At 46.0% G+C, this 59,323-nt stretch overlaps 1 protein-coding gene, 1 long non-coding RNA gene and 1 pseudogene across 2 annotated transcripts; 2 read left to right on the top strand and 1 right to left on the bottom strand.

Annotated features, from left to right (window-relative positions):
* Nucleotides 1–10,367: 10,367 nt before the first annotated feature.
* LOC114616693 lies at nt 10,368–10,503 on the top strand (annotated as a pseudogene).
* A 14,791-nt stretch (nt 10,504–25,294) lies between these two features.
* On the top strand, nt 25,295–51,964 carry LOC114616691 (G protein-activated inward rectifier potassium channel 4). Its single transcript, XM_028762123.1, has 3 exons — nt 25,295–25,486; nt 46,707–47,645; nt 51,648–51,964. Exons 2-3 carry the CDS (start codon nt 46,709–46,711, stop codon nt 51,962–51,964), a joined length of 1,254 nt encoding a protein of 417 aa, XP_028617956.1. The 5' UTR covers nt 25,295–25,486; nt 46,707–46,708.
* On the bottom strand, nt 43,736–45,039 carry LOC114616692. Its single transcript, XR_003710674.1, has 3 exons — nt 44,916–45,039; nt 43,914–44,001; nt 43,736–43,774 (listed from the first exon to the last, which is right to left on the bottom strand). It is a non-coding gene; the product is annotated as an uncharacterized LOC114616692 (long non-coding RNA).
* Nucleotides 51,965–59,323: the final 7,359 nt, after the last annotated feature.

The following is a 59,323-nucleotide window of genomic DNA, read 5'->3' as shown; positions in this document are numbered from 1 at the left end:
GAATGAATGATTCCAGGTGCCCCTGGAGGCCAGAGGCTAAATCCACATGAGACTGGAGTTGCAGGCAGCTGTAAGTCATCCTGTTTGGATTCTGGGAATCAAACTTAGCACCTCTACAAAAGTGGCACAAGCTCTTACCACTGAGCCCTCCCTCCTGCTCATTGATGCTACCTCTTTACAAAGCTTCTGGAGTTCTATAGATCCATCTTGCTCCTCTTCCATTACTGGAAGATCTTAACAAGGCCATGGAAGGACTCAGACTCTGCTTCTAATTTCCTTCCATCATAACCACAACACGGATGGCTCAGGCTCTTCTGAGCTGGAGCATGGAATCTGTGCCAGGACTCCCATGACCTAAGACAACTTTCGATTACTGTTGACTTTTCCAAGACTCTTCCACACTGCTTGTCTCCTCTACTCCTTTTTTTCACCCTTTGAAGATTTTGCTTGTTCATACTCAGTTTTGTTTTTCCAAGGTCCACACCCTGCTTTTCCACTCTCGTTGTCCATTACTCAGAAAGCCATTCTTTGCCCTCTCAGAGCAGAGCTAATGTTCATGAATCATGCATGTTCCAGGTGGCAGAACAGACTGGGAAGATCCTCTCTTTACTCCCTACAGTCTGTGCTGCCTTGTCTCAACCCATCAGGAGGAGATGATCTTATCTGAAAAGACAGATTCAGGCCTAGATGTGAGGGTTGAAGAAAAGCAGGAAAGTACAATTGTCCTTCATTAAAGGCCTGGGTTTGCCGTTTCTTAGATATTACAAAAGCTAAACTAGAGTCACTTTGGGTTTCTATTGGGACCTTAAGGGTCAATTTAGCTTGAGGGACAAGGGTCCTGAGGTAGCTGGCTTTACAGTGGCTGTATAAAGTAAGTCAGCACTTAGAGCCAACATCATTGAATTTCCTGATGCTGTGTACTGTGGGACCTTACCAAAGCATTTCAAAGCCAATGACCACCACCCCCCCAAATCTGGAAAGGCATGGAATAAGGGATGAATGGGGGGTGGTTCTGGGGTCCTATGGACCCCCGGTATGAGTTCCAGTTCTTCACCTACCAGGGTTTGGCCCAGTGCTTCCCAAATGGGGCACTCTGAAGTATATCATGGGTCTCAAATGTTGATCTGTGTGGCTTTGAGGGTTAGTAAAGACCTGAGGTAGTAGGCTTAACAGCCTCGTCCCCATACACAGCAGACTGTACAAACACTATCAAGTTTCATACAGCCAAGCAGGAAAAGCTCAAGAGATATTACCTCAACCTCTTTTTAACCACACTGCTGAGGGGGCCTAAGCAGCATCATTCATAGAAGGAATGATCTCCTGGAATACTTACTTGGTGCTGATTCAGCCAAGTTGGAGTAGGTAGGTTTAGTAACAGAGGAGCCTCTATCATTCAGCAACTGTGCCATGAGTCCTGACATTGTCTCAACCTTGGACTTCTTCATTAACTCACTGCTGTGTCCTACAGTGCCCCTGAGGGATTAGTTCTCTGACGCCAAACTGACTCTACATCCACCAGACCGCCTTACTTCAGCCTCAAGCACCCAGAAGAAAAGAGACTGGCTGCAGCTTCTCCCAAGACAACCTTTCATTTCAGAGATGTGGACTAGACAAGAGGCATCTGCAAGGCAAGTCCACTGCCCAACATGTCTCTCACTTCATCTCTCTGAAGCTGCAGCCCAGATGGAGGTGTGAAGATTAAGTGTAAGGAAAATGCTTGTTGCCATTCAAAGCCTGCTCACTCATCGGGTGAACCTTGGGGACTTTGCCAGGTCTCCAGCTTAACTTCATTCTTCCCTGTCCCCTGCTAGAGCCAATCAGCAGCTAGATCTCAAGAATTCTGCCTCTTAGTGACCTCCTATCTCTTTCCCAGCCCACCTTGCATTCAAAGCCTCCTTTTCACAAAGAGACTAAGCTCTTAACCTCATCACCTGGAGTGAGCCCTTTTGTCCCATGTACCCTGTGGCTTCTCTTGTCTTATATTACACATCTACTCTTACCCCCACCCAGCTGCCACTGGCTTAACACACCCTGCATGTGTCATGTCTATATGCCTTTATGAACAATATTTCCCTATTCTGGAATATTCTTTCTCTTGCCCCCATCAGGTACCATCCTGTCCACCTAAGGCTTTTAGGATAATGCTATTTTGAAGTCTTCTATTAACAAAGTACAGTGTGCTTCACTTGTACTCAGCCATGATCCTGTGAGTGCCGTGCTCTGCGGAAGCCTCGGGCCACACGTACTATACAAGGAGCCTAGACTGTAAATGTCAAGCCACCACACCAATGCTGCCAATGACATGCATTTGTCTGGCCACGTGGTGTTCTCCCAGGACCTAACACGGTTCCCAGAACATTCTAAGTTTGCTTATTGTATGCTTGTGGAAACACATAGGAAGATTTAAAGGACAGTAGGGATAATGCTAATGAGCATAAGAATGGAGAAAAGACAAATGTCATTGAAAGCATGCTTGATTATAGGGAAAGAGAACTCCAGGGTGGGTTACGGGAGGATCAAAGTGCTGGGACATATAAGTCATCCCAGAGAAAGTTCTGTAAAGAGAGCATGGAAGGCCATCTGTCCATAGAAATCCTTGAGCAGAGAAAAGGCAAAACATATGAGTCACAGCTGGATCTGTGGGAAATCACCAGGCTGTGAAAAGGCCCAAGATAGATTTGTAACCTAGTACCAAAAACACCTGGCAAAGAAAAGGCAAGGGACATGCATGGGGGACTCTGATTCAGCTCCCAGAACAGACCATGTGTGGCCATGGTAAGCGTCTCACATTATGATTACTTCTGAGGTCAGACAAAGCAAACCAAAAGCCACCAACAGCATCAAAGATCCAAGACTCTGTCATGAGCAGTTTGTGCTCTCTGCTTCTTTACAAGTTCAGTCTTCAGCCTGAAAGGACCTGATCACTTCTTTGTGTAGAAAGAAACCCATCTCCATGAATTGAGTGTCAGAGAAAAGAAAATGAGAGGAAAAAAAAAAACCAAACCTTGGAACCACTGCTATTTTCCCAGATAATCCTATCCCATTGTGACTTGAAAAGCTACAGTTGATTCACTGCGTGGGAACACTTCCACATAAAATATCACGTAGGCTAGAGCAGAGGACCAATGAGAAACCCCAGCACCTCAGTACTGGACCCATCCTCTGACACAGAAGTGTCTGGGGACACTTGTCTACCTTCACATCCTCTTCCATATTCTCTGTGTTGTGCTCTAAGTGTTGTAGGTTACCCTTTGCCTAAATGTTGATTATAGACAGCCGCCTGCTTTGGAGTAGCTATGAACAGAATCTGTTACAGACAGATATTTGGAGAAGGAGCCCCATGCCTATCAGAGTGTAGAGAACCACATGGCATCACTACCACCCAGAACATTTGTCAGAACAATATTTAGGGAGCTGAACAAATAATGACAGATCTAAATGCCTGCACTGAAAATGGTACAAAAGTCTACGAAGTGGTCCGTAAGAAAAGCGCTTGCCTGAGACAAGATGCCGTAGAACTTGCAACTTGCCTTGGCTATACTAGACTTCAATAGCACCTTTATCCTCTGCCTTCAAGTCAGAGAAGGTTCGAGGGAAGTTCTACTATTAAATGAGGTGCTGCTTTCAGGATGCTCGAAGGCAGCCCCGTGCTCATCCCCGCAGCCAAAAGAAGACATTGCGCTGAAGTGATGCAATCACATTCACGCAGACTTCCAGCCTCGGAGCTGTGAAGTGGCCAAGGGAAGGCAGAATGTGTAATCCTTCTACTAATCCAGCAGATCAAAGGCAAGAGGTGATTTAAAACCACACTCTTATCCCCTGGGCAGGGAGGGACAAATCTGTCTCGGTTACAGGTAGGAAAAAAAAAAGGTTAAGCTTGCATGAGAATTAACTACTTTTTCAACAAAGAGGCAATGAGATGTTTCTCCTCTTACCTCATGGATTGCTGGGGTAAATGTGGAGACAAATGTTCATTTTCTTGGTCTCCAAGAAAGCAGTCAGGTGCTTGATGTGAGCAAGTCCCTGGCACCTTTGAATCGAGAGTTTGGATGCCCCAGCTAAAGGTGCCCAGTGCCTTGGGTTTTATGTCTGTGGGTCAGCTTAGACTGGCTCCTGATTCATCTACATGCAGCAGTTCTCAAAGAACATGGTTTACTTTATAACCGGATCCAACAAGAGTAGGCGTGGCATTAAATGATTGAGATACACCGAAGGTGTTGAGCTGCCAAGATAATTAAGAGAGACTGGTTTATGGAGCCAGGGCTTGGAACCAGAAGAAAAGCCTTCTTGTGTGACAGTGTCCACATCACATAAGTGAATGTACCAGGGTCAGGATGATCCAAAGTGGGAATTCAGAGTCTTCAAAGAGCCCCTCCAAAGTATCACCTGCCTGGTGACTCACTCAGCCATCCTAGAAGGTCGGGCTAACCTGACCTTCCAACGATCCTTCTTTGTCACTATAGGTATACAGCAATGTTGGTCTTTATAGCACAGATTCTCGAGGAGATAGATCAGCAGGGTTGAGACCCCATCTACCAACCTCTGCCCGAGGCAAATTACCTAGCGTTGCCTGATCTTAGAAGTCTGTATTGGGAAGTGATTGAGATAATACAGGAAGTGCATTGATATAAGTGTATCCCACTCTCTATTGTCACCCTGATATCTGATCCTAGACCCCTTCTAAGTTGTTGTTCTCGGTACCCCTTTAGGTTGCAATGTCCTCTCAGAACACTTCGTTACTGATCACCATCAGAAGCATCGGAAGGCCGCCATCGTGCAGGAAGAACAGTAGCCATCTAAGCACAGTCTCATTACCTGACAACAAGGAAACATCAGCCTCAACTCGGGAGTGGAAGCAAGGAAACAAGCAGAAGGTCCGAGAAGCACCTCAGCTTGGAGATGCTGTGCCAACGGCTCTGACACCATAGCTACTGTATAGTCATTTCATAGTTATTGAAACATTGCACCCAGATGGACAATAGATGCTCGCAAAGTTACAAGAGAATTGCAAGACTCAAAAGGCCTCTTCTCAGAATTTTGTAGATGAGAAATAACTGCTAGTGGACAGGAGACTCTTCCATGATGTAGCTTTCATCATGTTGATGTCAGTGACGAGCTGTCAATCATGTTAGAGTGGGCTTTTTGGGTAACGAACGCAGCTACCTGAGTCACTTACACTTCTATAAGTAAGCTTATACCTACCCTCCTGTAAATAACCCAATATCCACATTGGTTCAAGTTAGTCTTGGGTGAAATTGATTTCTTTTGTCTGTCACCAGTGTCCTTTCAGGGTAGAACAGACTTTTGTTCGTGGATCCCTGGGAAAAGTCGCACAGAAACTGCCTTATAGAGCAGAACTGACATGGGATGATATTTATAACAAGGATGAATTGGAAATTGATCCAGAAATGCATGGGTAACGAACAGTATCAGACTTCAGATATTTATTCGACCAGTTCGTGTCATAGACAAGGGAAAAGAATGTAGTCGATTGTTGAGGTCTTACATGTTGAGATGTGTTTGATAATGCGATCATCTTAAAAGGTGGAACCTGTAAGAGGTGGTGAAGTCATGAGGGCAAAGTCCTCAAGGATGGTATCCTGACATTTACAGAAGGGCTTGATGGAGTGGGTACATTCTCTGCTGCTGCCAGGACAGCGTATCCATCTGCTTCCACCCTTTCTGCCTTCTACTATGTGTGCCTATATAGACTAGGCACTCATATGACACAGAATCTAGCATTGGGCCCATCTTGGGCTTTCCAGTCTTTAGAACTGTATAAATAAAAAGTGCCCGTTGTTTGTGAAATACCCAGTCTCTTGTGTTTTGTTATAGAAATCCAAGCAGAATGAGGCACAGCTGTTAAGTAAAACCACTTTTGTCCTCATTTCCCATGTTAAGTTCAATATGAACCGTTTCCCAGGGAGCAGTCATATGGCACAGAGAAAAACAAGAACAGAGACTCAAAGCTCTCCCTAAGGGTAAACTTTACTTCAATACAAGCTTTCCTGAGGGCACTCTAATCCCCAGCTATGTGCTCCTGCCCCTAGGTTCATCCCTTCTCCTTGCTCCATCCCTCAGAGTGTGGCTCTCTTCTTAATTGTTAGATATCCCCAACCCCAATCAATGAAATATTCCCAAAGCCCAGGCCGACTCCAATCCAACTGGGGACAACCCTTAAAGACTTCAAATGCAAGTGGAACCATGCTCAAGCTCATGGCTTTGACACTGTATAGCAGGATGCTAAAGAGAAACCTTTCGTGCCCATATGGCTCTTCTTTAGCCTCTACAGTGGTCCAGGATACTTCCACCAACCTGCCTTCCCCCACTCCTTCATTCAGTCTTTGGTTACTTCTGCCTTTCTCTCATTTTTCTCTTGCATGGGCATATCAGCTACTAAAGCACTCACTCCATTAATCTCATCTTATGGTCTGTTTCTCGGAGGACTTGGAAAGGCACACTGGGCTGTTCAGATAAGACAGGGACCATCCCAGAGCTTGACAAGAGAGTCACTGGGGTCCTACAGAATATCTCAGGGAAGGAGATCTCACAAACCACCAACCCAAGCAGTACCCTCATGAGTCTACCCTCTGCCTGCCTGCCCTGTGAATTGTGGGTCTGCCTTTTCATCCTCCCAGACACTCAGCAGATGACTGTGGCAAGGCAAACATGTATACAAACACATAGAGCTCAAAGATAAACAGTGCTTATCAGACATGAAGAATAAGCCCCAAATGAGGGAAATAAACGTTTTCTTAATGGCCTCATTTATTTGTGAGGCAGGTGCCTCTTGCACAACAGTACCAGATTGTCTCATTAATATGCTAACCAGGTATTGACCTTAACTTTGTCCACCGCCCTCTTGTCCCCTACTGGGCCCCTTTGCACCTGCAGGGAATGACAAAGAAACCCGTTGCCAAGCAACGGAGGAGGGCAGGGCTGGTGCATTCTCCTAATTCTACAAATCTTGGTCTAATGAGTAAGTGAAGCCAACTGACCTGATAGACTGACCTGATAGATGCCCATGTGACTGCATGGTCCATCCCTTCTCCCACCGACTTTCTGCTCTAACTCCAGCCCCATTTGCCTATTTACCTCTTTTTGTAGCTAGGGAAAAGCCTTGGACTCTTCCATAGCACTTGGACTCAGAATGACGAGAGTGGCACCCAGTCTCCTGTCCTAGGCATCTAACCGTGCTGGCTTTGCTGACATCAAGAGATCTCTTATGAATCACCTCACCCCAGCACCTGAATATGATCTAAGTTAATAAATTTAGAACATTTTAAAAATATTGTCCCATGGCCAGTAAATATCCCACCAGATGTTGTTTGGAATCTATGTGCCTTAGGAAAAGACAGAAAGTCTATTCCTACAACAAAGGGGAGCAGTGGGAGATTTCTGGAACAGAGAGGACTTTGCATACCAGATCCAAACACTGGGCTAGAGGTGTAGGAGGGGCATGGAAGACAGCCAAGGTGCAGCTGCCAATCCCAGCAATGTTGTCAAGGTGACTTCCACTTGGTCAAAAAGAGGAAGAGAGAAGCTCACCAGACTGTTCAAGGACTCTGCACACAGCATCACAGTTCATCATTCGGGGACCCTTGGCTTTTACTGATACATAAACAGAGAGAAGATAATTGCTTCAGGATATATTCAATTTGTGGATAGACTGAGATTAAAATGCAGGCCGACCACTGGTGAGGAAGTACTCCCAGGGGCTGACTCATGGAGGGAATCATCTATGGAGCAGACAAAATGTCTCCCAGTGTGGGGATGGAGTTTTGAGTCTTTGTTCCTCCTCTGATCTAATTCATTAACAATCGCTTATACCAACGGTAGACTTTATAGATCCATAAATATTCTATGCAGAATTCATCCTTCGGGTAATGAGGGAAGAAATTTGGAAGAACCTTTAGATGAAAATATAATAGATTAAACAAATGTAGTTGTTTTAAAGACAAATGGAGTAAGGAATCCCAAAGGTAGAAAGTTTCAAGGAGGCAGAAGAGAGAAAACAGTAGTCGAGAGATTTTTACAAGGTTTGAGAAGCTGGTAAACAACCGAAGAGAACACGTCTGGAAATGCTAAGCTCGGGACCTGACAATGAGTTGAGTCCTCAGAGCACAAGCTGCAAGCTCCTGGAGGCCAAACCATAGGAGAGAAGACATAGATACCTCTGAGCAAGGCTGATATTTGGGGCTAAAAACAGGAATACTAGTTAAAAATCTTTTTAGGGCTGGGCATAATAGTACACATCTTTAATCCCAGCACTCAGGAAGCAGAGAGAGACGGAACTCTATGAGTTCAAGGACAGCCTGATCTACATAGCAAGTTCCAAGAGGGCCATAGTAAACTTGGAGAGACCCATCTTAAAAAGAAAAGAAAAGGAAAAAAAGAAAAGGAAAGAAAAAGCCTTTAGAAAACACGTTTCTCAGCCCAGGATTTGAGGTTTATTCTAGTGAAAGGGAGAAAGAGTGTGAACTTGCCTTTTTCAGTTACAGCTTAGAGTGGGCACAAGGCACTCTGCAATGTAGACTTGATGCTCTGTGCAAATCTGAACTGCCTAATAAAAGGTCCATACCTCCTTCCCCTACTCTGGGCTCAAGTGCTGGATCCTGGCCATTAGGAGCCCTAATAAGGAAACTCTGGTCTGAGAGGAAAAATGTCTCTATATCAACATCCTGGGGTCCCGCCACCTGGCAGGGTCAAATGCAATCCCTTCCTCACTACCTCAGTAAGCGCCACCTTCTGCAGTGCCAGGCAGCCAAGGGTCATCAGACATCTGAGAAAAGGCTCTCACATGTAAGAGACTCTGACAAAACCCAGAATGAATAGAGACAAAGCAAAAAGCAAAATAAATTGAGATGATACTATAGATTAGAACAAGCACAGGAAACGAGGGTGGTGGGGAGGATGCACCTGGAAATATAAATTCTTACGACAGGAAGAAAGATGGGAAACATAGCAAAGAAAGCTCAGGATAGAAAGGACACCAACAGAATAGGTTTGATACAGGAGATTAAGCATCTGAATGATGACAAAATGTGGTACTGTATATGGCCACCTGCAGATACATACAATAAATCCCATCACAGCTTCTGCTCCAAGACTGTGGTCCCAGGGACTGTTCTCAGCCATTGTCTGAAGCAGGGGCATCAAAATAGGGATGAGATTCAAGCAAGGGAATCCGGGTCAAAGATGGTAGCCCATGGGTGATATCCTCTTTAACTTTGCTTCTCTCTCTCTGCTACACAAAGGATGTGAAGCTGCCCACCTCATCCTTTGGGCTTTCCCAATTCCTCCCCATATTCTCTTATAGGCATAGCCCTTAACAAAATCTTTCTGTTGTTCATTTTTATTGGTTTAGTTTGGTTTGGTTTTTTAGAATCTCACTATGCCAACTTGGCTGGTCTAGAGTTTGCAATTTAGAGTAGCCTTGAACTCATAGAGACTCACCTGCCTCTCTCTTTCAAATGTTCAGATTAAAGTTATGTATATCCATAACATGCATTTCACAGAGAACCCAGACAGAACCTAGAAGTTCTGGAAGGAATGGGGAAACAAATCTGAGAAAATGTAAAACTCTCAGAATGTTTTAGTTATTTTTCTATTGCTGTGGTAAAAACACCCATGACCAAGGAAACTTGCAAAATAACAACATTTATTTGGGCATTACAGTTCCAGAGCATTAGAGTCTGTGACCATCATAACAGGAAGAGTGGCAACAGGCAGACAGGCATGGTGCTGGAGCAGTAGCTGAGAGTTCATACCTTGATCCAGAAGTAGAAGGCAGAGAGAACCATCTAGGAATAGTGTGCTTTTGAAGCCTCAAGTCTCATTCCCCAGTGACACACCTCCTCCAACAAGGCCACACCTCCTAATCCTTCCCAAACAGTTCCATCAACTGGAGACCAAGCATTCAAATTCACAAGCCTATGAAGGTCATTCACATTCAAAACACCACACAGAGTTAAAGTCCATGGCTTTTAAATTGAAAGAGTCCATTCAGAAATCAGAACCAAATAGTTCTAATGCTTACATCAAGGACATTTTATAGAAATATTTTCATTTCCCTTTTTATTTCCTTTTGATTTTCCCTTTTCATTTATTATTTTTTTATGGTCAAACAATATATTCTGACCATAAGTTACCCTCCCCTGCCTCCTCTCAGATCATCTCCACCTCCCCAGCCACCCAACTCTACAGCCTTTCTTTTTCACTTTCTTTATAAAACAAACAGGCAAAGAAACAAAGAAAACCTAAACTAACCATTATTTTAAATAAAGGAAAGACACAACACACACACACCACAAAATCACAAACCATAATATGGAAGCAAAAGACCAGTAAAAAAAAAAAAAAATTCAACCCTGCAGTGAGCAAAAAAACACCTTGTTGGTGATGGTGTCCTTACATCAGTCGGGAGCAGAGAGCAGTCTTTTGTTCATCCTAGCTTGATGCCTGGCTCAGTGGTCAAACCTGTCTTATGCCTAGGATTCATAAAAATCAAATCAAAACAAATCTATGCAGCAAAGCACAGGAGGAGGAAGTCAGACAGAGACCTGCAGACTGCCATGCCACCCACAGACCTGCCCTCCAGTGCATGACACAGGTGTGTCATAGACATTTGCTTAAAGACACACCACACAAGATGGATGGAAGATGTCTCCCAGGGGCCCAGCCTACAGTAGGAGCCACCACAATGTATGAGTTTGGTGTGACCATGTGGTGATCAGATGGGAGAGACAGAGAACTGGAGCAGCTTGAACATTATGAAGAGGTATGGAAACGGAGGTATGGCCTATTATGAGTGGCCAGCCCTGCTACCTGGGGCCATGGTGATGTCCCAGCCCAAGCTGACACTGAGGATCATGTCTAAGTCTGTGGCTACACAGCTGTAGGGATCAGTATCAATGTCTATATTACCCCTAGAGAACATGGAAGTGTCCTTGGGGAAAACAGGCTCCAGGGACCATGTGTATGTCTAGGGCCTGTTCGTAATTAGAGGGGATGCTCTCACCCCCCTCACCACCTGCAGTAGCTGGGCAATCTGACCCTAGGATCATGAGAGATCTCCAGCTCCGCCCCCTCACTGGCTATTACACTCTGGAAGGTGGCCACTGCACCATGCTTGGACAATACAGTGGAACTGGGATTGATGGGGAAGGAACGGTGAGCCAGCCCAGAGGGTGTGAGCACTGAAGAGCTATTCCAGCTCCTCACACATGGACTGTAGCACTTGGGAGAATGGTCCAAGAACCTTGACTGGGCAGCAAAATAGAGCCTGCTCTGAAGATGTGGGTGTGGGAGAGCTGGCTCTGAGGGCATGAAGCAAAAGATCTGACCCTGTCTCTTGCTAATGGTGATGGCAACATTGAATGGCCTAGCTAGATCAGTGCTGGAGAACCAGGGTGGTTTGGATAAGGGAGAGTTGGCCAGCCCAGCTACCACTCAGGCACAGATCCAGGGCTCTGAATTGGCCTACCCCCAAATCTATATCTGTAAAAGGTTGCAATATGTGAAAGAGCCAGTCTTACTGTTCCAATGCTGTGGGATCTCCATGACCAGGGTAACAAGACAATAACCTGGAGGAGTCCTGGTGAGGATCCAATATTGATGGTATCACAAAAGCCAGAGGTCTCAAATCAGACCAATGACTCATTGCAATGAACATTTGCAAGTGAAGATGTTTGGATTAAGGAATATAGTGTGGGACACACTGGGAAATGCTACAGCTTCCATGATGAAATGTTTTTTATGTTTTCTGTTACTATTGTTGTTGTTTTGTGTCTGTTTTGTGTGTTCTATTTTCAGAGGGTTGCACGGGGAAAAGGCAGATATGAGGGGATGGGGGAGATGAGCAGGACTGGGTACATGATGTGAAACTCACAAGAATCCGTAAAAAGATTTTTTTTAAATCCCCAAACAAAGAAATATGAAAAGAGATCTACAAAAATACCAATGAGTTAACTTTGTGTTGGCCATCTACTGATGGGCACAGGACCTACCCTGAAGTATGATTAGTTCTTGTCCACCTGAGTAGTGTCAGACATGGGTTCTATCTCATCAAGTGGCTCTTAAATCCAGTCAGAGAGTGGTTGGTGGTTGGTTACTCTTACTACATTGCACCACTATTGTACCAACATAACATTCAGGCAGGTCACCATTGTAGATGACAAGGTTTGTAACTGAGTTGGTGGTTATATTTTTCTCTCTGGTATTATACTGGCTGGTCTTATGCCAACTTAACATAACCTAGAGTTATCTGCAGGGAGGGAAACTCGTTGAGAAAATGCCTCCATAAGATCCAGCTGTAAGGCATTTTCTTAATTACTGACTGGCGAGGTGGGGAGCCCATGGTGAGTGGTTCTATCCCCAGACCTGAGTTCTATAAAAAAGCAGGGTGATGCCGGGCGGTGGTGGCACACACCTTTAATCCCAGCACTTGGGAGGCAGAGGCAGGTGGATTTCTGAGTTCGAGGCCAGCCTGGTCTACAGAGTGAGTTCTAGAACAGCCAGGACTACACAGAGAAACCTTGTCTCGAAAAAAAAAAAAAAAAAGCAGGGTGAGCAAAAACATCGTAGCAAGCAAGTAAGAAGCATCCTTCCATGGCTTCTACATCAGTTCCTGACTCCAGAGTCCTGGCCTGCTTCAGTTCTTGCCCTGACTTCCTTCAATGATGAACAGTACTGTAGACGTGTAAGCCAAATAAGGGCTTACCTAAGGGCTTTGGTAGTGATGTTTCATCACAGCAGTAGTAACCCTACCTAAGGCAGATATTGTGCAGATTACTTTACAGTGCCATGAAGACAGAACTAGCAGAGAAGGTTCTATTTCACCAGATTGACTTATTAAACCATTTTTAAAACATCAAAAAAAAAAAAAACAAAATATAAACTTTGGAAAAATATGATCACAAGAGATCATGAGAACCCCCAGTAGTCGCACAGGACAGAAGCCCACAAAAAAAAAAAACAGCGGAGCAGGTCTACGTCAAAACTGTGAGTAGATAGCAGTTCTACACATACTCTTATCCTGCAATTGAATTTCAGGTGGATTGGAGATAATGGCAGATGATCACTCCCTCTGAGATGAGTAGAGGATGCATCAACCAAAGAGATAGAAGACACTCAGAAAGTGGGATACAAGTAAACCCAGACACAAGGACCCAGCACAGGCAAGAAGTCAAGAGCCTTGCCTGGGTGAAGAGCCACCTCAGAGGACATATGCTCACACCAGTCAGAAAGCACAAACAAACAAGCATGAGAAGGTACCAGCTGTCTACAGACTGCCTGGGCTCCTTCCCCTGGACCAGATTTTGCAGAAAGAAACCTGTTCCTTAGCAGAGCTCTGGGGTCCTTCTGTCTCTCAGATATGCTCAAGGCTGATTAGACTGGAATCAGTTCCCCCTGAAGCAAATGTCATCTATCCTAAACAGCAACAGTATCTCCAGGTTCCCGTCCCCTTGAGTAGGACCTCACTGCTGACTGTGATCTTTGAGAAGACTATGGATAATGACCGTGGTTGGAAAGGATTGATAGACCTCTTTCCTAAGAATGAGCCTCTCCGTGGGCTATGCGCTTAACCACATGGTCTTCTGGATCCCTGTTGGTTGAAGGAAATCCTTCTCATTGGAGTTGAAGAAGGTAGCATTAGGAATCCTATATTCCTGTCCAGCATCTCTGGGAAGCTTTGCTCATGAGAAGTGTGGCAAGGTCCTTAAGTGAAGATGACCAGCTGTTTTCCATTCTATACTTCACAAATACCTTGATGCTACTCTGCTGTCAGTGTCTTCTCCCTGGAAAGGGAGCAGAGAGTAATTTCTAAACCACAATTGTGGATCTCCCTTTCCACATGGGTCGTTGGCCACTGGACCAGGAAGACAAGGAGAGCAGAAATGATGAGCAGGGTTCAGATGTCTATGAATATAATGGAAAGAACTTCCAGGAATCAACTTTAGAGACAGCTCATTTTATCGTTCCAGGGGTAAAGTATATAAGGGTTCTTAGGGTTAAGGGGCAGAAGAGCTGATTGGTCACAACACAGCATCTAATTATCATATAGGGAGAGGACTTATGTGCTGAGTCATGCAAGCTCTGCATAGGGTCATCCTCCAAATAAGATCAGGCATCTGTACTTAGACACTCTCCAAACAAGGTCAGGCAGAGAAGGGGAAGACCTGCTGCCTTGCAGGTGACATCTTTCTGGCCACACAGCTGATGTGAAGATTTCCTTTGACATATGACCTGTCCCATACATAACTACGTTGCTCCTAGATGTCTACACCGGTGTAATGGGACAGTCTTCATACATGGGACAAACCACAGACTCCAGGCCCTTCCCTGAATTCAGAGAACGTGCCCTCCCAGCCTGGGCCCTGCGCTAGCTTTGATGATCTCTGTCAAGGGTGGGAAAGGTATGTTAGGATACAGGCCCCAGCTGAGCCTCAGGGAATTCAGGTGAAAGGAAAACTACCGAACTGAGAGTCAAAACCCTGGGCTTGAGGTATGACCTTGCTAAGTCATAGCTATATGACCTTGGGGTAATTGTATAACTGTTCTCCTTTCTACGATCTATTCCAAAATGGCCAAACTGTACTTGACTTGTGTGACGGCTAAACACTGCTTGCCATCAGTTTCTCTCCATGTACAAAATACAAAAACCAAGTACAGCCAGGAACTGGGAAGACCTCAGTTTTGCACTGAGTCTTCTGCACCGTGTATAGTGGAAGCTACCCTGTGATCCTCAACTGTAGCACTGAGGCAGGAACATTTGTCCGAGTGGCTCTGGGGGATACTCGGAGCTGGGAAATGGAGGTTTGGAGTATCGAGGATGTTCTATGGAGCCTAGAGAAGACAAATGGTGCCTGACTTAGGCGTGGCTCAAAGGACATGGAGACTTTGCTCTCACAAGGATCTTAGCAGAACATCTAAGGCAACAGTTATGGTACCTACCTCAGCCTGGCCCTCACAGAGCATGTTGGTGTTAGTATGTATACTGGCTGCTTTTTTGTGTGCTAACTTGACACAAGTTAGAATCATCAGAGAGAAAGGACCCTTAGTTGAGTTGAAATGCCCCCTTGAGATCCAGCCGAAAGGCATTTTCTCAATTAGTGATCAATGAGGGAGGGCTCAGCCCATGTGGGTAGTGCCTTTCTCTGGGCTGCTGGTCTTGGGTTCTATAAGAAAGGTTGAGCAAGGCATGGGAGGGAAGCCAGTAAATGGCATCCCTCATGGCCTCTGCATCAGCTCCTACCTTCTAAGCCCCTGGAGGCCCTTGAGTTTCTGTCCTGACATCCTCCAATGATGGATCACAATCTGGAAGTTTAAGCCGAACGAACCTGTTCTTCCCCAACTTTTTGCTTGTGGAGTTCCCTTGCAGCAGTAGAAACCCTAAGACAGAATGTGACCAGCTAAAGACAGGAAAGCAGCCACAGAGATGGATAAGGACTGAGCCTGGCCCCTTGGGCTCTTAGTCAGATCAGCAATCTGCCCCTGTTATCCCAGTTATTGATATCATGGAACAGGAGTGATCTAGGGTATATCCAATTCTGTCACCATGAGCCCATCTGTGCAGTCAACAAAGGACTTTACCCTTCCTGTCTCTATGCACAGAAGGCAGGGACACCATAAAGTTACACACACACACACACACACACACACACACACACACGCGCGCGCGCACACACACACACGCACACCACCCTTACAGGAGCAGAAGAGGAAGATCCCTCCCCCCAGACTCTCATCAACACCCCTAGCACTTGGTCTCTTCCTTGAAGGAATACTACTGGTTGCTGGGTTTCCGTGGGGAGGATTTGCAGACACCAGTTGCCCGATGGGTGCTATCTGATGCTTTGAAAAGGAAAGCGGGAGGATCTCTTTCTGTGATCCTCTCTCAGGATCCGGGTCTTCTTATCATTCTCCAATCCACAACAGGTAGCAAACTCTCATTCCATAAAGCAGTAGTTTCCTCTCTCAACCCAGTCAACCTGGGCCAGAGTCTCTAGTAGGCCACAACAGCAGAGGGTAGAGATTTGAGTAAAGGCAGTCTTTAAAACTTCCCTTTAAAATAGGTCTGGTGCTGCATGCCTTTGATCACAGCACTCCAGAGGCAGAGGCAGGCAGATCTCTGTGAGTTCACAGTTAGCCTGGTATACAAAGCAAGTTCCAGAACAGCCAGGGCTGCTATACAGAGAAACCCTGTCTAAAAAGAAGAAAAGGAAAAAAGAAACAAACAGACATACATACAAAACCCTTTCCTTTAGAAATATCCAACCCTTTCTTGTCTTCATGTAGAAATTGAGCTTTGATGTTAGGGAAAATGAGGGGAGGGAGGGGAGAGGACCTTTGGGTTGTTTGTTTGTTTGTTTGTTTGTTTGAAGAGGAAGGATGGGAGGGAAAATGAACTGGTGAGAAGAGGAGAGGGAAGAGGTGGGGAGGGGAGAGGAGAGCAGAGCAGAGCAGAGCAGAGCGGAGTGCTCGGGGAAACAGGGACTCCTGTACTCTCCTTGACACTTTCCAGGAAAAGGCAGCTCATTCAGCAGTTCTAACTTTACCTCCCACTGAGCGCAGCCTTCCTCCTTGTTCAATAGCCCTAAACCGGAAAGCACTCAGCCCAATCCACTCGTGACGGATTCCAGGTTCACCCAGCGGTATTGACTCACTCCCGCAGAGAGACGCGTGCAGACGGAGCTGGCCCGTGTACTGCTGTTCTTAGGATGATTATAGGGCTCACTGACTATGAGTTAAAGAATTAGCCTTCTGTCTAGGCATCAGAAAGCAGGAATTAAAATGAGATGGATGTGTTCGCAGGGGAGGTGGCTCCGCAGGAAAGCGGGTGTATGGACCTGCAAGGGGGGATCTCAGTATCACTCCGCTTGCCGGGATATCTTGAAGAACAGCCTGTCTGACCTCCATGGAGAGTCGAAATCCTCTTCATGAGCTGCATTTCTGCTATATATACATTTATCTAACAGTTTATTCATCTACCATGTGTGAAGACATCCAATGGGGGCAGAGAACATAGCTTTACTCGGCACAAGTCTAGATCCAGCCCAGGGTTGATTTTTGAGATGAAAGCCAACCAAGAGATACAGAATGAATGACTTAAATGAATGAGTGACCAGTGTGAAGACAGGAAGGTAAGAACACGCTTGCCCAATGGCTCTCCTCTGATGTCCCGGCACAAGGAATCTCCTGAAAAGGCAGAAACCTTCAGGGGTAAGAAGATCTGAGGATGGCAACTCTGATGTTTCCAAAATCCAGAGAGTGCTCATATTCTACCTATCTTGTGTGTCAGTCAGCTTTCCAGTACTATAACAAATGCCTGAGCTAATAAAACATATTAAAAAAAATAAAAGGTGTGTCTGGGATCACAACTTTGTAGGTTCCGATCTGATTGGCCGATGGCAAGCAGCACAGCTTGGTAGCACATCCTAACAGAATCAGATGAGAAAGCAAAGGTATCCTCCACACACAAGGAGGCAGAAGAACAAGGAAGAAGAGCCAAAGTCCCACTGTCTCTTCCAAGTACATGTCTCCAGTGACATGAGGACTTCTCAGTAGGTTCCATGTCTAAAGGAGGGCACCACCTCCCAACTGCACCAAGCTGGGAGCCCCAGCTTTAACACATGGGCCTTTGAGGTTGTCTCAGATGCAAATGCTTTTAGTCATGAAGGAAAATCCATCACAACTGACACTTCAGAATCCTGAAAGATATAGATATCTGCTGGACTCTGTGGTAGATAGAGGAGAGAAGCCACTGCAGGAAGGTGGTGGACTGAGAGTTCACATAGAGGTCTTCAGTAAGTGTCCAGATCCCCTCCCTAACCCAGCCCAGGAGAAAAACTCCCCTAGCCTTTTCAAAAACCTAATGATTTGATCTCTAGAGAGCAGACAACAAGGTCCTGAACACATAGCATCATTAAAGGTGGCTTATCTACACCCCAAAGAGGATTGGGTGAACATAGTCACACACCATGTCAAGATCCCAAAGTCTTCACCTCAGTCCCAGACGGCTGGCGGTTAGGGTTCCACCCTCCATGTAAGCGATGAAAGAGTTGTGTCCCCCAGGATTCTGACTACCTCAAAAGTAGGCTCCATGTTCGTGCAGTGAAAGGCTCAGCCAGAGCGTCCTCCAGGGAGACTGACAGGTACCAAATCCTAGCCATTGTCCAGAGATTTCTCTTGCCAGGTTACTAGATATTTGAGGAGAACCAGACACGAAAACACATCTAGGAGAAAACAGTTCAACCAGAAGAAAAACGTCAAACAGAAAAGACTCTGAGGACAACGTGGACAGGCAAACAAATCACAATGGAGGCTCCTGGAAATTGTACAAGAGAGGAAAACAAAGTTTTCAAAGGCAGTGTTAAGAGAAACAGCTGAGACAAAGAACAAAACCACAAAGAAAAGCAGGTAAGAAAGATTAGCTAAATGGGTCAGCTATGCATAGAATTGTCTAGACATAGCGACACCTAAGTTGTCCAATTAGCATGGCAGCATAGCTTCATTTCTAGGTAAGAAATGGGAAGAGTGAAAACACATGGAAGGGATGGCAGGGAAGGGGGGGGGAGCTAAGTTCTCATCCTCAAGGTGTCTACAGAGAAGTGCTGCTGTTGGTATGTCCTTTGGGACAGGCAGTTGTGTCAAACAAAGTGGAAGACTGGCCGGGCAGACTGTAAGGTGGAGGAAGACGAAGCCAAATTGTTATCACTTCAAACCACAGTAATGTGATGCTTCAAACATGCACATATATTACTCTAATAAAAACAAAAACTACAGATGCAAAAGGAAACCAAGTAGACACAATTCTACTTAATGTAGAATCTTTTCCAGCCACGAGATGGCGCCATTGGCAGTTTGTGAAAACAACTAGACCTAGCATGCTGATTAATGATCAGCGTTTGTCGTTTTTTTTTTTTTTTTTCTTTCCATTAAGACAGAATTCATGGAGGTGTTTGGTGGTGGTTGTTGGTTTGTTGGTTTGTTTTTTAAACCAATAAAGTTAGAAAGAAGTAAATCATAAGATTCTTTCTTGCAGGGCTTTTGCTGTGGCTCTGTTTGTTCCTGGCAGCACCTGTGCCGGCCACGAATGTTCTCAAAGCCTCTAAATCCTAGACTACGCAATATGGTTACTACTCAAAGCTTATTTTAATTAAAGTTATTTTACATTTTACAAATGCTACAAAACGTTAAAAACGCTATTTTGTATTCAGTGGCACTTTTCACGCATTTAGTGGCCACACATGCTATCTCAAACAGAAGAAGTACAGACAACACTCTTTGCCTGGTTTGGGGGGCGGGGTGGCGCCTCTTGATAATGTCTGACTCACCTGAATGGATTCTTTTCAGAACAAACTGTCCAGGTTTCATCCTCTCCAGAGTTCAAGCTCAGTGAAGGCCATCTCTAAGTTGTCTTGATGTTTTGTAACATTTCTAGAACCCAGTCCACATCAGTTCTTCCACGGGACAATATTTGCTGGCTGCCCAGTGTATACTAGGTGCTGTTGACCCCAGGAGCAAGTGGTGTTCGTGGAAGAGTCAGCCTTGAGTGGCTCCTATAACCATAGGTGCCTTGCAATGACTCATGGGAAAGAGGAAATGAATGAATTACCCCAGCTATGGAATCCTTCACAGACACTTTCATAATTCTCCCCAGACCAGAAGTCTAAAGTACTGACTTCCCACCTGCAGAGCTAAGCTCTAAATCTATAGCTTGGGACTCAAGCTATACTAGTTAGTTTTATGTCATCCTAACTCCAGCTGAAGACATCTGGGATAAGGGAAACTCAATTGAGAAAATGTCAGCACAAGTTGGCTATGGGCAAGCCTGTGGTACTTTGTCTTGATTGATGATTTATGTGGGAGGGCTCAGACCACTCTGGGCCACACCACCAGGTCTCCTGGTCCTGGTTGCTCTAAGAAAGCAGGTTGATCAAAACATGCAGAGCAAGTCAGTAAGCAATGTTGACCTGCTTCAGTTCCTGCCTCCAGGTTCCTCCCCTGGCTTCCTTCAGTGACGGACTTATATGGTGTAAGATGAAGTAAACCCTTTCCTCTCCAACTTTCTGGTCCTGGTGTTTATCACAGCAATAGAAACCCTAACTGGCACAGGCCTTCCCGGAGGTCAGTGTATTGGTTTGCAGACTACTATAACCAAATACCATGCCAAAGGTAAGACACTTAAGCAAGAAAATGTTCTTTCATGAAGTTCCAGAAGCCGTGGGATCAATATCAAGGTATTGAAGGTCTGGTTCCTCATGAGTCCTCTCTTTCCCCCTTGGCTTGTATACAATTATCTTTTCCTTGTGTCTTCCTAGGGACTTTCATCTTTGCATAACAATTCCTGGTGTCTCTCTGTGTCCAAATGACCTTTCTTTATAAAGGCACTAGCCAAATTAGATCAGAGCTCACCACAATATCCTCATACTGATTTAATTAATTCTTCAAAGGCCCTCTCTCCAAATACAGCCACTTACCAAGGTACTAGGGGCTAGACATTCAGCTTGAGTATTTGGTTGGGACACAGGTCAGTCCATAACAATTAGAACTATGACTCTAGAATCTAAGAAAATCGGTTCTGCTAAGAGCTCGGAGACATTGTTGCTGACTGCACCTGCGGGAAGAGCACTCTCTCCTTTGAGCCTGTTCCTCAGAGGCTGTAGAGAAAGTGACAGGCAATTACTTACAGGAAGCATCTGGCAGAGTTGAGAGCATAGTAGGTATTCAGAAAATTACAATCTCCCACTATCCCCCCAAGTCCCTGTAGCACCTCCCTCTCCCCACCACACACTTCTAGTCCTGGAACCCAGGGAGCTCACCTGGCCGTATCTGGTTCACACCCACCCTCTCCTCTGTGAAAATCCTAGCACCTGTTCCAGACTTATTCAAGTCAGCCCCAGCTGGTTGCTGGATTGCTCTCTCTGGGCTTCATTAGCATTCTTAGCAGTTACACACCATAACCCAGCTCCCCAAGAGGAATTAAAACCCACGTTTCGAATTTGACTTTCCCTGTACACCTGATAACCTTCCAATTTTATAGGAGGTGTTTTTGATCCAGGTCCTCCATTATGATTGTTATTTTCTCTTACACGTCTACCAAAGTGTCTTAAGCATCACAGGCCGGCTGGTGAATATGAAATGCCTCAATGACTCCTCTGAACCACTGCCCCCATTGAATAAATAACTGAACACTTGCGACTTTCCCCACACATACATGCACAAATGTAAGGCCTCTCCATCCAAGCCAAGCACATGGCATCCAGTTCCATCCCAATGGGATGTCTCCTTACCTTAACCAGCACACTTTATGCAACAAAACTAGCACAGATTTCTTTCCCCTTCTTCGAAATTCCACAGACAGAAGTTTTGTTTTTACTATTGAAACTGTAGCAACCTTGGCCCAGTGAAAGTTCTTCTAAAGTTGGTAATTTTTGTGGTTTCTTTGAAAGGAATCAATGTACAGCTGTGGGGTCTGTGTGACCTATGTTGCTACAGTGTTGCCTCAGAGATATTATTAAGTAAGGTAGAGACAGACTGACATTAGCATTGGTTGCCAAGTATGTGCAGGTGTGTTGGTCTCTCGCACAGTGTGGACACCCTGTGCCTTGATAGGACAGGATGAAATGTGTGACATTTCATTACTCTACTCAGAATCACCTGCCATTTAAAACTTATAAATTGAGTATTTTGGAATTTTCCCATTTGGTTTATTCAGGCCACAGTTTCTGCCTGCTGGTAACTAGAGAAAGTATTATAGTGAATGAGGAGGGAATTCCGTGGGCATGGCCAGTGTTTGCTGACTGGATAGCCTTGTGTGTGTGTGTGTGTGTGTGTGTGTGTGTACTCATATGCACATGCAATTTTAGTATAAAGAAGCCATAAGAACAGAAAACAAATTTCAGGTTGCTAATTCTTGAGGGTAAAGGAGATGCTATTGTAAGGGCTGGAGTTGTATCAGCAACACTTTTTTTTTTTTTTAGTTTTTTTAGGTTTGCATGGATGCCAGCTGACTATTAATTAAATATCGGGGGAAACCTCATTGATTGATATCTGCTGTTCCCGGAGAGCTTATTAACAGACACAGGGATGGATGAGGGATCCTCCTAGCGTAAGAAAACAGTGCTTAAAATATTTGTCTTAAAAGAGATTTAGTTAGGACTTCAGAGTATAACTCCACAAATTCTTTTAATTAATATTTTATCTGGCAGGAAATATTTATGAGACATTACTGGCCTCATAAATGCAAATGGAATTTCTATAAATAGGCAAAAAAATAATTTCCTGTAAGTGTCATATTCTAAAGAGAAAAACTTTAACTGTGAACTCAGTTCCTGCTCATGAAAGAAGGAAAGAGAAGCAAATGAAAGGGGACAGAGGAGGTGTGTCTGTATGCTAATTAACGGTGATAACCCACATCAGCCCTGCTACCTTCTGCATCTCTCATTAATTTCCAGACAATGAAAGACACACTTAGCACCTTTCAAGCTCTCTAAGTAGTTCTAAGTAGTTCTAAGTCATCCAGCAGCCGTGTCATTTATCCTTAGACACCATTTATACTCTCTTGCAGCCTCAGGCTGGAAACATCCAGACCACCCTACATTTCCACACACTAGTCAGGACTAAAAATCCCACCCACCACCTCTCATTTTCCAGGCCTAGGCTAAAAACTCGACATAGATTATTCTGCCTCTGGCTCAAGGTCCCAGCCCTGAGAGAATGTTGTCAAAGCCCGCTCCTTGTTATAGATTCTGCCTGTTCTCTAAAGCACTCCAAAGGCCACTGCTACTACAGAGCAGAACACGAAGCCAAGACTCTGCAAAAGCTTCATGTTAGGCATTAGCTGGATCTCAGAGCAACACCGCCCAGCTACTCGGGACAACCAGAAAACCAAAGAGTTAAGTACTCCCTACTGAACATTAAACCAACACCTATGGATGTGCGGGCTAGTTTTCTGTCAACTTAACACAAGCTAAAATCATCTGAATGGAGGGAACCTCAGTTATGAAAATGACTTCATGAGATCTGGCTGTAGGGCATCTTCTTTAGTGGCTGGTAGAGCCTAGTCCAGCCCACTGTGAGTAGTTCCATCCTTGGGCTGGTGATCCTGGTTTCTATAAGAAAACAGACTAAGCAAGCCATGATGAGCAAGCCAGTTAGCAACACCCCTTTGTGGCCTCTACATCAGCTCCTGCCTCCAGGTTCCTGCCCTGCTTGAGTTCCTATCCTGACTTCCTTCAGTGATGGACTATGAATGTGGAAGTGTAAGCCAAATAAACCCTTTCCTCCTCAACTTGTTTTTGGTCATGGTGTTTCATCATAGCAATAGTAACCCTAACTAGGACAACGGATGAGCACCAAGATAGTCAAAGTCCCTTGAGGGACAGACAAGCCGTTTCCTGTTTAATAGAGTAGGCTACTGTGAGTAACCAAAAACAGGTGTTGGCTTGGTGGCACTCAGCTCTGTTTGGGTGGGGCTAGGATTGTGGCTCCTGGGTGCTGCTTTCTAGCAAGACCATGTAGATGCATGTCAGACTTGGTGCCAGGCACATTTCTCCTTGTCATGGAATAAACCAGCTTCCTTATGATGGTCATCACTCATTCACATGATAAATAATTCTCCCAAACCCTAGAGGTAGGGCCTGGGGATACACAAGCACAATCAGGCCAATGACAGCATATCCTAAGCCTGGAATTGGGGTGCTGAACCCCAAAGACTGGGTAACAGACAGAGAGGGGTTAGAGTTGGCACCACTGAAGGCACCAACAGACAGTCACCTGCTGGCTCTCCCAGACAACAGCCCTTCCTGTGCAGTGACATTCCTGCCTTTCTTACAGTTCATTGAAGAATAGAGTCTTCTATGCTCAAGGCCAGAAACAGTCCACAAAAGGAGAGTGGGGCTTTCTGCCTGCAAGGAGAAAGATCTGGGCTGGGGTAGAGACTAACAATGGATTCCCAGAAGGAAAGAAGGATGTTCAGGCCCCCAGAGCAGCAGCCAATGTGGTCTGTAAGTGAAATACAATCAAGGGATCTATGCAGAGAGGTGGGTACAGAATAATGTACAATGGACCGGAAGGTTGGTGGGATTGGGAGCTTGAGGAAACATGGGGCTTCGGGGGTGGGGTGCCAGTAATGCCATCGTTGGTCATCTTTCCATTCAGCACGCTTATTAGGACAGCAATGTACACGTAACATTGCATCAGAAATGACATTACATTTTTAATATTCTATATAAAGAATTTTTTGGGAACAGAGGAACAGAAGAGAAAGTGGAGAGTGGGAGGTAAGGCCACCCACCTTACCTGAAGATGGTTCAGGTATCACTTGCCTTTCAAGGGAAGGCCATATCCATTTCAATGAATCGCCATTCCCACTTAGCTATAAGACTACCCAGGAGAAGGTGTCCTAAGCAGAACACCCCAACAAAAGACTCACTTCCCTTCTCCGTTCTCTAGACTCTCACCTCCAGCCAGTGGTTTGGATCGTCCCAGTCTCAAGAGCCAGACCCAACCTTGGTTTACAGTTTAAGGTGCCAACTGGACTGTGACTCCCAACTTCCAGGGGAATGTCCCCACCTGATGCATATGGGCTGTGGGAGGGCACAGAAGTTCTGTCAACAGCCTCCTCAAAGGGCCCAGAGTGACTGAGCAGTCCCTCCCTGCAAAGCTCTGAGCCTTCATTTTCTGCCCTAAGAGTTTTCCTCTGTCTGCTCCTCTGCACCCTCTAAACACAGGCACGCGAGCGCTCACACACGAGCGGGGGCGCTTACACACGCGGGCGATCTCATACACACGCACACATGTACACGTGAGCTTTCCCACATACACATGGGAGGCTCTCACACACTCACATAGGTGGCGCAGGTCTCTGACCAGAAGCACGGAAGCATCAACAAGGAGATCTTGGAGGGAGGTGGTGAACCAAGGGAGAAGAGGGAATAGTGGACAAGAGAGTAGGGAGGAGGCTGCCTGCTCTCTCCTCCCGGCATCCAGCACCGGACTCCTTCCTAAGTGACTGCAACCCCCGATCAACAGCTCTCACCCATCTCCATCATATACCACGTTGTGCACGCATTTCCCCCATTGCTGCCTTTCCTTGTGGTTCTCCTTTGCCTGTGGCCCTTTAAATCGCGTTCAATCCAGAGATTCAATTGTAGGGGGACAGAGGGAGGAGAACCGGGGGAGGGGGGACCGGAGGGGATGGGGAGGGAGAAAAGAGGAGGGCGGAGAGGAGAGGGACAGCAGAGAGCCTCCCGCTGCTCTCTCTAGATAGAAGGGCGAGGCAGACTGATGAAGGGGCGGGGGATTAGACGCCTCTGCTAGCTGGACCTGCGACACCAGAGTGGCTCAGGGCGGCTGCCCTATTGTCGGCAATGCCTGAGGCTAGGGAATCCCCTGGAGAATCCTGAGGGCCAGCTGCACCGCCTTGGAAGGATCGCCAGAAGTTAGCCCCAAGGGTTCAGAGAAGCTCTCAGCTTTACAAGTAAGTTGTCTCCTTTCCCTTGCGTCCCTCCTCAGTCCAGGGACTCCCCAAGCCGGACCCTCACTAGGGGTCCTGTGGTTCTAAACAGGTTTCCCCCTACCGGAGCCTGTCCGGTTGTGACGGGATGTGGACAAGATCCGGCGGTCCGAAGTTCATCAAACTGAAACTGGCCTTAGTTGCCGGCCGCCCCAAGATGAGGAGTCCAGGCTCCCCAAGACTGTAAACGCCCTGCTCCCAGCACCAGACCCGGATACCTGTGCAAGGGAAACCTTCCATCTTTGGCTTGCCTGGCCAGGCCTTGGGAGGAGATAAAGAGAACCTTGCTCCCAGAAAGAGCTCTCTACCTTCAAGTGCTGACAGAGATGGTCGGGTAGGGAGAACCCCTGGACCGTAGACTCTCCGCCCCAGCTGCTTTCTAATCAAATTGGGAAAGTGCTTTTGTAGTACCAATCCTGTCAGCGTTGGTCACTACCTATATGCTTTCTTTCATTTTAAAACATTTCTGCGATCATTCAAAAGAAGGGTTAAAGATAAAAGCTGGAGGAAGACAATTACACTGTAGCTTTCTCTTGAAGGTGTCTCTCCTTGGAGATCTACTCCGTAGCCCCTGATTCTGTCAGGGTCTCCTTCAAATGCAAGGGCAGGCCACTGGGAGGGGGCTTTTTCTTTCCTGGGACTGTGAAGCAGACTTCATTCAGTGCTAGCTCCTCAAAATTTCGTGAGATATTCCCAAAAGGCAGTGGAGGAGGCTCTAGCCTGCCCAGTATCCATACCAAGAGCCCAGGGCCCTATCAAACACCAGGCAAACAGTCAGAACGTGCATGTTCACTCTGACTCTTCTCAGTTAAACAGAGACTAGCAATCCTGTTCCACAGGTTAGAAATGGAAACCCGGAGAGGGTGAGTAACTGAGCTTACAACAGGAGATTCTCATCAGTATCTGACTCCAAAGTATAGCAATTTTTTATCATAAGCAAGCTGCTGGTGACACGGGGCATGGGAATCCATTTGGAGAAGTAGGGGAAAGCAGCTAATACGTACAGAACCAGGATGTTGAGCCGGGACGGGGTTGCAAGCCCTGGATGCAAGCCCTGTGGGGCAGAACTAGGTTGTCTTGCTTTCTAGAGGGAACTAAAGCAAAAGGATCCTCTTGGACCCTAAAGGGAGGTTCTAATCTTCACAGTCCTCACCAGCTCCTGGCTTCAAATCCTGAACTTATTATTAAAGACTAACACTGTAAGGTGTTCTAGCTTCCCGGGATCCATACCTTCGATTAGATACAGTCTCTCTCCACCTCCTTTGTTATCTGAGAGATAGGCTATCACTACACAGACCTGCCTAGCCTAGAACTCACTATGTAGACCAGACTGACCTCACAGAAATCTGTCCACCTCTGGAGTGCTGGGATTAGAGGCGTGAGCCACCATGTCTGGTTCACATGAATGCAGTCTTGAATTCTATCCCAGGGTTTCCCAGGCTCTGGCAGGTGAACAGAGCAAAGTGATGCTGTGAGATTTATAAAAAGGATTGAATTGAGCTGTACCATCAAAGGCTTGGCTAGACTCCTTGGGATCATAGACTTTTGAACAGGTCTGGAATATTCTAGTCTTACAGGAAAAGGCTCAGCTTCCAGTGGGAGTCCTAGGGGACAGGGTGTACTTGGGAGCATGGCAGTATCAGACCATGGAAGAGGTACTATCACGGAGATAACTTAATCCTCCAACAACACCCAGGATCTTCCCCATATTTACAACCTAGCTGTCTGACAGAAAAAAGTGCCCATCACTCTGATGTAGCCTCTCCAAGATGGCTACCTACTGCTGGCTGGGCACTCAGAAGCAGCATTTCTTGCTTAAGAGCACATCTGCTTTAAGCATAAAATGAGTGCGTTCTATGCTCCATCTAGCAAGCAGGTCAGTTGTGGGAGGAGAGAAGGCAGGAGGGAGAGCAGGAGATGAATGGAGTTGGTCATCTCTTCTGCCCAGAGCTTTCTGCCTCTGTCCAGAGTTGTCCCAATACAGAAATTCCTACTCTGTATAAAGTTAGATCTCAGAAGGATTCCCCAGGATAGAGTCCTCTGAGGCTGCCTTCCACATCCTGGATATTCAGAACACCTCTTTTCGTGGGTCAGATGGATATAACAATATATCCTTGTGATTGCATTCTGTTGGCCTTACATCCTCTGGCACATGATACACAGGCTGCGAGGTCCCCTTAGGGACCTGACAAGTGTATGACTGGGTTTGTGATCCATGAATTGAATTGAGGAGCCTTCTAAGGCTACTGTGGTCATCTGTGATGAAGTTTACTACATAGCACTGTGTTCAGTCTCTGGTTCCCACTCCCTTCTATGATGCTGAGATTCTGAATACCTTCTGGGGTCAAGCCACCACGGGAGGGTATGCTGGAAGTTCAAATACCTGAAAACTCCATCCACTTCCGAACGCTATTTAAAATCAGCTCAGCATCCAGATGATCACCTAGAATGCACCAGGAATAAATAATTGTTGGAGCTTTTCAAATGTAATCATTTGGGCAGGGTTGTTTTCCATTTAAGAGAACGTTAGCTAAAGCTTGCCGGTATTTTCCAAGCCACTACTGACCAGATTTTTAGACTGGGGGTGGAGGACAATAGGACAAAATTGAGTGGTGGGGCAGGGACCTATGGGTGGCTCAGTGTGGCCATTTTTAGATTAAGCTTTTCACTGTGTGTGAAATGGTCACTGAGAGGCAGTGTTTCTGAGGGGCCCCTGACTACTACGACACTTGTCAGCCATGGAGAAAGTTTCCCTTCTCTTTGTCTTCCTTTTCTTCCCCTCTAGAGACAGGAGAATGGGAGTTTAGATAAAAAGAATTACAAGGAGAAATTTGAATAAAATTACCTGCATGTATTTTTTTTTCTAAAACAATTTAGGAAGTGTATTTCTTTGAAATTATTTTAAAAGCCAGGAGAGGAAATGCAATGGGAGGAACTGGGTGGCTGTCCTGGGTGTCTAGTTACTCCTACCTTGACTTTCTGATAAGGGAGCTATTATTGTCAACAGAGCCCAGGGTGACATCAGACTTTGCCAAGAGCCGTGTTAAAGCTAAATGTCAGAACCAAACCTTTAACACAGGACCCTGGAGATCCCGGCTAGAGCTTAAATATTAAGTTCTACTGTCAGTCCAGACCAGAGCAGGCTGGGAGCAAAGGTCAGGGATAATCTGACCAGTTAGCAGGTAGCAACAGCTCTTCCTGGTCTCCAAGGGCAAGTGCATAGGCTGACCAGAGATTCTGGGAGATGATAAAGGAGACAGAGAGGGGCTGGGATTGGCAGGAACCTCCTCATGGCCCTGACTTATCTGTTTAGGCTGGGAATGCTGCCTGTCTCTCAGCTTCTTTCCCATCCCAGGCTCCCAAATCTTACAACTAGGGAGATCTTAGTGGGAAAGGGGCAAAGCGAGAACCAAACAGACTCAGCTGCCATTTGGGACTGAGCCAGTGTTCTAAGATTCCATCCCTCAGCCATTTTGATACCAGCTCTGATACGTAAGCTTGGTGGACAGTGGATCAGAAGAGCGACCCATATATGATACTATCTCTGCCCTAAGAAGGTAGTTGTCTCTAATGCAAGAGAAACCATGGATGTCCAGGTCCTTAGGCCCCTTTACAAAGAAAAACTGTCATGACAGCCAGCTAACTTTCATAGCAGCACAGAAACCTCACTGAAGAGCAGCCTTCCCTGCCCTCGTCAGGTGGGCTTGCTTGTTTTGTAAACCCATCTTCGTCACGTGAACCTTAACAGTCACTCACATCCCTTCAGACCGCAAGGGAAGCTCCTGCCTTATGCAAGCTCTTGAGATAGAAGACAGACTCATTTGTACACCTTGCCTGCTCTACCCTGTGAGGGGGTGTGACTTACAGCCTAGTTGGCAGGTGACAAAAGAGACACAGGTAGAGAGTGGTTAGCAGGGCAGCCTCAATGAAGGCGTGCAGGGAAGGCGTCTATAGGGCCTGGCAAAAATAGATCTGCTTGGCCAGGAGGAGTGGCTTGCAGAGGAGTGAGTACCAGTAGACCCAGGACAGTAAGGGAACGAGATGAAGAGCAGAGCCTGAGAATTGGGGCACCCCGGGATGAGCATGTCGGTCCTGGGGAGCCTAGCCCCGCCTCATCTCTGCCTCTCCCTCCACTTCTGATAAACACTCACACCAGTACCGTTTTATTCACACACACACACACACCTCTGGCCTTCCTCACCTTTCATCTTTCCCCTTGTCCTCTCTCTTTGATCACCCTGTCCCTCAGGGCCTTCGTATCTTAGCCCCCACCCCCACCTATATTTTTAAAAACTACGTTCATCGTTCTCTCATTTCTTTTATTAAACTACTTTTTTTTTAGATCATTGTAGATTTGTGTGCAGTGTAAGCAATAACCATCAGGATGCACTACCAGATCCTTACCCGCTTTCTCTCATTACGAACATATGGCAAAACTGAAATGGTTGGCTACAAACCTATTCTTCCATATACATGGAGATCTTGTATGTTTCTCCAGATCACCACATAGGTACCCAGTCACCCTGCCCACCTCTCAACCCTGGCAGCTACTAATCTGCCTCTTATTTCATTTTTAGGGGATTGGCTTTTCACTCAATACAATTACTTGGAGATTTGAATTCCTTTGTGTCTGTGTATGTCTCTCTGTGTATATGTATGTATGTAGTATGTATGTATGTATGTAGTATGTATGTAGTATGTATGTATGTAGTATGTATGTGTGTAGTATGTACGGATGTAGTATGTATGTAGTATGTATGTATGTAGTATGTATGTAGTATGTATGCATGTAGTATGTATGTATGTAGTATGTATGTATGTGTAGTATGTATGTAGTATGTATGTATGTGTGTAGTATGTATGTATGTGTGTAATATGTATGTATGTAGTATGCATGTATGTAGTATGTATGTATATATGTAGTCTGTATGTATGTATGTATGTAGTATGTATGTGTGTAGTATGTATGTATGTATGTGTGTGTGTGTTGTTGCTGAAGGTCCATTGTATGAAAACATCACAGTTTATATAGTCATCTATCCATTAAAAGGCGTCTGAGTTGGTCACAGTTCAGAACTGTTATTAACAGTGCTTCTGTGACTATTGATGAACTGGTTTTATGTGACATAAGTTTCTATTTTTCCCCACAATAACTGCCCAGTAATACAATCTCTAAGTCATATAGTAGTGGTGTGTTTAGTTAAATAAAAAAAAAAAAGTCAAGGAGATGTATAGAGAGTGGTTAAGAACTCGTATTGCTCTTTGGATGGAATGGAATTTGGTTCCCTGCACCTGTATCTGGAAGCTCACGATCACTTGTAACTCACATGGGCCATCAAGTCTTCTCATGCTTGGCTCCTCCACAGGCTGTCCTGGCAGGTGAACCGTGTGGTGGAGAAGGGCAGGGACCACTGTCTGTCCAGGCAGAGCAAGCAGCTGAGGCTGACCTGGCCGCTGGCCTGATCACACTGGGCTGTGACTATTTATCAGATTGGAAACTGAAATCAGGATTTGCACAGTTTAGCACAAAGTGATACAGCCTAGCATGCAGCAAGTCTGGTTCATCCTTAGCACTGTATGGGCAGAAAGAAGGAAAGAGAAACTAGATGTGGAGTCTCTGTTCCCTTCCTCCTGTAGGCTCAAGGTTGGGTCAGCCTAGACAGGGCCATCACAGTGAAGAAGTCTTAGCTTGGTAGTTGATGTGTTCTATAAAAACAAAAGGAAGGAATATGTTTGATGGTGGCGCAGTATGGTGCTGAGGAGGAAGGGGGTGCCTCTGCAGGCCCATGCTGAGTTATCCCTTCCCCCTGAGGTACTAGCCACTCAACTGGTATATAGTAGAGTTTATTTAGGCCATGGGGAGGAGAGTTGAAGGGATAGTAGAGACAGAGAGGGAGAGAGAGTAGAGGAATAGAGGAGTAGAGGCCAGCCATAAACACATGGAGGTGGGGAGGGGAATAGGGAGAGAAGGGACAGAGGGGAAGAGAGCAAGAAAAAAAGAGAAGAGAGTGAGGAGAGGGCAAGCAGCCCCTTTTATAGTGAGTCGGGCATACCCAGCTGTTGCCAGGTAACTGTGGGGCAGAGCCTAGAAGAAATGCTAGTAATTAGTGTACAGAACCCACATGCACCCAGTAGGTTTCAGCTGTAATTCTGGGGGCCATACCTCCTGTACTCTGGCTCCCTGGTTTTTCCCCACGCCTGGCCCATTTGCTCCCCTCTCACACCCAATGCTGCTCTTCACCTTCACATAAACCTTTGTATATTCACCTCATCTGCTGTCTTGCTGTTTCCTCTTTGCAGGTCTGTGTGATACTCTCTAGTCATACCTCACAAACTGGCGCCAGCCCAGGAAATCTGTGCCCCCTACCCCAGGCCTTAGTGAGGAAACAAGGGTTTTTCACTTTGACTTAATTATTAATCCTCTTTATTATTTAATGCAGAATTCATACAGTGCAGGGTTACAAATAAGAAATGCATTAGAATTACACTATTTGCTTTCATAGACATGGCAGACTTTAAAAAGAAAAAAATATGGATACAAATGTGGGGTAAATATAAAATGAATTAATTTGACTTTCAAGCCCTTTTATACATAAATCATGCATCTTCTGCAGGGGACTGGGGGTGGGGAACTGCCTGTGGAATTTGCAAGCACACCACAGCCAAGTATCAAACTGAATGGCTGTGAGGAGCTGTGGGTAACCCTCAGCAGCTCTCCAGGGCAAGCCATAAAATAGCCCAGTTTAAGGAAGCTGCCAGTCAGTCCTCCCCATGGATGTACTTAAATGTTTTTTTAACTCATTGTTTTTTGTCTTTGTATTTACTTTGAAGGATTGAAATCCCTAAGGAGGATGCTAGATCTCTCCTCTCTCACAGTTGCAGAGAGAAAGGCTGTCTTCCTAAAAAGCTTACAAACACTACTTAGTCCCTTCTCTGCTTTTTATCTTAATCACAAACTCTCAGTATTTTTTTCTCTATAATGACAAGATGTCCCAGTGATTAGTCCTCGGCACTTCTAATTGGGTTCTTATTTCTCTCCAGCCCCCAGAAGCTGATGTAGGAGGCTTTATGACTTCCTTAGACAGCTGATAGGGAATCACCTAAGGAAGTTGTGGCATCCAGCAGCCAATTACCACCTTCACTGGGTAGCCCGAGGCTCTGAAGACCCCAAGCTCACCTTCTGGTGCTACTATGGAGCCACCTGACCCTTTTGTTGTGCAGCTAGAAGTCAGGGCCACCTGTGAGGCCTGCTGTGAACCATTCAGTGTCCCCATTACTTCCTCCATGTTTCTGAGAGCAGCTTCCCAGGAATGAGGGGCAGTACCTGTGTTCTCTCGGGTCCCTCTACTCTGGATCTCTACTAATGTTATCAGAGTCTCATGTGCCAGTGAAAGAACTTTGGAAAAACCCAACAGAACCGCAGAAGCCACTGCTATCCCATAGTGATAAGTCTGTATCATAGTTATGCCAGTCAGTGTTGTTTCATACCACACCTGCCCTGAACCCATGCCTATTAAAGTGAAGGGGGCAGGGATGTTACACTGGGATTTAGCGAGATAGGATCACCTGATAAGATGGCAAACAGTTCCTCAGTCCATGATTTCCATGGGCACTTTTCAGTTTCCACAAGGCAAGAGACAAGGGGTGGGGACCTACTGGAAAACAAGTGACCCAGAGAACAGCTGCAGCCAGGAGAGGCAGAATTAGAATTCAGAACCAAGATCACTAGATTCTAATGGAGAAGCGTGGACTCTGGAGTCAGACCAGAGTCAGCTCAGTGCTGGGCTCTACTTCTTGTTATATGGCCTCCAATGTGTTCCCTGCCTGCTCTGAAGCCCAGTCTCCATCTACACAATGGACACATAATATTTTCTACACAGTGTTGTCAAGTTAACATAGGTAAAGCCCCCAGTTCGGAATTGTCAGTGTGTGCACTTGCCTGAGCACACGCGCGCACACACACACACACACCACATCACTTCCAGAGCTTTTCTGTAAAGAAGTCAGTATTACATGCTGCAAGAGATACACTGAACACATGTTTAAAATAAAGTGGGAAGAGTCTGGAGCCATGGGGACCACACCACAAACGCCCATTTCTAAGGATGCCCTAATGATGTTGCTCTGGCCTTGGTATATAAGTCCAAACGAGGCACAGCTGAGTAACTGCAGCAACTTGAGTCCTCTGCCTTCCACCCCATCTTGACTCAACAGTAATTTGGCCTACAATGAATCCATTTGGGGGGCTCTCCTCTGAGGAGCAGAGGCAGCTAGGGTGCAGGCCGGGGGCATCCTGAGCAGAAGAGAAGGCAAGCCTGACACATCCCCAAGGACTGAGTCTGAGCAGAGCTGATGGAGAGGAGCCCTCAGCTAGCCCAGGCTTCTGCTCACAGATCCCTTTTATGGAGCTCTTCTCAGCCCAGACCCCAGCAACCATAGCCCTGCCCACGGTGATGACATGTCCCTTCTGACACCAGCTATTCCTAGAGTCACATTGTCCCTGGCTCTACACTCCACTGAGTGCCCTTTGCCCTGCTCCTGGCGCATGGCCTATGCTCACTCTCCTCTAAAGCCACATGTAATCTTATCACAATGGCTATGGGAGAGCCTCTGCCTAGGACCTTCTGCTTAGAGCAGAGATAAGAAAACCGCACACTTCCTGAGTTTTCATGAGCCCCTGGTAAATAGCAGCACCCAGGGTATAAGCACTGACACCTGCACTCAGCTCTACAGTCCTTCTATGCCACCATGACTGACTGCTAGTGATCGGCATCCATTGCATCTGAGACAGAAGGTAGCAGAGAGGTTGCCTGCTCTACTCTCTTGTGCTTACAGCGTCCCTGAAGGGCTTGCATTTGCAATCAGAACTCGCTTCCCATTGAGAACCACCACCACCACCATTAGTAAAATGCAGAACCATGGCTGGGTGCCTAGTGGGCTCTCTGCAGCCCTCTAGAAGAGGTGCTGGCTGGTGAGGAAAAGGTACATTCTTGGGGTAGAGGGTGCCCTAGCAAGCCAACTGCATGGCAGAATGGACTGGGAGGATGAGGTGGTAGGGAGTAGGCAGGGCTGGTGGGAACAAAGGAGACAGCCCATGACCTTTATCTATTGGGGAGTATGCCCAGACTGAAGCCTTTGCTTTCTTCTGCCCTGACTGACTGCTGCTGCTTGTGGCACTGAAGAGAAGAGAAAAGATTTGAGGAAGACATGTGCATCACTTGAGCCCTTAGTCCCAGGATCATCATCACTCAAAGTACAATCTACCTTTCCTGGGAGGAGAAGGACCCTCTCCAGCTCAGTAGCCCAGAAACAGCCTAAAGACAAAAGACAGACCATGCCCCGCGGATATCTTTTCTTTACCTTGCACAGTGTTTCCAAAGTTGAGTTCATTATCACCACATAAAATAGAATATCTGCTTTCAGTTTGCTTTTTAAAAAAATTGAGACAGAGTCCCATTACCTAGCCTAGCCTTGTCAAGGACTTGCTATGCAACCAAGACTGCACTCACACTTACCACCCTCTACTTCAGGCACCCCAGTGCTGGGGTTAGAGCCACTTGCCGCCATGCCCAGCTTCGTCTTCAGATCTTTTCACTTCCAGACTTTCTAGAATACTGTCAGGACATAATCCTTCCAGAAGTGAACGTGTACACGGCTTGCTACAGTCCCCACCATGCCTTTCCATGTCCCACAAACTTGGAACATTTTTGTTTACCATTGACCATCTGTTTGGATAATTGCTTTTTTCCTAGACTAAAAGAGAATCAAGTATTTCAAGTCTTTATACAAATCATCCAATGCAAACTAGATTTGGAGACACATACAATCCCAACCACACTCCAGAGGTGGAGACAGGAGGATCAGAAGGTTCAAGATCCTCTTTGGCTGGAGGACAGCCTGGGATGGTGAGTCCCCATATTTAAAAGATGTAAAACAGGGTGTGAGAAAACATTACATGTGAATTAAAATATGAGAAAGGCTGCAATTTGCATCAGTCTGATAAGTAGCTATGCAGTGTCCTTCCAGAGGGAGCCCAGCACAGCAGCTACTCAGTGGCCTCTCATACTTGCTTTTGTAGGTGGCAGAGGTCGTCACTCATCTTGGCTTCTGTTTGCTGCCAGCATGCACAGTGCACTCAGCAGAGTATTCAGGAGGAGTGAAGTATTTGCCTTGGCTCCTTGGTAGAGGCAGACTCACCCAGATGAAGAGTAACCCAGGGATGGGTATTTAGGATGGAACCTGTAACTATGGCTGATGGTCTCCTTTGTAGGATCTGCTCTCTAAGCAGACACTTCCTAGAGGAAAAAGAGGGCAGAGTTAGTGATTCTGTCAGAAGAGTTGATGGTCCATAAACCATAGGGGCTCTCAATCTCCTTGGAACAATGAGGGACACTTGGGATGTTGACCTATGGCTCACAGGATATCAAGAGGGAAGAGCGAGGGCAGAGAAGACAGCCCCGGTGAGAACAAGCAAAGAAGCAGCCATGCCACTGACAGCCTGAGAAACACAGCAGTCAATCTTAATTGGCTTCCTGACACAGATCAGGTGTCTGTCCATCTGACTGCAAGCTGGGTCAGGTTGTCTTGAAGCCATGAAAGCACAGAGCAACTCGGTCGGACTCTGAGGGTTGGTGGGGAGCAGTCAGCACTCAGAGCATGTCAAGAGGAACCTGGCTCTGCCACTCAGACACTGCAGTCTTAAGCAAGCTGCTAACTGACTGTGATTTTTGTGATTTCAAAATCAAACTAAACTTCATAGGTGTGTGTGAGAAGATACAGTACATAGGCACCCAGCACAGAAACCGGCTAGGTATTGGATACCTGAGCCATTATTCCTGTTTGGCCCTCATGTCAAGGTTGTGTTGCTCTGTTTCCTGTAGGCACTCTCTGTATGAAAGTTCTGCTGACCCTCACTCACCTCCTCAGCCACACCAAGTTAAGAACTCTGCCTTAGATTTCATGTCATTCTCTACAGAGCTGACCTGTTGGTCATTGTGTTCTCAGGAGTCCTGTGAGTCGGTTGAAAGCAGAGAATAGAGTTGTAGTCTTTACTCACTTGCCTACTAGAGATCCCTGGAACCAGAGCTGGCTGCCCTTTGCACTCAGGGTGGAGGTAGCCCTGTCTCTCAGGAAGATACTGAAGGCCATGAGCAATGATGTCACTGGGATACCTTGGGAAAAAAATGCGGACTCAAATTTCGGAAAAACCCCAGACCCAACAATAGCTCCATTTATGGAAGGCATATCAAAGCTGGTGTGGTGAGCTTCTAGGTTCTTCTACCTCCAAAGCCCAGAAAAACACAGGTGTTCAGTGGGAACTCATTAACTGACTAATTGGCTGGCTGGCTGGGTAAAGTCTTGCATCTCGTTCCCTTGAATTTTTATACTTAGTACCTTATGTGCTATGACCCAAATTCACCTAGACATACCAGCCAGGAAATCAAGAATAGACCTCACCTAAGTTGATAAACTCAACTGCTGCAGTATGATGAGATTTCTCAGTGAAGTCCCTGTTGGGTTTTTAAAGATTTATTTCTGCTGGTCTTTGTGCCATTAAGCCTCAGACTGAGAAAAAAAAAAAAAGTGTTTCAATTTAAGAATACGTTTGAAAAGCTGGAAAATCAAGATTAGCCCCTAGGGAAAAGCCAATTTTTTGGTGTGGTTTACACACAGGCTCTTGGGGCTGGGGGAGCATAGATTGGGCCTTCATTAAGGAAGAGACCACAAAGTGAGGAGAATGGACCTTACCCAGTAGTAAATTGTACCAACCCACCCCCACCCATAACTCCGAGCCCTGCTAATCCACTGTTTCAGGGACAGTGCTTCTGTCTTCTCTTCACATCCATCCCTGGCGTCTGGCAGTCTTGCCATGATTTCTGTGTCCATCCGGAGAAGTCTGTAATTATCTGGGACTTTTCTCCTGACAGCTGGGCGGCCACCAGCAGACTGGGGGACAGAAAAGATATGAGAGGAGAATTGTGTTTGTTTGTTTATTTGTTTGTTTGTTTGGTTGGTTGGTTGGTTGGTTGGTTTGGTTTGAATTTTCAAGACAGGGTTTCTCTGTGTAGCCCTGGTTGTCCTGGAATTGGTTCTGTAGACCAAGCTGTCCTTAAACTCAGAGATCCACTTGCCTCTGCCTCGAGAGTGCTGAAATTAAAGGTGTGTACCACCATGTCCTTCGTGTTTTGTCCCAGTAGGCATGCCTAGCCTTCTGGGCTAGGAGGGTGTCAAAAACCTCCATCTGTCACATTCTGCAAGGCCAGGCTGAAAGCCTCAGGTCTCTGTACTCCTGGGTTCTCACTGAGTTCTGAAGCTTCAGATCTTAAGGGCTCCCAAACTCCCTGCTCGGGGATCACATTCTAATGCTCACCTCCTCAGAGCTGCTCTCCGGAAAAGACTTTCTTGGCCCCACTGTCCATGAGGCCCCTTCCTCCCCAAAGCATCTGCTGCTGGAGGTTCCCAGTAAAGGGTAGCATCTCAGGAACAGGAAGCAAGCAAGCTGTTATAGACTGTGCAGACCAGCCTCAGAGAAACTGCTCACAGTCTCTGCCTCAGCTCTGCCTGAAGTAAACCAGCCAAAAGGAAACATTCTAAGAGAGTTCTCCGGACACTGTCTTGGGAGATGAGGCAAGGGGTTCCTATCTGTGGTGTGGAAAGTGGAGAAATCTGAATTTACAAACAGAGTTTACTCACCAGCACAGTCTTGGGGGTTGGGGGGAGGCTTAAAAATAATAATCACATCATGCGCCCTTGGTGAGATTGTCAAGCTCCAGTTTTCCCCTTTTGCAAAACAAAGACAGTCTCCCTCACTATGAAGGATATGGAGGCCATGGGGTCACGAGGCTCCCGTCCTTGACCTTAGGACTCCCTGCTCACCTTCCTTGACTAGTGGTGCACTTAGTGTCTGTGAACTGAGGTGACCTGGTTAGTGGCCAGTAGATCCTACGTTGAGCATCTAGCTCTGCCCTGTCTCCATTTCTGCCACAGCAGACGACCACATACCTAATGTCTCAGAACAGCATCCACTTAGCATCAGAGGTGCAGCCACGCAGCGATCATGACCCTGCTCAGTTCTCACAGAGAGAACTTCCTCTTCCCTCCTCCTAGGGATCTGAGACATACAGTCTCTGTCCTTGTAGGATTGTGGCTGCCTTGCGAGCCATCTCTTCTGTGTTCCCAGAGGCAGTCACTTTCTTGCTGTATAGACCCTTCTGTCTTTAAAGAAAAGAAGAGACCTATTGACTCCTGCCTTTTAGGAAAGCCAAGATCTTCAAAGGGTAGCTATAATTAGACCAGGTTGACATCACCTTCAAACTGTACCAACCATGGGAGCAGAATCCCCAAGTCGTGGGGCTTCAAGGAGTGTCTATAGGAATAGAGATCATGGGGCACTTAGAATTTTGCTTGGTTAAATGCTCTTCTCTGTACTGGATATAGACACTGTTTATAGTGCCTTTAACACTCCATGCTAATCAGGGCACATTCGAGAGGAGCAAGCCACCAACCTGCTTGGAGCATTTTCATATTTTAACACTGCAGTGCAGTAGTTACGAGGAAGTTGGGGTTCTTCTTGTAGATCCTTAGTCTTGTTAATAAAGGAGTTTAAACACAGACTCAGAAGGACGCTCTAGGTGCATTTTATTCGAGTTTGGAAGAAAACCTCTAGGCCAGACAAGCTGAAGAAAGGATAGGTGAGAGGAAGCAAGATAGCCATGCCATTTACATTAGAATTCAAGAAGCAGCTCTGTGGTGGAAACAAGAGGAGCTGTAGGCTGAAGTGTCAGGGAATGTAGAGGTAGGATTTCGGATGGTATCCAAGCAAGCAAGCAACCAACCAAGCAACAAACAAACAAATGATATACAGAGAAGGAAAAGTGATTGTTCTCGTTGTTTAGTTAGAACTTAGAAAACTGGGCAGGGTTAGCAGTGCACATGGCAGAAGCATTTTTAAAAAGCATTTTATTTTATGTTATGGGTATTTTGCATACATGTATGTCTGTATACCATATTCAGACAAGGCTGACTGAGGTCAGAAGAGGGCATTGAATCCCCTGGAAGTGGAGTTAGAAATAGTTGTGAGTTGTCATGTAGGTGCTGGGAATTGAACCCAAGGCCTCTGGAAGAACAGCCAGTGTTCCTGACCAATAAGCCACCTCTCCAGTCCCACGGCAGAAATGTCAAAAGTAGCCACATTGGAATATAAGTGTGTCCTTCCCATTAGAGGTAATTGTCCCTTAAATTGACTTAGCAAGCCTTCACCAGAATCAGCTTTCCTGTGGGATAGTCTCCTGTCCAGTGACTGACAGGCCTAGCTGGATTAACTCTTTTGTTGTTCTTATATTTTCTCATATATCAAATTTTGATCATATTCTTTCCCCTTCCCCAACTCCTTCCAGATTTTACCCACCTCCCTCCCCACCCAACTTCATGTTCTTTTCTCGCTGAGTTTCACCTTCCCAGCAGACATCAGGTGGGAAGAGTTTCTGTGTTAGGGATAGCACTTTGTGTCCTTTTCCCTTCTCGCTGCTGGGATATTTGTCTGGCTTGAACTTATATACGTCTTATGTATGCTGCCACACCCTCTGTGTGTTCATATATGTATTAGTTCCGTTGTGTCTGGAAAACAGTTTCCTTGGAGTCATCCACACCTCTGGCTCTTATAATCATTCTCCTTCTCTTCCATAAAGATCCCTAATCCTTAGTGGTGGTGGGGGTGAGTAGGTGGGTGGTGGGGTGGTATTGATAAAGACATCTCATTAGGACTGAGTACTATACAGTCTTTTACTTCCTGCAGGTTATGCAGTTGTGGGTCTCTGTGTTAATTCCAAACCACTGCAAGAAGAAGCTTCTCTCATGAGGTTGAGCAATGCACAGGCCTATGGGTTCAGTAATACGTTATTAGGAATCATTTTATTGCTTTTATTGCCATGTTTCTTTAGCACGATAATAGTAGCATGTTTTCCTCCAAGGTCCATGGTCTATCTAGTCTAGTTCTTGGCCTCTTTAGCAGTGTCCAGTATGGATTAATACTATAGAGTAGTCATTAAATCCAATTTTGAAGAAGTGGTTGGTAGGACCCATTACATTTGTGCCACTATTGCCCATCTTGCAGGCAGGTCTCTGTTGTAGGCTGCAGAGTTTATATCACTGAGTGATACTGATGATTACCTTTCTCCTCTGATAGCATGTGGAGAACCTTCCAGCAACATGAATGTTAGTCAGTAGGGGTGAAGCTTCCATTTGGGCACCAGGTCAATTTCTCCATGTTTGACATAAGTGTTGTCTTCAACAACAAGCCTTACCACAAGGGTATGGAGTATAAGTAGTCAAGTGTGATGTTTTGGAAGGGAAATCTAAAGGATCCCATTGGCCAGTGACTCAACATTAACTTTTTTCCTTATTTATTTTCCAGACAGGGTCTCTCTACAAGACCCTAGCTGTCCTGGAACTTATTATATAGACTGGGCTGTCCTAGAACTCACAGAAATCTGCTTGCCCTTGCCTTTGTCTCCTAAGTGCTGGGATTAAAGCCATGTGCCACCATGCCCAGCTTCAACATTAACTCTCAAAGGAGGAGATAATAGTGTATCATGTTCTAATATTTACTGCAGATCTGGACTACAGATTACTTTTTTAACTAGAAGGAAGTTATGGTCCATTAATAGGCCTCAGTAAAGCTCTGAAACATCTACCCTTTCATCTGATGTTTTAAAGCTTACATTTGAGCAAAGATGATGCTTTTCCTGGCCACCATCGATGGTCTCCGTTGCTTTCAAAGCTTCTCTAAATACCTAGCACACTTAATCAGATTTACCCAGTATAGTACCCAGATCTCTAAACAGGGACATGAGTACATCCTCCTCTGTATGCCTTTCTCTAATGTGGTCTATCACATGTCCCAAATCTTAAAGCATTCAGATGGTAACCTACCACATGTTAGAGAAAGAGAAAGGAAGAATCCAGTAAGATGTTTGTGACTCCCATTTTCATAGGTGGGAAACTAAGACTCTTAATCCAGTGTTCTGTCCAAAAAAGCGAGTATTGCTCTTATCAGATTGCTACACAGAGACTCCTGGACTCCTGACATCCTAGACCACCCCATGGTCCTGAGCTTTTTTGCACTGTGCTGGATGTCTCGGGGGATCCTTTGCCCCAAGGTCTATTTAACGAGTGTCAGTTTCACTTGTGCACCAGTTCAAATACAGCTCCTTTGATCTGGCCTCTTCTGAGTCTCTTCACCTGTGTTTTATATCAAAGGGACTAACCTTCTTTGCAGGACTTGAAGCTGTCTTTGTGGAGACCTTTCAGTGTGTTCTAGTAACTCTTCCCATCCACAGGCAAAAGGGGCAACCAGAAGATATGAGCAGTGACAGCGTGACCAGGTGTAATAGGATTCAGTTAGATCAGGGGCTTAAAGAGAGCAGCCAGGATACTCAGCGTGCCTCTTGGCCATCCTGTGCCTTTGTGCCTCCCTTGCTGGTACACACAGCTCTGTACACACTATGGAGTCAAAGAAGCAGGGCTGAGATGTGATGGTAGGCTGAGCCCGTGTTTGCCTGCTCCACTACTCTGTGTCTAGCTCCCCGCTCAGGGGTTGGACTTTAGTAGCTCCACAATTAATGAATGTAAAATTAATTCTAGAACCTGATTTTAAGTCTTCCCATATTGTCCCTGAAAATCTCTTTGAATGGCTGGGCACACAAGCAATGGAGGCCAGGATTTTCCAGGACCAGCCTGCTTTTAAGTTTTAAAGAAATCTGTGTAATAATGGTTCCATGGTCAAGCAGCTTAATGCCCACATTGTAAACACCACTGAGAATTTATGTGCTTGAATTTTAGATGTTTCTTCTCTCTGTATGCTTAAAATTTGGGATAATTGAGCATTACATTCCATTTAAATTCAAGGTGGGAGAGGTTATAAATTTATACAGTCATACAGCTTAACCACACAGATATAGTCTGAAGAAAACGCACCATTAGGTGATTTTGTAGAGCTTGTTTATACAAATTAAGACAGCCAAGAGCAGGCTGTATTACTGTACGACATTGTCTTAGGGGGCCAGTGTTGTCTATGCAGTCTGCTGTTGATCATAGTACTATTATCTGGCACAGGACTGCATTTTACTAATATTTGTATCCTTTGTAGTGTTCCCCATAATGGCCCCTCAGGCAAGGGGGGGGGGAAGAAAACAGTAGCTGAGTTATATAGCAAGGGAAACTGAGGCAGACACAGATAAAACTGTCTTTTCAATGACCCACAGAGCGAGTCTGTGCATATAGAGCTCAAATCCAAGTCCTACCCTTGGTAGTTATGATCAAACACTGGATTGGAGGTAACTTACAGGAGAAACAGTTTGCTTGGGCTTGAAGGTGTAGCCCATCACAGCAGAGAAGACACAGCCGGAGGAGCAGCTGGAACCACCAGCAGTGAGAACTTGCTCACATTGGGGCAGATCAGAAGTCAAAGAAGGGGAGGAACTTCCAGGGCTCAGTTTGCTGTCTCCTTCCTTTTTTGATTAAATTTGGGATGACCACGGGGTACTGCTGTCTACAATCAGGGTGAGTCTCCCCTCTTCAGGTTTATCTCTCTGAATACATCCTCATAGAGAAGCCCAAACTTTTATCTCATTAATGACCTACAGAGTTCTTAACCCGACCAAAGACTCTACAACTTAGTCATCACACTCTGGATGCCATAAGGAATATTTTAGTTGTATGCATGGCTCTTAACTCAGAAACTTGCAGACTTCTCGTAGAGCAAAACTTTTTCAGACATGGGCAGAGGTGTCCTAGAAAATACCATTGTGCTTCTAGTACACCACCGGGCTCTCTCCTATAAGATGGCATGAAGGGTATTTAAGAAAAAAAATAGTAAAGAAACGATACAGAAAATCAGCAGAGCTGAAGGCAGAGTACACTTTCCCATGTGCCCAGATTAGCCATTCTCATGGCCCTGCTGTAGCCCTGCCCAGCATGTGTGGTTAGAACTCACTGCAACACTTCAGTTGGAACCTATGTGGGCTATCACAGCTGGATCCCCAGGAGCACAGGGGCTTTGGGGTCACCAGCTTTAGGAATCTCTGGTCAGATTCTTGGTACACAGACTCACCCAGGGGTGGAACAAAATCCTAAATAGTGCTCCGTAAAGATGGTCCACACGTTTTCCTTCTTCCGTCATTTATCTTTGTAAATGCCACATTTGAGAGCAGGGAGCAGGTGGCTGTGTGCAGTGTGGAAATGGCCAATGGATGTCTGAAACAAATGGCCCCTTGAAAGCATGAGTCTTCAATATGACATTTTTAAAGGTTACCTTGAAATTGCTGTAGCCACCTAGGTGGCAAAGGAAAAGATGTGCTAGAGTCATAAGATTTCTCAGGATAGCCAAAATTACCTTGGTTGGCCAATGGGAGCAGATGGTTCAGTGGTCTATGTCATTGGTATTTTGATATTGTCCCCACTCATCTCTACAGTCTTGTGATCTGTGCCAAAAAGAATTCATACAATATGTAGAGAATATAATTAGAAGACAGAGTTTATTACAAAGTAGCACAGGACACCCTCAAGGGGTAAGAACAAACAATGAACAAAAAGAACATTGTGTCAATGTATATTGTAGACAGATCACACTATTTCTAGTAGACCTGAAATAGACAGATGTTTTGGGTTCATGATCTTTTGCTTTGATAAAATACTCTGAGCAAAAGCAACTTGTGGGAAGAAAGAGTTCATTTGGCTTATAACTTTCAAGTCACCTTCCATCATTGAGATCACGGCAGGAATTCAGGGCAAGAACTTGAAGCAAAAGAATACTGGTTGCTAGCTAATCTCTGACTTGCTCCCTGGCCCATGTTCAGCTAGCATTCTTATATAACTCAGACCCACTTGTCCAAGGATAGTGCCACCTATAGTGGGCTATGCTCTTCTGTACCAATCATCAGTCAAGACAGTCTCTCACAGACACGGCCAAAAGCCAATCTGGCATAGGCAGTCTCTCAAGTGAGACGCTCTCCTGAGGTGACTCTAAAAAGTGTCAAGTTGACAGCTGAAGCTAACTAGTACAACATCTTCTCCAAGAGGAATTTTCCTGTCCAGATGATTAGTGGGCTAATTTTGACTGACTCTTACAGGAGCTGGCACTGGTGTGTATAGAATACACACTAGTAGACCTGAAACCAGCTTTTAAATAGTTATAAACAGATGTTCTCAGAGAATTAGGATGTCCATCGAAGAACCAGATTTGACTCAGGTCCTGTTCCTCTGACTAATAACTAGAGCCCTACAGTTCCTGCCCTAGGTGTCACATGATCTTGATTATAAAAAAGCGTTCCAAACCTCACGTCTGCCAAGCCTGCTAATTTCTAATTGGCTACCTATCTGTTTATAGAACACTTACCAGAATGGTTCCAAGTAGTTCTATAAAATCCTCAAAACCAGCATTAGAGAACCTCCCACAAGAGAGTGCCAGCAACTGGATTCCAAAGAGAAACATACCAAAGCCCAGGGTGAATGTCCAGAGTGTGTGCTGGATTCAAGCCTGCAGGAGAAAAATGTTACCTCAGGGGGTCCCAGAGGGGTAAAGATATTTTGTTTCTTTGTCAGTGCAACAAAGAAAATGATGGCCTGTGAGAATTATACACCCAAGAAAGAGTATTCTTGTGAAACCCAAGGAAAAATGTTTACCTAGGATCCCCTATGGTGTCATATGCCAGGATCAGAGCTCAAAGAAAATTCTGAAATTAGCAGTCTGTTATCCAAAGTTTGAGCCACAGAATACCATCATGTCTTTAGGGTTAAGCCTCTGGGCTAGAGCAAGGTAAAACCGGATTCCAAACCTATATTGGCTAAATGCTGCTTCAAGCATCATTTCCTCAACTGGAAAAAAAAAATGGACAGATTAGCTCAGCATGGTGGCATACCCCAGCCATATCAGCACCACAGCCTCAACAGGAATGTGCATGTTTGAGCCCAGCCTGGGCTACACAGTAGCCTCCCAATCAACCTGAGACTATGTTAAAATAAAGGATAGACAAAAATAACTTTAACAGTAAAAGAAAAATGGACAGGCTATAACCATCTCATCACTTGTGGTAGGATTAAACAAGAAAATGGAGCTGCATTTTCCTAGCTCAGCTCCTGCCCCCCCCAACCCCCACCCCCAGTAAGCTGTTCTCAGTAACCAGAGGGGTTCACATTCTTCCCTGTCTTTATCAGAGTCTCAAAGCATTTTAAGTGGGCTTGTGTAGAATGCCAAGAAGGCAATAGATGCAACACTCCAAGTCTCCATGTGTCTCTTTGAAGTGGCATGCCCTCTAAAAGCAGTCCTTTTGAAAGCCTTGGGGTACGAACAATCCATCTGTCTCAATTGCTCAGGACTAACTAGATCAGATTTTTCACGGGTGCATCTACACAGTGGTCTGTCGTTTCAATAAGCACTCAGACGGCCAGGCTCCCCACTCAGACAGTAGGAGTGACCACTCACTGAACCAGACACATGCTGCCTCATCCTTTCTGTCAGCTGCTAGAGGATCCCCAGCAAAAAGAAAGGAAAGAGAGGATTTTAAAGGACAGCACAGGCTTGGGGACAGGTAAGTAGGAATCCAACATCAGCCTTCATACACTCCTCAGATCTTCCCCTGCTTTCTTATACATCCTTCCATTCTTCACACGGTGGTGCTGTTAAACCATAGTGTGTGTCACATAATCTATCCCAGGTGTCTGGAATGTAGCAAGCAATGAAAAGGCACAAAATCCTGTTCCTGAGGACCTTCTATCCTAACAAAATATTAGAAATCCACGTGAGAGGAAGGAGAAATGTCTCAGTGGTTAAGAACACTGGCCGATCTTGGAGAAAGCCTGGGTTCCATTCCTACCACCCATATGGCAGCTGGCAACTGTCTGTAACTCCATGCCCAGGAGATCTGATGCCTTTTCTGGTTCCATTGGCACAGGAATGCACATGTTGTACATACCTGTACAGGCAAAACATACATACATATTAAAAAATAGTAATAATGGGGATTGCAATCTTTAACTCCAGAAGACTAGATTATAAATTGTAAATGTCATTATAAATGACAATCCCGTGAGAGTTCCCAGAAGGAAGTAACCTCCAGTTCCAAATCTGTACTAATCAGGGCAGAGCACTTCACTAATACTATTGTCATTTTCATTCACTGTATCTCAGCTATGGCCGGTGATTTTAGGAATGCTGTGAATCAAGACATGGAGATAGGAGTCACTTCCCAGGACCACAAGAAGATTCCCAAACAGGCTCGGGATTACATCCCCATTGCCACGGACCGCACCCGCCTGCTGGCAGAAGGCAAGAAGCCACGTCAGCGCTACATGGAGAAGACAGGCAAGTGTAACGTGCACCACGGCAACGTTCAGGAAACCTACCGCTACCTAAGTGACCTCTTCACCACCCTGGTGGACCTCAAATGGCGCTTCAACCTTCTGGTCTTCACCATGGTCTACACCATCACCTGGCTATTCTTTGGCTTCATTTGGTGGCTCATTGCTTATGTCCGAGGTGATCTGGATCACGTGGGTGACCAAGAATGGATCCCTTGTGTTGAAAACCTTAGCGGTTTTGTGTCTGCTTTCCTGTTCTCCATTGAGACAGAAACGACCATTGGGTATGGTTTCAGAGTCATTACGGAGAAGTGTCCAGAGGGGATCATACTCCTTCTGGTGCAGGCTATCCTGGGCTCGATTGTTAATGCCTTCATGGTGGGGTGTATGTTTGTAAAGATCAGCCAGCCAAAGAAGCGAGCAGAGACCCTCATGTTTTCCAACAATGCCGTCATCTCCATGCGGGATGAGAAACTGTGCCTCATGTTCCGGGTAGGGGACCTCCGAAACTCCCATATCGTGGAGGCCTCCATCCGTGCCAAGCTTATCAAATCCCGGCAGACCAAAGAAGGGGAATTCATCCCCTTGAACCAGACTGACATTAACGTGGGCTTTGACACCGGTGATGACCGCCTCTTCCTGGTCTCTCCGCTCATCATCTCCCACGAGATCAATGAGAAGAGCCCTTTCTGGGAGATGTCTCGTGCTCAACTGGAACAGGAAGAGTTCGAAGTCGTGGTCATACTAGAAGGGATGGTAGAAGCAACAGGTAAGACATTTTGCCCTCCTCAACTATATGATCCCCTTCCTATTCCGTGGAGTTTAGCCTGCTGGGGCTCTCGCAGGTGCAAGTTTGTGTGCAAGAATCCCAAGATGACAGTGAGGGTACTTCTATCCCTAATGTGACCCAAGGAGCAGTTACCCAAGATAGAGCACCTGCAATAGCTAACACGGGCTGGACTCACCACCTTTTAGGCATGGTTCTAGATTTTAAATACGAATTACAACATTGGGCCTCTAACACCTCCATAAAAGAGAAGTTCATGGTTTAGAAACAGAAGCTTAAATGTAAAAAAGCACTACCAAGCCAGGAGGATCCCAGAGCCAGCCCTCATGTCCAATAGGACAAAATGCTTCCTGTCCTAAGACATGCATGAAGTGATGTGGAAACCTGGGCTGAGTAAGAGAGGTGGCAATGTTTTAGAGTGAGATTTCGTAGCTTTATACATCAGTGGTTCTCAATCTACCTAATGCTATGATCCTTAAATGCAGTTTCTCATGTTATGGTAATCCCCATCAGCCATAAAATTATTTTGTTGCTACTTTATAATTCATAATTTTACTGCTGTCACAAATCATAATGTAAACATCTGTTATTCAGGACATAGGATATACAACCCCTGTCGGGGTCGTGATAAAATATTTTGACTTAAAGCAACTTGGAAGAGGAAAAGGTTTATTCTTTATTCATCTTCTAGGTCCATCACTGGCAGAACTCAGGACAGGAACTCCATACAAACCATGAAGGCATACTGCTTACTGGCTTGCTCCCTCTTGCTTTCTCAACTTGCTTTCTTATACAGCACAGACCCACCTGTCTCAGGATAGTATCATCTAAGAGGGCTGGATCCTCCTACAACAATCATTAAACAAAACAACAACACCAACAACACACACACACACCACAAACCAATCTGATGGAGGCATTTGAGATTTCCCTCTTTCCAGGGGACTCTGGCTTGTGTTACAAAATTAGCTAGTTCAGACAGTACCCAGTATGCAGCCTTTCTTAAGTTCACAGGTATTCCCCCACAACCCTTCTGTTTAAGAGGATCTACCCTCCGGATCTGTTAAAAGCCACAGGCATTACCCTCATGGTCAGCCCTCCTGCTTCTTGGGAAGGAGAGCCCATCAGATAGATGCTGTATCCACCCTCCTTCTCCTTCTGTCTCCTTATTTCATCAGGTGGACTGAGCAGTGTACTAATGCTAGTGCTGACCTGTTCAAAAGTCACCCAGGCTCAGAATACTACATCCGCTTCAAAACCTTGCAAATAGTATTTATTTGATTTTCATCCCTTTTACAGATACGGATACTGGACCCCAAAAGGCCTAGGTGGACATTAAGCATTCATACTCCGGCTTTCAGTTACAAGTCTCCAGCTTTTATTTACACACCACACTGGACCCTAAGATGTTAGAGGCTTGTTAAAGGTGGACAAGCGTACCTTGTCAGCCCTTGGGTGTCTGGTTACTGGCTGGAGGCCTCAGACAGGACCTCTATAAGCCTTCCCAGTTCCAAGTCGGAGTCAGGCAGGGTGATGGCAGGCCCTAGGGACTGTGCCAAAGGCTGCCTGGCCATCTGCTGGAGGGCCGGAGCCTAGCCAGGAAGCATATGGTGGCAGCTGGAGGAGCCCCTGGGGCTGAGGGCAGTCAGGAAGCAGGAAGCTGATTCGTGTACATGGGGACTCTAGGGTCAGTGTGTCCTTGGTAACACGATCAGCATAGAACATAGGACCATTTTCTAGGGAAGAAGCTCTTCTCTGAGGTCCTGAAGAGAGGATCAGCCATAAACAGTCTCATGAATCCCTGGTGATGTGTTCTCTACGACCAGCTGTGCCATAGGAGAGCACCCACAGACCACCCAGCAGAGGGAGTAGGTGCTGAGCCAGTTTGCCCGATCTTCTCACATTTCCCTGAAAGTCCTATCCTATACCATCCTGCCCTAACACAACCTGTGCTAGCTAATCTATGTTCTCTGTGGAACTATGAGGGACACTGAGACCACCTACTCACAAATGACCTGAGTTGTTCCATTGTCATGCTCATGGAACCCAGCCTTGGCATGAATTCAGGCCCAGTTTGAGCAGCATAGTTCTTCCATATCATTCCTATGTGAGTCTGAGCAATGTGCTTGTCTTGTCTGCAAATGAAGAGGGTCGGTATCATGTGCTGGTGGGAAAACTAACTGAGTGCCACAGATGAGACTCAGAGCTGATATGTTCATTGAAAGGTAACAGTTGCAAGCAGCCAGGGTCTCTGGCTAAAGGCTAGCCTATGCCATTTCCCTAAAGGACAAACAGAAAGAACAATAGGAAGAGTCCTATGGGACCTCTGCAGGTATTCTTGTAGGAGTCCTGTGCTAGGGTCTTTTCAGAGTCTCAGAAGCCTGCAGGGACAGAGTGGGGTGTCTAGACTGGCCAGTATCCAGCTTGGGTGTTTTTACCTCTGCTGGGCTCATTGGTATACAACCAGGGTGAGGCCTGAATGGATAGTCCTGAGTCGGGCAAGTATCACCCTGAGAGCAAAGAGACGGATGCTTTGGGGGACCCAGGCTCAGGTGAATGGAAAGCAGCTTTTTGGTTTTGCTCTGGTTTGTATGATCCCTCTCCCAGAGAAGACCTAGTTAGGAACCGGAGAAGGCTTAGAGTGGGAAATGGAGAAGGCCTAGGTGGGAACTGGAGAGGAGCTAAGTGGGACCTGGAGAAGGCTTTCCTTCAGTATCTAAAGAGCACAAGTTAGTCTTTCCTTGGATAGAATGTGAAATAAAAACTTGTTTTTCTGTGACCTTAAGCACAGAGGCTTCCTCATCCATAAACAAAACGGCCCTCCCTCTCAGGAGAGGAAGCAACACCTAAAAATAACCCAGCCATGGCAGGGCTGCTCAGAGAACTAGATGCATTGGAGCATCCTCAGATCTAGAAGCCAGGCTGGGTGTTAGTTTGCTCCCCTTCCTGTACGTGTATGCATGCTTGTTTGTGGATACATGTATGTGTTCATGAGTGTACACACTTCCGGTGTATGTCCACCCAAAATTATTCCCCTGTGTTGTGATGTCTGCCTGCTTCTCTCTGTTCCCTCACCCTGAACTTATCTTGTTCAAACCCTGGTCCTGCCTCCTTTCCAGTCTCAGCCTGATACTCCTAAATGCCGCTTTCAAAACTGATGTCCTTGTCTGCACGTATTTTCTTTCCCCCACTCTCTTTAACATCCAGAAGTGTATTCTAGAATCTCACTTGTTCATTGGTTGTTTTCTTCCCTCATAGTAGTTTGAGCTCCTCCAGGACAGGGATCATCTCATATTCAGCCTCACCTTCCAGGTCCCTGACACAAAGAAGTTCAAGAGATGCTTGAAAAATTGTTGGAGGAATTGATGACTAGATAGATAGTTGGAGGGATGGAGGGTGTCTTACCTACTCTTCTATTGCTGTGAAGGGACACCATGACCAAAGCAATTTATGAAAGAAAGCATTTACTTGGGAGCTTACTTACAGTTTCTACAGGGTTAGTCCATTTGTATCATGGGAGGTATCATGGCAGTGGCATGCCAGCATAGTGCTGGAGCAGTAGCTGAGAGCTTACATCTTATCTTCAGGTATCAGACAGAGAGGAGGGTGGGGGGACTGGGCCCGACATCAGCTTTTGAAACCTCAATTCTCAACCCCCAGTAACATCTCCAACAAGGCCACACCTCCTAATCCTTCCTAAACAGTCTACTAGCTAGAAGCCAAATATTCAAATATATGAGCCTACGGCGGCCATTATCATTTAAGCCACTACAGAGAGATAGATGGACAGATGATTTAATGGCCCAATATTGGTTTGATTGAGTAAATGGATGGACAGATAATGAATACATAGTTACATGAGTAGATGGATGATGGAACAGATGAATAGATGACTGGATGTATAGACGTACATATAAGTGGCTGGCTGGCTGGATGGATGGATGGATGGATGCTTCTTAATGCATGTGGCTTCTGTTTCCCCAGGCATGACTTGCCAAGCACGGAGCTCTTACATGGACACAGAGGTGCTCTGGGGTCACCGATTCACACCAGTTCTCACCTTGGAAAAGGGCTTCTATGAGGTGGACTACAACACTTTCCACGACACTTATGAGACCAACACACCCAGCTGCTGTGCCAAGGAGCTGGCGGAAATGAAGCGGAACGGTCGGCTCCTCCAGTACCTTCCCAGTCCTCCCTTGCTTGGGGGTTGTGCTGAGGCTGGGAAAGAGGCTGAGCAGGATGAAGAGGATGAACCCAATGGGCTGAGTGTGTCCCAGGCAACAAGGGGCTCAATGTGAAATCTGTGTGCTACCCAGAGCCTCTTCTTGCCAGACACCAAGGAGCCTGGAAAGCCAGAGAGGCCAATTAGTTGAACAAGCTTTGTGGGGCCCCAGGAGTATGGGAGCTCTACAGAGAGGAACAGTGTGTTGAGGCCTCGAATCTCTTCCTCAGGGCCTCGAAGAAAGTAGCCTTGCCTAGGCTTTCTGAGAAGTGCTTTCTAGGCCTCTGTGAGTGAGAACATTAGCTGTCACCAGAGTGGGATTCTTGACAAGAGTTCTAGGGTGGTATCTATCCTCTCTCTGATTACTGGAGCCTGCCTGCTCACTTTCCTCCCTGATTCTAGGTCTCTCAGCACAATCCCTGAGGTCTGCTGCTCGAGGGAGGTAATTCTGTCTATGGATGCTCAGGCCTCCAGCGGGGGACAAGTTCACAGAGGCCTTCCAGGGGCAATGCATTTTAGTTTGAGGCCAAAACCCACTGATTAATAGCTTCTTAGCAAGGCCTCTGATACTACCTAGTGTGTGTTTTCCTCTTCTGTGTCGAGTGGACACTGAGGCTTACAGGGTAATTGATTTAATTAGAGCGGCCCTAGGACACTGAGTGCTTAGGAGCACACGCAATGTTGTCTTCACAATTGCCTGACACCCCTAGTCATACTGTGCCCTGTGCTTCAAAAGAGAGCCCCCCCCCCCCCGCCCAGCAGTTGTACCTTTCGTGAGACTATTTGGCCCGAGAACTACAAAGAACCTGTAAAATGGTCCTGGGGAACACGTGAATTTCAGAGCGAAAGATGAGCTCGCTGGTACTAACATAGGGATGGCAGACAGGAAAGAGACACAAGGATAATTTTAAAATAAGTATCTGGAGCCTAGTGTAGTGATGCATGCCTGTAATCCTAGCGTTTGGCAGGCTGAGGCAGAATTGAGAATTTGAAGCCAGCCCGGGATGTATAGCCCTGTCTCAAAAAAAAGCAAGAGACAAACGAACAACCCAGGAAACATCTGCCAGAGTTGTTGCATGGGGGCTCCTCGGAGAAAAGTGGGCTATGAAACACAAGTGACAAGTGGCCATAACAGCATCTTCACTGCCAAGCCGAGGGCAGACCAGAGTCCTAGGCTGCCACTGAGATGCCTCTGGACCTCCCTCCTATGGAACTGTTCCAATACAGTGGTGGGACAAGGAGGGCTGGCCCTGAGAAGAGGATGAGAGTGGGTGGGTGACTAGGAAAAGAAGAGTCCAAGAGTGGAGAAGAGCCTTGGGGTCCACAGCCTCAGAGACCCTTCACTTCCAGTCTAGGACTGGTGGTCAGGTCAGTGAAGCATTAGGCTGAAAATGATAAGCTGGCCTGGTCTTGGGAATATGCTTTCATGTTCCCCGACACCTGTACCCCAGTCTTCATGGCTCTCAACCAGCCTTTGAAAATAGAAGCACCTTCTTGTCAGGCCCTGGAGAACTTTCCCTGGCATCCACAGGGAAGCAAGAAGCTAGGGTAGCCTAGGGAATAGCTTCCCAACCTTAGGTCTTGTTCCCCTCTAGACTGGGTGCCTAGGTCCCTGGGCTGGTGAGCAGAAGGTGGGCTGGGATGGATAGTTACATTGTGGACTGGCCACAAATAGAAAAGGGAATCCTTGCACTTGGCACCTGGACTGAAACCTAAGAGATGGTCCAGTGGGTCTCAACCTTCCTAATGCTGTGACCCTTTAATACAGTTCCTCATGTTGTGATGACCCCAATCATAGAATTATTTTTGTTGCTACTTCATAACTTTAATTTTTCTACTTATATGAATTGTAATATATATATCCAGTATGCAGAATATCTGATATACAATCCCTGTGAAAGGGTTATCTGACTCCCAAAGGGGTCTCAACCTATAGACTCACACATTAAGAATCACTGATCTAGGCAGAAGTGTGTGTGTGTGTGTTGCTTGTCTGTGAGTGTAGTATGTGTGTGTATGTGTAGGGTATGTTTGTGTGTGGATGTATGGAGTGAGGGTTGGTAAGTGGGTGTGGGGTTGGGTGGGGTTATAATGTGTACTTATGTGTGTGTGGTGTATGATGAATGTTGTATCTGTGTATATATGGGTGGTGTATGTATGCTGTGGTGTGTATGTCTTTGTGTGTGAGTATGTGTGTGTGTGTGTGTGTGTGTGTGTGTGTGAGGGTATATGTGTGTGTGTGTGTGTGTGATGGAAGGGGTAGTCCCACAGTGATAAGGTGGGGGTTACATATCTTCTATAATGTGAAACAGGTCTAGCAGACAATGGGAAACAAGCTGCCATATCTACTCAGGAAAGAAAATCAGCAAGAGGGTCCACAAGACCCAACAGGTAAGCTTCAGTCAGGAGTTTAAGGATGGAGCCTGCTGCTGAGTCTAGACATCTAGGGTAACAGGAGAGACAGTAGCTGTTATGAGAGACAAATACGTTCTAGATCCCAGGCTTAGGCAGTCAGGACCAGTTCTTTTCCTTGGTAGGCCACAAATCCTGTGTTGGTCAGAACTAGCTAGTGCCTACAGGTTAGGACCCTTAATGAGGCAAGCTGGTAAAGCTAAGAAGTAACAGGGAATGATGGTCTTACAGCCAGACAGTGATCTGGCTCCTGTTTCACATTTGCCTTATTTGTGTTTCTGAAACATCCCCACCTGGCCAAGATCGACCAGTGGTCTGTGGGACTCAGGACCAGTGGCGTGTCAATGAGAAGTTGTGGAGGCTATCAAAGAAACGGATACTCTCCTGAAGATCCCCTCATACCACAGCTGATATGTACTGGAATTAGTAAGATAATAGACCCAATCAGGTTTCTATCATGGCAACCTAAATGTGAGGGGTCTGCCCTTCACATCCCAAAGACATCTTCCATCTCAATAAATAGTTGATGTCACTAAAGTTTGGAGAAAAAAAAAAACTCTTCAAACAATTTTCTGGAAGTTCTTGACCAATAAATTTAAAACCTGGGTTTATTATTAAATGCCAATTCTGATGCTGGCCCATGTCTCAATGGGTCACCACTCCTACCTATGAACAATGTTAAGCATGGATCTTATTGTATGACTCTGAGCTCATTCTATCCCTCATGGCCATGAAGAACTGAGGCAGGGCTAGAGAAGAAGCCAACGATAATTCCCAGAGATCTCTGCTTCTTGAGTTTGGGAAGCTCATGTCCTGCCTTAACTACCATGTCCTTCCTCTGTGGAAAAATCCCTTGCTCCATGTGCCAGTAGAAGTTCCCCAAAACTGGAGAAGGCAAGTTCTTGCCGGTCCTCCCCTCACACTCCCCAACCAATCTGACACCTCCTAGGTTCTGCCAACATAACCACAAGATCCTGTTCTCAGGCCGCTGCTCCAGACATGGCTCCCACTGGGCTCCGACATAATCAAGGAACACATTTGTGCTATTTCTCTTGGCTGCTTTGAGATCCTGGCTGAAGTCATTAACACTGATGGAGTAGAGCCCCTGTCTGTCTGGGGAATTTGTCTCTGCTTGTTATCTGTAGCAACTGGAAACCTTCATTCACACTTCTTATCCCATGGCCTGCCTTCCAGCTGGCCCCAGCTCTGTGACTCCCGTGTAGCAAGGAGCTTCTCCTGAGGGTGACACAAAGCAAAGATTGCACATCAACTTGTAAGACACCCCCATTCCTGTTGTATGGAGCAGTGGTTAGACATCAGTCCTGCATTCTTGGACGTGATTCTCCAAACACTGCAGTGAAGGTGTCTGGAGTTCTCTGTTACCACAGATGGAGAAGTCTCAAGCAAACACTGTGGGGCCATCTTCCTGCATTCTGATCCTTTAGGGATCGGCTCCCAGGCTGTAGACACAGGCAGAGGCCAGACCTCACAGTGGCTCTGACAGATTCTCATGCTGTACTGTAAAGGACATTCCCTTTTTCCTGCCCCAGGATAATTAGGAAACACTTTTCTCTGATTCCCAGAGAGCTAATGAGCGATGAAAAAAAGAGATTCCATGGGGAAGAATGGCTTTCCCCTAGAGGCTATATAACCTCTGGGCTTGGTTCTCTAACAGTATTCTAAAGCTCTCTGTCAAATGGCCCTCCCAGGTATATGACTTCAGGCTTATGAAAAAGAACATTGCACTGCTAAAAGTTCACCACTACCACCATCATCACCACTACCCCTGCCCCGCCCCAAAACTCCTCAACCTGAGATGGCTTTTTCATTTAAAATACATACTTCTGATCTCCCATTCAGGTGCATTCCCAGTTGGAGCAAATTTGCTCTTGTTTTTGTTCAACTAAACCTGCGGTTATTGGAATTTGGCATTTTGGCTGGTTTGGGGGTGGGATGGTCAGGCCTGGAGCGAACACTGCCCCAGTAACGGGTCTCAGTCTCCACAGGGAGAGCAGACTTCAAGATGGCAGCAAAGACAGAGATTGCCAGGGATTCACACAGCTCATCTGCCCACGGATAATTTTCGCTTTTTATTTAATGTTACTCGGAACTCACCTCATCTAAGTCACGAGTAACTTTGAAAGCATCTTCTTCCTTTGAATAATTTTGGAAATAGCCACTTTGGGGAGTCTCTAGGCTATCAGTCTGCAGACAAGGCATAAGTTTACAGAATGATTGTTATCAGGGAACCCTGGGGAAAGGGCAGGGAGGCTGTAGTAGTTAAGGTTAACAGTCTTTCAAGTGGAGACCTAAGCTTTCCACTGAGCGTGTCATTGGCAAGGGAATTGACAGTAGGTGTCCTCCTGTGGTGATCATCAATTGTCAGTGACAGAATCTCGCATGGACATAGTCCTTACTCAGACTCCCCTGTAAAGATAACACGGCAAGCCAGGGTATTGATTCATCTTGAGGACAGCTGCAGTGTGCAGGGCATGTCCTATGTCTGACCTAGCACCCATCCCTCAGGGTAATCAGAGAGAAGGAAATCAACACATGTAAGGCAGACCACAGGCACAGAAACTTCCCATCAGCAGGCAGCAGTAGGTAAGAGCACCTGTGACAGTTAGTGTGAGGACTGCCTTACAGTGCTAGGAAACAGACATAGACATGAACCAGGATGCTATGGCAGTGGCCAGTAGCTTTACACAGTAGATGTTGCTGCCCCTGTCTGCAGGTAGAGCTAGGAATCCTGTCAAAAGCAAGGTTATGAGAAAAGGAATCCTCAAAGGGCATGTTTGCAACTCAAGCCTGGACTGTGAATTGAGGAAGGAATGGTAGATACAAGAATCTAACAACAGACCCCCCAGAAAACCCACCGTGTCCCAGAAGCTCTGCTCTATTGGAGTTAGTCACATCCACAATAGGTGCACGTAGCAGGTGCCTCTTTAGACCCCAGTAGAGTCTAGCAACAAGATCTATCAACCTGTTAGTGGTACACAAATGTCTAGGGAGTGATTTTGGAAATAGAAATGTTAGCTGAGATTTTTTTTTTCCTCTAAGGGACTATTTGCCTTTAGTCAAAAAGCTGCTATTCAAATAACCTTGGCTTCTTTGTGCTGGAGGCAAGAATTCTAAACCACAGGGGAGGAATGGGTGAGAAAGAGGATGTGTTAGCCAGAGTGTAGGACTTCATTCTTCACAAATGGTAAAAGTAAGTACAGCGAACCAGGGCCATTCTGGGTGGGGCTGCTGCTGCTGGATGCAGCCAGTATGTATGCATATGTCTGCACATTCAGTGTCCCTCTGTGTTCACGAGAAGAATATTGCTGTCACATTCTGAATCACCTCTGAAATAAACATGTTCACGGAAGAGACTGCAGCAAGCCCTTTGTGATTTGAAACTTCCAGGCTCGCCTAGCTGTGCTGTTACCTGGAGAAGTGGGCAGCTGCTGTCATTCAGGAATTCACCTACCATCTGTTGTCCCCGTAGAGTGGAGCTCACTGGGTCTGGTCCTTGGAGACGGCTAGGAAAGAGGGAATCCTGTTCATCAGATTGACTGTGCTCTGGAGGAGAGAACCATTTAACTCTCAGGGCCATTCCTACTCAGGAATCTTTCCCTCTCTCCTCTTCAGCCTAGAACTCTCCCAATTAACATAACCTACCTTTTCAGGTCCCCTCTGCCTTTCTGTATATAAGGGTATTCCCATCTGTATGTTCCTCACAACCTCCAGAGCAAGAAGACCTAGGCATCAGTCCAACAGCCATTCACGCTGACCACTCCTTCTGGGCTTGGTAAGCCTTTGCTAGGCATACCAACACCTGTCTCATGGTGAAGGTTGAAAAACTATGCATCAGGAAGAAAAAGTTCAGGCTGTGATATATCTCAGTGGACAGTATCATGCAAGGACCTGGGCCCAAATCCCAGCACCTAGAAGGACTGGGGAGAGAGGGTACAGTATACGAAATGTTCAAAGGGCCTCTTACTTCCCACTACTTCAGTTTTTCTACATATACCACCATATTTACTGGATACCTACTATGTTCCAGAAGAAACAAGAGACACTGTGGATTCAGCAGTGGTCAGGATGTCTTAGCTTACTCTCGCTGCTATGATACACATGCCTCAGACTGGATATCGCAGAATGAATGGAAACGTCTGCTTACAGTCTACAAGTTGACACATTAAGATAAGCACAAGCAGATTCATTATCTAGTGAAGGCCTGTTCCTCCGGAATAAAAACTTCCATGCTCTCCTACAGGACTCCCAAGTAATGATGCAAATCCCATTCCTGAGGGCTCCACCCTCATGATCTAATCCTCTTCTGAATTTTTCCTTTCTAATTCTATTACCTTGGAGATTAGACTCCAACATGCAAATTTGGGGAGTGGGCATGAAACAAATACTCAAACCCTAAAAAGATAATGTGATCTCTTGCCTCCATGGGATTTGTTATGTGTTAGGAAGCCCAGAAGGCACATGAATAAGAGACCAGTAGGTGCCAGTAAAATCCAGGAGCAAAGCAGAGTGCTGAGCTCAACCAAGAACAGGTCCTGAGGCTGACTCTGACTGTCTTACCCCGGTTGCTGAGGCTAGAGACTCAAGGAAACAGGGGCTCACCAGAGGCGGTGTACTGGCTTAGTCTTTTAGGGCAGGAGGACAGGGAGGCAGGGAGGTAGGGTGTATGTAAAGTCCTGAGCTGAATACCGGAAGGATCTGTAGGGCAGAGTGAAGACCAAGGGCACTGCAGCCCCAAGAGAGAAGGAAAGACCCAGCCATTCCTTACTGGGAGGACTTGGATGTCACCCCAAGGAGAACTTATCAGAGTGACCTAATGTGAAATGTATGTATGTGCCTGTCTCCAGAGGGCTGGGATCACAGGTTAGTGTTACAATACCTGAATAAAAGGACTTATTTAAGAGAAGAGAAGAGAAGAGAAGAGAAGAGAAGAGAAGAGAAGAGAAGAGAAGAGAGAGAAGAGAAGGGAGGGGAGGGGAGGGGAGGGGAGGGGAGGGGAGGGGAG

This window comes from Grammomys surdaster, unplaced genomic scaffold (genome assembly GCF_004785775.1).
Source record: "Grammomys surdaster isolate TR1022 unplaced genomic scaffold, NIH_TR_1.0 332988, whole genome shotgun sequence".
NCBI lineage: Eukaryota > Metazoa > Chordata > Mammalia > Rodentia > Muridae > Grammomys > Grammomys surdaster.
Note: the sequence above shows the minus strand (reverse complement) of the source record. Positions and strands in the feature narration are given on the sequence as shown.

What these genes read in the sequence shown, in the direction of transcription:
- LOC114616691 (XM_028762123.1), top strand. Translation starts at nt 46,709, where the DNA reads ATGGCCGGTGATTTTAGGAATGCTGTGAATCAAGACATGGAGATAGGA. An exon ending in AGGGATGGTAGAAGCAACAG is followed by an intron (nt 47,646 to 51,647) that starts GTAAGACATTTT and finishes CTGTTTCCCCAG; the next exon opens with GCATGACTTGCCAAGCACGG.